This window comes from Notolepis coatsorum, assembly GCF_963971535.1.
Source record: "Notolepis coatsorum genome assembly, chromosome: 9".
NCBI classification, from domain to species: Eukaryota; Metazoa; Chordata; class Actinopteri; order Aulopiformes; family Paralepididae; genus Notolepis; species Notolepis coatsorum.
The window spans coordinates 46800556-46872644 of NC_140173.1; the positions used below are offsets into that span (position 1 = coordinate 46800556).

The window sequence follows — 72089 nt, forward strand, 5'->3', positions numbered from 1 at the left end:
TGGTTGCTGTCAACCCCTCTAGGCATCCCTGTGTAGGTCCCGGTCCGCCAGGCCCAGGTCCGGACTCGTTCCCGTCTACCTGTTGGCCTGGGTTAACCCTTTGAAAACTGAAACACTTTGTTTCTAGGTTTTTCTTGGTGGGTTAAGGGAACAACCGCCTCTTGTTAAACTAAACATAGGGAGGTGGTTGGTTCTCCGGTGTGTTGGTAGCAGAGTCGACTCTCGGGTTGAGGCCGGGCTTGACCCCGTCTGCCCGAGAGTGTGCCCCCGCATTTTTCATGACGTCTGCCAATTGTGTCGGCTTCTCCTTTGAACCTCGACCCCGCTGGAGGGGTTGGGTTTGTTGAGGTCATGACATGGTGCACAGCATACCGAACACCCCCTTCCGCCGGGTATTGTTCTTACAGTAGACCCTTTAGGCGCCTGTCTAGTCCGCAGTGCTCCAGGCACAGGTCGAGTTCTGGCCTGTTGCCTGGATTGAGGGATCAACCCCCTTGGGGGTTGTCTCCCCGGCGCACCGTCTGGCCCCACAGTATTGTGGGGGGGTAGCCTCTTGGGGCTTACGGCCATGCCAACCTGGACACGCCCGATCCCGTCAGATCTCGGAAACTAAGCAGGTTCAGCCCTGGTAGTTCTTGGATGGGGGACCCCCTGGGAATACCAGGTGCAGTAAGCTGGAGTGCTTCAGGGCGGCGTGCCAAAGGGGGGAAGGGCCTACTCTAGATTTGGGCCCTGTCCGATACGCTGGTGATGTGGGGGGGTGGTGTCATTAGTGACCGTCTGGTGGGGTCCCGATGCTACGGCATCGTTGACCTCACCGGGCCCCCTTTTTCGGGGGGTCCTGGCCCTCAGGCTGTTCCTGGGGCTGGGTCCTCCTCCGCGCTCCGCTGCTACGGCCTTGCCACAGGGTTGGATTCTTGGCCTTTGACCCCCTTGATATTGGGAGCTGTAACGGGGGTTTTCTTCCCGTTCGTTCCCTAGTGGCATGTGGGATGCGCGCCTGAGTGGTTGCGGGTCCTTCTGTGAAGGTAAGTCCCACGATCTGCTCACCCTGTGCGTTGAGGTGCTAAACCCTCTTCGCACAGTCGGATCCGATTCCCTCCCGTCCTCCTCTAGGGGTGTCCGGGGGCTCGGGTCCTCCCCGGTTCTGATGGTTGTGGGGGGCCTCAGCGGGTACATTTGTCGAGCTTCCGCTCTGCTCAGCTCCTGTGTTCCACTAGAGTGCAGAACGGAAGCTATACGATAATATAACATACGGTTATCCTATAACCATAGTTATATGAGTATAGCGAGCGCTCTGCACTGACTCACTGAGGACCCCGTGGTCTTCGCCTTCGGTGGTGAAAGACTTGGGAAGGAGCTGTTATGTAGTGGAGCGGATGTGGGTGTGGCCAGGCGGATGGGTGTGTACATGTGGAAAAAAATTATTCAGTGCTAGATTGGATAAAGGGATAGTTTCACTAGAGTGCAGAGCGCTCGCTATACTCATATAACTATGGTTATAGGATAAGTTGACACTGCTAGTAGTGTTAGCCACTGGCCAGACCTGAGTCTCCACTAGACCTGGCTGCTGCTCAACCACCACAATGCTGGGGACAGAGTCAGTGGACCTTATGGAAAACGAAATACAGCTGGTTATTTGCCAAGGAGGTAAATGGAGGTAAATGCTGCTGTTAACACTTTGAGTGCCAGCCACGAGAATTCTCGTTATTTCATGCCATGCGTTGAGTGCCAATGACGAGAAGTCTCGTTATTTAATGGTTATTGCTTTTATTAGCGATATCCATTCATTTTTCATCAATCTAGCCTCACGTTACCATTGGGACTGTCTATGAGCTCGAACAGGGAAAATACCGCCCCCTATCGTCTCCCGAATGGTAATGCACCCATTGGATTGGACTCAATGAAAATGTATGAGAAAAAAAAATCCGGATTCCACATTTTACTTCTCAGGCATGTAACCCGAGCCGATCGGATTCATTGTAGACCCTCAGAACAGCGTGGAATATGTGTTTCAAGTACCTAACGTTCGATCAGTAAACGCGATCGATATTTGGAATGGCGATCAGGAATTGAAATAATCTTTTTGCAGAACATCTGATGTGAGGTAAGGAATCTATGTTACCAGTCTTGGGGTAATCAGATGTATTTTTCACATATATCTCAACGTGTCTCTGTGTGTGTGTGTGTGTGCGTGTATGACGTTAGCGCTGACCAGGAAATAGATAACCGATTTTTCAGCCCGCTTCTCTAGCGTGCATAAGTACACATATACTATCGATAATCTAGCGTTTATTTGAAAACGATTCATAAATAGGCCGAAAAATGACAACGTGTTTTGTGTATTCCACTAAAGAGCTATTATCACAGAATTTTTTTTTTCTGGACATTTTCAAAAACCTCCGTTTTTCAAAACGGTATAAAACGGAAATGTACAGATGAAAAAACAATCCGTTTCGTGCATGTTGACTGCAAGCAAGTCATTGATAAGCGACAGGCGTATTAGACACATAGCCATAATATAGAATATAGAAATAGCTCCGCGGAAATCATGAAATATTGGAAAATCAGTTAAAAAAGGCTGGCATTCAAGCGCTAAATCTGGCGCCCCCTGCTGGCACTCAATGTGTTAAGTGTCATACAACTATTTATTTTCCATTCGATTTTTTTGTTAGTTTTTTATTTATAAGTGCAGAGACAAATAAATGTACATTCAAGTTCATAAGTTTGGTCTCATTTTTCAAATTAAATTGTTGTATTTTATCAGATGCAAAATGCAAATAAGTAAATATGGCATTATATATCAGAGGTGAGTAAGAAAATGAACAAATATTGATGGTTAAGAATGAGACTGAATAATGACATCACACAATAGTCTAATGATTAGAATGTTGTGTGATGTGATGTGATTGATTGATTGATTGATTGATTGATTGATTGATTGATTGATTGATTGATTGATTGATTGATTGAAAACTGTAACAGATTGCAGAATGGGCACAATACAGTACGGCTCAATACACACAATTGTTAAGGGGATGCAGACCAGAGAAAGACTTTCGTCTTGTTTACATCAGGGTCCCCCATTTTCAATTCATAATGACATTTATGACATACACAACATACAGATATACAGATATATATCATGACATTTATGACATACATGACATACAGATATACAGTACTGTTACATTTGTGACATACAAGATATGCAAATATACAGTACTGTTAAACAGAGATCCTAACAGAAAATATATACATACGAGGGGGAGGAAACTGTACATTAGGAGGGGTGGGTGGGAGGGGGGGTTTGGACATTTACGGGGGCCAGTTTCATTAGTTTTCATTAGATATTCCTCTAAATATGACTTCGAAAACGGCCACAATTTCAGGAAAAAAAAGAGTAAAAAAATTAATTCAGGGGGCCCCCATAGCTCTCAGGTGATAACTCGAACCCCATTCAATTTCCCATCGCCATAGGAGACCATGAGACTGTCACAATCACGGCGAGAGCCTCCATCTCTCTACCTGCTTCCACGCCCTTATATGGGCAGCTTCCGACGCCATCTTCCCCACGCTGTGATTATCAGCCCAGCTGAGAGTCGTCAGCTCATCAATGGTCCGGATAGCGTCTATATTAATCCCAGCCCAAGAGTGCTTCGCGTTTCTCTGATTGGCCACGACGCCCATGTGACCGCGACGCGCGGTAGAGCGGAAATAGGCTGCTGCCTCCGCGTCAAGAAAGACAGACAGGCATTCTATTGCCATGCTCTGCGACAAACTCTAACCTTAACCAACTCCGAAAGAATGCCTAAACTTAACCCTAACCTTAACCAACTCCAAAAGAATGCCTAAACTTAACCCTAACCTTAACCAACTCCGAAAGAATGCCTAAACTTAACCCTAACCTTAACCAACTCCGAAAGAATGCCTAAACTTAACCGGCGAAAGAATGCACGTTTATATAGAGAGATGATAGTGTAATTAAACGTAAAAAAAAAAAAATAATAAAAAATGTAAGTGATTCAAACTTGCCACCAACACCCCGCAGGCTCCACAGCAAGGCGGCGAACGAGTTGAGCTAACCATCAATGTTGAAACAGGGGGGATTACGGCTGCATAATGCCGCGGCAATCTATGCTCTGCCGCTCTGCCGCTCCGCTCTGCGGCTGCCGCTCTGCCGCGGGGCGTGCTAGGCGTTGTCGCGGCCAATCAGGGAAAACGCGGAAGCACTCGGCAGCACTCTTGGGCTGGGATTAAAAAATAGGCGTCCGGCGATCAACCCTGCGGGTGCGGATCCTGCTCCTGATCGTCTCAGTGTTATTCCATCTACCCTAGGTACGAGGACGTACTTAGCCTTGCCTACTCTGTCTGTACTGCCTGCCATGTCCTAACCTCTGTTCTCCCTGTGCCCAGGACCACCACTCTCGGCCGACGCCGTCTCCTGACGTACTACCTGCCTGGACGTTCCTGAGGACCTCAAGCAAGAGTCACTACTCGTCCAAAGTCGCACATTCTTGTATATTCTCTACTGCCTTGTCTGCTTGGTACTGTCGTATATTTCTAAATGAAAACATGATTAATGCAACTGTACAAAATAATACTGGACATGCTGTTGGTAAACTGTAAAGGAGCGACCAGGGCTCCAGGAGAAATGGTGTCCGTTACCACCAGGCCTACAGAGGGTAAGAGGCAGGTTGACTCCCCAGAAACAGATGGTTGACCTTAAAGACAATAAAACTGACCCCTCAGGACTATAGTAAGACGGGCCGAAAGGAGGGGTATGCACTTTGGCTATCGTTGAGAACTAAAACAAACTGCTGACTAACCCAGAGGTCAGAAAGGTGACACAGGCTATTTGGAAATCTCCCCTTACACAAGTAGAAGGCCACCAGGTACACATTAACTCTAATAGTTAGACTAGAAGGTTTTTAGACCTCAAGGATACAGAGAAAACTAATGGCTACTGAACAAAATACTAAGTGATCAAAATAGAGCTAAAACCTAGATTACAGCGTACTTTAGAATAGGAAAAACAAACAGTAAGATAAATAGTTCAATCAAATAAAGTAAAAAGTGGACCCAACTGAAGACAAGACAGTGAGTCACTGGCTAGACAATAAAGAATTATCTTAGTATTCTAAAATGCAATTACAGAATGGTAAAGAGTTTGTAGATGGAAATAGCTCATGTTTTATTATCTATGCATCAAAAGTAGTCTGTTTCTTATCTAGACTATGTAAACATTTTAGTCACAAGCATGAGGATGTATTATTCAGTGAAACGGATCCCTTCATCCAGTAAAGTGTCAGCAGATTCAAACTGTGAAAACCGTTGTCAGAAGACCCAAAACGGTTGTGTCAGCAGAAGAAATTGTGTAACATGTGGTCACAGGACACCATCAAGACAAGTTCTGCTGGAATGTGACAAGAATAGGCAGGCAGGGTCTTCCCCCCCCCTCTCGCTCTCTGTCTCCCCCTCCCTCTCTCTCTCTCTCTCTCCTCTGATAAAAAGGGCTGATGGCGACTCACGAGACACACGACTCACACCAGAAGGAACCTGGAGAGACACGCCACACACACCGGCTGAGCGAAGGAACCTGGAGATGAGCGCTCCCTGCTTGAGCGCTGAACCTCCACCGACGGAGAGAGAATCATCAAACAGAACTCGAGAGCCGAGCAAGACACTCAGAGGAGCTTGAGAGCCGAGCCGGAGACTCAGAGCCACTGACACCCAATGACTGAAGATCGCTTCGCAGCAGGAGATCCTGCCACGGAGAGAGATGAAATCAAGCGCTCCTTGCTTGAGCGCTGAGACTGACGGAGACCCAAGGTTGCCTTGGCAACCACCACAAAGAGAAGCCGCGTGTTGGCCATGGACAACCTGAGACAGCGAACAGCACCGAGAGACGACAACAGCCAAATGAAAGAGACAATTAGATTGAACCAAAGAGACGATGTACTGTTTTAATTCCTAAAGCTGTTTTATTAATAAACAACCGCCGCCCGTTGATTTTGACCATATCGTCAGTCTCCTCTTACTTGAAACCGAACATCTGAAAATACCTAAACCAATGCAGAGGAAAGGGTGATATAGAACACTATACGATCAATGAACTTAGATAGAGATACATGAATGAAGAAAGACACTTCAGTACCCAAAGGAATTAAAACCTACTTAAAACGCTCCATTCTCTCTCTCCCTGTGTTCTGCTATTGGGCTCCGCCACCGCTGCCCTAACAGCAGGCATGCAGTGGTGGTCAAACGCAGTTAAACGCCGTTTAGGCTACGTCACTGAGGCAGAAGTACGCGCAATCGCGCACGGATGTGTACACACGTGTACGCGCAGTCGCGCACACAAAAATGCGCTCTACCCATTCGTAAGTACCCGGCCGGCGGCCACCGTTTTACATAACAAAAAGCGCAGGTATAGGGTGTTGGCTATCTGAATGCATCTCCCCCTTCATTCTGTGTGACGGCAGTGGAGGTGAATACTAATGTGGCTCGAATTCGTGATGGGGGTCTACCTGCTTATGAATCAAGCGTCTGCCGTGCTGCGCCCCAGCTTTCCAATTGCTCTTGTGCGCGCACATTCACACAAATAGAGAGCAAGAAGAGCGTGTATGATAGAAAGATTGCACGCGCGTATATGCGCTTGTGTGTGTGCGTGTGTGCGTGCGTGTGTGTGTGTGTGTATACCTGCGCGTGCGAGTGGGTGTGAGCGCACCACAAGGTTCATCACCAAACCTCCCTTGCTGTGCACTAGGAGTCATGCACACACAAACTTCAAGTAAACACAAGTTGTCTGATTATTTTAAGTTTGCTTTTGTGTTTGTGTGTAAAACTATTTCTTTAATTGAATTAACTTAAACTAAAAGTAAATACAAACTAAATTAACAATGTAACTTACATTGTTAATTTAGTTTGTATTTACTTTTCTAGTTTAAGTTGATTCAATTAAAGAAATTGTAACTACTATTACATTTAAAACATTGTTTGTTTTTCAACCATATCTGTTGACAATATAATTTCTTTATATATTGAAGGCTACATCCTGCTACCTTTTTCAGCTTCTCTATTTCAAGGCAATAAAAAAAAAAAAAAAATCTGTGCGCATGCATGGGGCGTTTGGCCTACTCAGGCATGCGTTCTTCATGGGACGGGGGTGCACTACGTGCAACCCCAGATAAGTACTCGCTATTTGCATATCAATAGCGCCGGTCGTCAGGTGTGTTAAATACGTTCTCAGATACATTCACACCTAACTTGTTGTGAATGACATGTGTTACATTCCATTCGTAGAGGCAATTAGGCACTGTCTGTAGTCTGTGCTCAAGCAAGGGGACATTAAATGCGCATTCAATAACGCACCACTGGGCCTACTGTCATATTACGACTGCACCACTGCCTAACAGAGACACATGTGGAACCGGAACTGTGACACACGAGAGGTATGTAATTGCACATAGTATCAATCAACTCGCTCAAATAACCTGGCCAACTTTCCATTGAGGAAACTTTTGTTATGATCTGGCATGGTGGAGGTGGTGGTGGTAGAACCCAATTGCAGACAGAGAGTGAGCAGAGACAAGGCAGAGTCGACGGAGTGAAGTATAATGAAAAGGCTTTACTGAGCAGCAGTAAACAAGGATCGTTACAAGGCACAAACAAAGTAGCGGTGCAGCCGAGCTGGCTCGAGGGAAACACGACACAGACTATAAATAAAACCTGACCAGAAACCGAACTGAGTACGAAACAAAAGAGCAACAAAACACTAGCAAACACTTACTTAGATATGAACAGGGATAAATCCGTGAACGGCAGGATAAGAACAGTACACGACAGGGTACAGGATATAGGGAGCTTCCCAAATGGTGAACGGAGTAGCACGACAGGATAATGGGAAACAGGGTAGACAGGGAGCTTAACGCAGACAAGGTAGGCAGTACACAGGGTAAGCAGAACAATGACGCCACAGGGAGACACGGGGCAGGCAGGTATAAATAAGGACACGATGATTACAAGGGGCAGCAGCTGGGGGAGGACAGACTAGCACACGACAAGACTAGAATGCAAGACAAGACTAATACAGTACAGACTAGATCACAATACAATAGATACAGACACCGGGGAGACATACTAGACTAGGCAGGGGAACATTGCAGACAGCAGAATTACAGGGCATGACATTAGGACAGGGAGCAGAGTAATACAGACAGACAGGTAAATCAGAGATGACAGGTGTAGTAGTGCCAACAGGCTGCAGGATGGCAGCAGAGGATTGTTTATGAGTGGCACATGATTGTTCGGTGAGGCCAGAGCGGGGCTGACTGTAACAACTTTGAAGCGAGGAGATCAAGAAAGCACAGATCTCTGCAGGAGACTGAGGCCCTGTCCACACGAGGGTTTGGATTTAATATGACCGAAGTTTGAAAAAATTAAAACTCCGTCCACACGGTGAACACAGGCGAACAACCGTGTATAACTGCGTACTCACAGCAGAGCTGGGAACCCAGTAACCGATACATTTAGTACAATGCCAAAACAGTAGGCGGCGATGTTGTTCAGACATGAAGGCCATTTCAACCAATCAGAAAAGGCTGTACGCTCACTAAACTTCCTGTTGGGTCGCGATCTGCCATTAATTCACTGAAGAAGAAGAAGTAAACTTCCTGTTTAGAAGCACAGCTGGACTGGATCATTTTGCCAACGGAACATATTATTTTCAGCAAAGAAAGAAACTGCAATAAACAAACGGATACATTCACTGTGTTCTGCCTCTCATTTTGTTGATGAAACAAAACCATCAGCAACACAATTTACCACCAAGAGCGGATAGTTTAGTCTCACAAAAGACCGCCGGTGTTGTTAGCTACATGCTAATGTGAATGGCTATATCCATGTATAGTATATAGCTTAAATGCTAACGTAATGTGGTAACGTTACCGATATGAAATGGATGTAAACGTTATTTAACACATTGCAGAATGGGTACAATACAATACGGCTCAATACAAACAATTGTTAAGGGGATGCAGTCTGGACTGGGTTCCTTATAACAATAACTTGACAACACATGAGTTTAGTTTAGCTGCAGCTACATGTTTACTCTCAGCGTCGGGTCAGGAATGCGACAAGACATCAGTCGATCACAACACTCTTCAACACAGACGATACGTTTCGAACAAAAGTTTGTTACAATCATTTTCATATAACGCTACTTGGGACTGCTGTAAACACTGGTGTAGTTGGCTCTGCTCTAATCTCTCTACCCCGCGGTCTGCCGTGAACATGGGAAATAATTGCGACAGCTCTGCTGTAAACACTGGGAATAACCTCGGTTGCTATGCCCACACGCAACTGCAAAACCGCACAACTTCACCCTGGCCACCGGTTTCAAAGACCGCGGTTGCAGTGTAGCAAATCCCCGGTTGTGTGTGGCCGAACAGTGCAACTGCGCACATACAATCATGGTTATATTAAAACCAGCGTTCGTGTGGACGGGGCCTGAGGGAGAGAGTTATGTGTGATCCTTTAATTAGACCTCCCGTTGACATGGGAATGAGTGACACTTTGAAATGACTAATATCATAGTGCGGAGGTCCTGCAGCCTCAGGCTGAGCCGCGGGTGCTGGGGCTGCAACATCATTGAATTGTCTGTCCTGCAGAGCTGTAGCCGCGGGCACACCCTGTCCCGGGGCAGAGGGAGCCTGCACCATGCGCAGTCGGCCAGCATGCCAACGCGTGCCATCAGCCAGCCTGAATGTATCTATTAATCAGAGTTTCCAACGCCAGGGTCTATATGACAGGCGTTGTACTACAGTACTGTATATTTGTAGATCTGGTATGTCATATATGTCTGGATGTAACAGTACTGTCTATCTGTATGTCATATATGATGAATTGAAAATGGGGGACCCTGATGTAAACAAGACAAAAGTCTTTCTCTGGTCTGCATCCCCTTAACAATTGTGTGTATTGAGCCGTACTGTATTGTACCCATTCTGCAATCTGTTAATAAAATGTTCAATCAATCAATCAATCAATCAATCAATCAATCAATCAATCAATCAATCAATCAATCAATCAATGTACTGTACTGTACATAGCTATTTAATCAGTGATTAGCCTCGCCATCTAGCTGTATCTATTGTGATCACCAGATATCATCGTTATTACACTTTGCATGCTGACAATGGCACTACTACTAGCTAGAAGACAAAGGCGATTTTAATGTGATTTGATTGGTCTAGATTAGAACTTCTGGGGCAGGCTGGCAGGCAGTGGAGCCACATCACAGTGGAATCCCTACTGTCAACAGACTGTAAACCTGATAGCTATTGTAACCGAGGAATAGTCCGCCTATACTTTTACACTATAGTAATATAAAATCACGGGAGACTTGATAGGTTATCATCAACAAAACGGGGTTTCCTTTATTTAATTTACAGTTGAATGTGACTTGTGTGTGTTAACTTGTGTAATGTTAATTGTGTGTATTGAGCCGTACTGTATTGTACCCATTCTGCAATATGTTAATAATCAATCAATCAAACAATGCTGTTTGTTTACACAGTCACATAACGTTACGTTAGCTAGCAAGCAAGCTATGCAGTACCGTAGGCTTACCTTGTCATCAATGGACCTGGACAGATTTGTTAAATCAGAATATCCAGTGGTGTGGTGGTCCAGGAAAAGTCCCGCGGCCGCTTTGTCAAAAATAAACCTCTTGAATCTTGAAATATCTCCAACAAAACCTCCTCTGTTAGCCGAACCAGTTAGCCATTCAGTTCGCTTGTAGTTATCAACATTATCTACTAGAGAATTCGAACGTGGCCGCAAGGCGATGACGTTGACACGTTTAGCTTTTAATGTGATTTGATTGGTCTTGAAATTCTGGCCAAGCACGCCCAAGGCTGAGGCAGACAGAGCCTTTGGGAATCCCTACCAGGCCGTTAAGACCAACAATTAAGCTTGAATCCTATTGGCTAATAATATGGTAAGGGTGCCAGAAAAAGACAACCAGGCCTGGCTTCAAAGCCTCCAATGTCAATCAAAATAATGCTACCAGCAGACTGTTAGAGAGAGTGGGCGCAGTTTCGCTCGTTCGGTTAATTTCTCCAGGAGGGCATTATTATAACACAGAGATGAAAAATAACGATTTTTTTTGTATTACTGTAAACTATAAAAAAAAAATATATATATATATAATATTTTATTTGTAATATTATTATTTTCTTTTTTACTGTTCATATTTTTGGGGAAGCTTGGCTTCCCTTGACTTCCATGAATATTCACCACTGCACCTTGGTTACTCAAGATAACCCACAGACCTGGGCGGCTGGGTGGCGTAGCGGAGATTGCGCTTGTCACCAATGCAAGAGACTCCGGTATCGAATCCTAGTCTCAGCATTGCCTTCGACTTGGACCAGCCGTCATACTAACTCGTTTGGCTGAGTTAGCGGGAGGGAAGTTGATGGGTGGTAATCTGCCATTGTGGACAGCGACTCTTACAGGTCAGGTCTGGGCGCCTGCACAGCAAAAGACAGGAAGTGGTGAAGGCAGCGTGACCTCCCACGCGTTACACTTCACCAATGAGAGTCCGCACTGTCAGGTGGAAAGAGAGCCGCTGGCTGTCTCCGCATGTGTCGGAGGAAGCATGTGGTACACCTCAGGGCTCCCTAGACCGACCAGTAGGGGGCACATGCGCACAACAACCAGGTAGGGGAGGGGGGAATTGGCATAACGACTAAATTGGGATGGGAGGAAAAGCACAGAAAAATCAGGCGGAGAAACAGAGGATTAAAAAACTGTTGTAAACAGTTTCATGTAGGAACTATTTTCTACTGAACTACACCCTTCATAAAGGAAATTAACCTTCTTACTGTCTTTTACTATTATGTACCTTACCACTATGTACTATGTTACTATCCTTATACTACTACCTATCATGCTAGTATGTCTATACTACTATGCACTCAGAGTGTAACACTCAAGTTCAACACTATTTCACGAGCAATGTCACTGACCCTTAGCTGCCAGAGATGTACCAGTCCTGCTGAATGGTGAATGTAAATAATAATGGAGTGTACTTTGGTAGAAAATAGTTCCTAATGTACAGTACATGACACACAACAAGGTCTGTGGATTATCTTGAGTAACCGGGTCATAATTTCTGGAAAGAGACATTACTTTTGAGTTTTTTAAATGCATTTTTTGGTGATTTGAGCGTCACAAACCTAGTGCCATTACTTTGTTTTAGAGTGAGGGCAGACATCTCTACAGCAGGTATCTCCAAAACTAGGCGTGAATCACACAGAAACAATCGGGATGATGGATAGATAGCACTCTGGGTAAGGAGAAAAACATGTTTATGTTGTTGTTGTGTTTTTTCAGAGAGGGGGTGGGGGGACTGCCCCTTTAAGGCCACCGTTTATGAGTCCTAATCAGCCTTGTTCATAGCTGAAGCAGCTTCACATGCTTGACATTGTTGATGACATCACAGATTAGACTCTCGGATCCTTGTATCCTACGTCACGTTAGAACTGTGTGCCTGAACAAGCCACGCCTTCCATAGTAGCTGCTCTGCAACTAAACATTAACTCACATAAATGGTAAATGGCTGCATTTATATAGCGCTTTTATCCAAAGCACTTTACAATTTGTTCCTCAGATTTTACCCATTCACTCACACATTCACACACCAACGGCAGAGGCAACCATGCAAAAGGTGCCAACCTGCTCATCAGGAGCAATTAGGGGTTAAGTGTCTTGCTCAAGGACACTTAAGGACACGCTACACGGGAGGAACAGGAATCGAACCGGGAACCTCCAGATTGCCAGACGACTGCTCTACCTCCCGAGCCACTGTCGCCCCCTGTTAGTCTGCTCCTCTGTACAAATACATGTGAATGATTTGCTTTCTAAATCTTTCATTTTTTTTTATGAGTGCAGATAATCAAATCACCACTGAGTCTTTAATAATATAGCCATATAGTTAATAATATAGCCATATAGACTATATAGATATAGTCATTATAATATCAAATGAGATAAGATAAGATATTCCTTCATTGATCCTCTTGGGGGAAATGCGGGCATCATGGCAGCATGGGGAGGGGGAGGGGAGTGTTGTAGAAAATGTATAGTTTCCATACCATAAACTCATAATTACTATTGATCTACAATTCAGTGATATTAAGGTCATGTAAGGACACTATCTTCCCTTCGAGCTCTGTAACACATTGTGTTTATCTTCATCAAACAATATTCAAAGTAGAATGTGTACAAAAGCAGGACAAGGTAACATAACCCAGAACATTAAAGCCAGGTAATCAGGACTGCGGGGGGAGGGGGCTCGTCAAAAGCCCATGATCTTTGTCCGATGATGTAAGATCGTATGATTTGAGGGAGGACACACCTGTTTAAACTTGTCACATTTGTCATGTGATCAGCTGGTCTTGAATGTCTATAAATATCAATGTATTATGAAAGACCGGGCTTCTCTTTCTTCTGCCGGCCGGTTCTGTTCTGTTCTGTTCTGTTCTGTTCTGTTCTGTTCTGTTCTGTTCTGTTCTGTTCTGTTCTGTTCTGTTCTGTCTTGAACTTCAGTGCTCTAAATTGAATAAAGTACTGGTCGATATGATTAAGTCCAGCCTCGTCTACTTTCCTTAAGAAGCTCCATTCTCCTTCAGGAGGTACAGGTATGGGCAGGGTAATAGTAGAAAGACATAAATATAGGCATATAATGATTATAAAAATATGAGAAAAATAAAGAGTGTAAACAAAGGTGCAGATGAGGGTCTGTATGACCTATCGGTTATATCATACTGAATATATACTATGAGTAAGAGTAAAGTGTGTGTGTGTGTGTGTGTGTGTGTGTGTGTAGGTGTGTGTGTGTGTGTGTGTGTGTGTGTGTGTGTGTGTGTGTGTGTGTGTGTGTGTGTGTGTGTGTGTGTGTGTGTGTGTGTGTGTGTGTGTGTGTGTGTGTGTGTGTGTGTGTGTGTGTGTGAACTTGAACTTGCCTCATAATCACATGCCAAAGTGACTGGTTATGAAAGCAGGAGTCCCACACGTCACAGAGGAACAGTGGGCCTCTTGTCTGGGAACGTGGCTTTGTTGCCGTAATTCATGCTCCCAAATGTCTTGATAAATCCGTGACGACTAATCTCTTTCAATAAAAGGCCTTTCTTTGGCAACCTTCTCTTTCACGTAGTGCCTCGAAAACCTGACGGGACAACAGCATATATTTACATATATAGCTTTGAAGTTCATAATTCAATTCAATTGTTTTTTTTGTGTCTTTTTAATAATCATATAGTTCAAAATGAGTGGCTCTCTGAGAGTACCTTATCACATCGCTGCTTTCAGCTGGTACGCCTTTGTCGTCAAGACCCTCGCCGCCAAAGACGGAGAAGAGATACCGCCTGGAATATTTGTTTACGGAGGACCCTGGAAGTACCTCACGTTCCTGAACCTGGTGAGATGCCACGCGTTCTGGTCTCATCTGTTGATCACCTGTATGGCGGCTGATACAGGAAGCCCGGGGGGAATGACACAGTGTGCAGGATATTGAGGAACTGAAATGGTATTTGTAATAATAACAATAATAATAATACACTTTATTTGTATAGCACCTTTCATACAGAAACTGCAGCTCAAAGTGCTTCACAACAGAAAAAAGACATGAATGAGCACATGAAGTGCAGACATATAAAACCACAGTTTTTCACATTAGGATCTAACATCCCAATAATAGGCCACCTTGTTTATGGTTTGATTCTATTGCAGTTTTAAATATATAGACAATAATAAAAAGAGTAGTGCTGTCAGGCGATTACATTTTTTTATCTAATTAATTACAGGATTTGTAAATAATTAATTGCATTTTAATCCCATAAACATTTTAGGCCTGATATTTTATATTCTATAATCATATTTCAAATTGCATGTGTCCGGATGGCAGAATTCTGTATCTACAAAACCTTCTGTTTAATCATCTTCCCTTTATTCATTTGCTTAGATTTTTCAGGTCTGGTCAATTTTAGCATGGTGTTAATCACAGTCACAAAAAAAAAAAAAAAAAAAAAAATAATTGAATTGATATTCTCATTTGGTTCATTACAATTTACTCAAGCCTAGTAACAGACACAGTATTTCTGACACTGGGAATACATTCCCTGAGATCGATAGATGTCCCTAGAATCAGATACCAAGAACATGCAAATGGACCATTTAAAAAGAAGTCTGTAAATGTTTATTCTATGTTCTTATAGAATGAATGAGATTTAAAAAAAAATTATAATAATGTAAAAAAAAATATATATATATATATATATATAATTTCCTTTTAATTAATTTTTAGTTAATTTTCATAACGCGATAATTTGCTGTGTAATTAATTTATCTAATTAACGCGATAAACTGACAGCCCTAAAAAAGAGTAAAATATAATAGAGTAAAATAGTGCAACAGTGCAGTGCAATAAAAAAATTCTGGATTACTGTTTAAGCCGTCATTACATTTAAGGGTTTCCCCTCCGATAAGATAAACCCAATGGAAAAACATGCACAACAGATCGCTAACGCTGTGGCGTCCTTGACGAAGACGGACAGGAGCACTTGGATTGGTCCCCGGGGCGCGGCTCACGTTGACGCCCTATCTGCTCCCGGCTGCCCATGGGGGGAAGGACAACGGGATGGGAAAAGTGCAGAGAGACATTTCATCGGCGACTCAGTGCATGTGTGTGTGTATGTGTGTTCCTGTGGGTCGCCCATCTCACGTGTGTGTTAAAACTGCATGACAAATAAAGACTTCTAGTCTTCTAGTCTAACCTTCCCTGTTTGTAATATTTCAGCTATTGCAAATGGCGTTCTTTGGACTGGCTGTGATGAATGATCTTCAACCTGGGAAGAAGTCAGAGAATAATCTCAACAGATGTAAAGACCTCCTCTTCTCAGTGTTTGCCTTCCCCGTGGGCATGGTGAGAAACAACAACACTTTGATATACTCTAAGTATATACTCTGTATACAGTACGTACTTGTACACCTGCATATAAGCCATAGCTCTGTATGATAGCATGTACAATAATGCTGTATATATATATATTTATTCTCACCGCATATACTGTATATCTATCCACACCTGTCTGTACTGGGGTGACAGTGGCTCAGGAGGTAGAGTAGTCGTCTGGTAATCAGAAGGTTCCCGATTCGATTCCCGCTCCTCCTGGGCAGCGTGTCGATGTGTCCTTGAGCAAGACACTTAACCCCTAATATTTCCCAATGAGCAGGTTGGCTCCTTGCATGGTTACACGCCGTTGGTGTGTGAGTGAATGGGTGAATGTGAGGAACAAAATTGTAAAGCGCTTTGGATAAAAGCTGCCATATACTGTAAATGCACCATTTACCATTTACCATTTACCATTTACTTACCTGAACATAGTCCTTTACTATATCTATATCTGTACATATCCTACTCTTACTAGTTACGCTGCTGGCCAGTATACACCTGTATCACTGTACATATTATGCTACAACCCTGTACATACATCTGATTAGCACTACACTCAGTAGTCAGTTAGTCAGCTAAATGACTAAATGTAAATGTAGTACTAATTTGTATATTTTGTACCCAGTTTAATCACCTGTACATAACACTTTACTGTTACATTTGCACTCTGGTTGGATGCCAAATTTATTTTCGTTGTACTGTACTTGTGTGACAATACATTTTAATCTAATCTAATCTAATCTAATATAAAAAGACGACCTCAGCTTCATTACTGAATGACCCATCTGCTTTACATTTGAAACCATTCTCTCTGCGTTTTGTGTAGTTTGTTGTGGTGCTTTTCTGGGGGATATTTTCCTACGACAGGGAGCTGGTCTATCCAGCCAGTCTCGACGCCTTCTTCCCACCCTGGATGAACCATGCTATGGTAATGGCATGTAAACTGTTGAATTGTAGTATCTATAATACAGTATATACAGTATATATATATTATAGTCTATAGCCACACTGTACACACGGTATATACTTTTATCTATACCTGTATATAATATACTCCATACCTACTTTTATTAGTTACCACTGGCTAGTATGGTTTACTATCATAGTGTCTTCATACTTGTACCACTGCATATAACAATACTGTACATATACATTAGCTATATTTACTCTGTAGCTTCGTCATATATACTCAACATACGCACATGTTACACCGTATACTGCTACGCACTTTACTTTTACTTTGCACCCTCGTTAGATGCCATCTTTATTTTGTTGTGCTGTACTTGTGCTGTAAGATAAGATAAGGTATTCCTTTATTGATCCCCTTGGGGAAGTTCTGTGTCATAGCAGCATGGGGGAGGGGAGGGGGGTACAGGTATGGGCAGGGTAATAGTAGAAAGACATAAATATAGGCAATAAAATTAGATCTGAATATAAAAATATGAGAAAAATAGGTGCAGATGAGCTATCCGTTATATTGTACGTTACAATAAATATGGCAATAAAGAATTTGAATGTATATTATAAGAATAAAAAAGTAATAAGAGTAAAAGTAAACAGTATACACAAGGTGCCCTAACTGGCATGATACGTCATACGTTGCAGTCAGTGCAGGTTTTGGTGGTTAAGAGTCTGCCACACTTAGTGGTCAGATATTCCTAATAGTTTTCGAGTTCTACAGCTAATTGAATGTCAATTTAACATTTATCATTGCCCTTTGTTAACCAGCTCATGTAATGCCTTGCTCCTTACATGTGTTTCTGTTAGCACTCCTTCGTCCTGCCTATTTTACTTGGAGAAATCCTAGTACAGCCTCATGTCTCCCCAAAGACTAAGCATGGCCTGACAGCGTTGGGAGTGGTGGGTGTGTCTTACCTAAGTTGGTAAGTAACATAATCAGATGTAAGAATGAATTGTGTATTTCATTATGTATATCTTACACAAACATCATTTTGAGCTTAGTCCTGTGGTGGATTTTGACGTCTCCAGGGATGCTTAAGTAAAATACAGAGACAAGAGATTGGCCTTAAATCAGCGTGCAAACCACCAGGTTCTCCACGGACATCCAGCAGCCTAAAACAGTGTCACACACTGCGAATCAGGTATTCTGAAATAATGGAACAGGAGATAAAAGACAGCCGGAATACTCACGTTAAATGAATACAATACAGGTTTATTGGAAAAGAAAATATATATATACAGTACGCCCATACGGACGGACTTTCAGTCTGTCAGAGTGCATATTCACATGTCTGTCAGAGTGAAAGTGACAAAAAGCAAAAGTGTCATGTGTTTTAACACAGTGGAATAGAGACGCCTCGATCGTCTCTGATTGGGTTGGCTTTATATGGTCATTTAGGGAGTCGAATGGAATGGGCTTTTGAGGGGGTAGAGGCGCTGCGGCCTTGGACACAAACGCTATCGGCCTGCTCTGAATTTAATGAATGGATATACTGATTTAACAGTTTTTGAGAGAAGGATAAACATGACTTAACGATCAACCCTGTTGTGGGGCCCCAGAGGATTAAGAATGTGAAATTACCCTTCACATTCCCCACTTTGTGCCATTTTTGGCACATCCTGGTAATTTCAACCATCAATATCACTAAACCACAGTCTCAAGACACCATGCAGAACATCAAATCAATCAACATCAATACATCACAATGTCATACTTGGCTAAATAGGACGATAATTCCAAGCAGGTAATTGCAAAATGTTGCATTCTTAGGTACAATAAAAAAAACATAATAAGGTAGAACAATAAATTTTTTTTTTTTTTTTAAACTTACATTTTTATTTAACACTTATGGACATACAACATAACATTTATATTGACATCCATAACTTAACGACATACATATATGGGTACTTTCATGAAATTAAAATTAAACATATCATAAAACAACACTGTTCAACAGACCTAAATAATACAGTACAAAAATCATAAAATAATTGTCATACCCAACATAAATAATAATAGAAAAAACTAACTAAAGCAAAGGTGTGTGACACGGGTTCAGAGACCCCCCTTGAGCTCCTTTCCTCCTTTATCCTTCGCCCTCTTGTGTTGTATTTGGTTCCTCCTCTGTGATGTCGTTTTCGTTCCCCTTGTAATCCTCCCACTTTCCCCATCTTTCTCCAAATTTCTCTTCCTGTAACCTCAGCATGTGTGTTATCCTCTCCATATCCTGTATCTCCTCTACTATTCCTACCCATTGTGCTATTGTCGTGGGTCTTCTTTGTACCACAGTCTTGTTATTGCTTTTCTGGCCGCTATCAACATTATCTTTATTAAATATTTGTCCACCCCTTGTATTCCCTCGTGTGTCAGGTCCCCTAAGTAAAGCACCAGTCCCGTTTGTGGTAACCCGTATTATCCTAATATTCTGATCATTGCCTCCCCTATCTCCTCCCAATACCCCTTCAGCTTCTGACATCCCCAGAATATGTGCGTGTGATTTGCCCCCTCCTTCCCACACATCCTCCAGCATGCTCTTTGTGTTGGTGCATATTTTCCCTTCAGCTCTGGGGTTATAAAGAATCTGATTATGTTTTTCCATCCAAACTCTTTCCATATCCTCGATCCTGTTGTTGAATGTTGCACCTCGCATATGTTCCCCCATTCCTTCCCTGTTATTTCTATCTCTAGTTCTCTCTCCCATTTCTCCCTTATGTAATCGGTCGTGTGTCCCTTGCTGTTCATTATAGCCCGGTATATTGCTGATATTACTCTTCCTTGCCCCCCTTCGTATGCCCATACTATCATCTTGATTATTCCATTCTGTTCTTCGTCTTTGGCCCCCCTTATTTCTTTGTTGTAGTAGTCTCTAACCTGTAGATATCTGAAGTGGTCCCTGTTTTCTAGTCCAAATTTCTCCTTTAATTTTTGTAGTGTCTGCATTTCCCCCTTCTCTATCATTTTGCATATCGCTGTTGCCCCCCCCCCCCTCTCCCACCTTCTGAATCCATGGTCTAACCTCCCTGGTTTGAATCTCTTGTCATGTGCTACCCATCTCAGAACCCCTGACTGCTTCTCCAATTTGTGTGTTTTTACTACTCTGTTCCATATGGTCAAGGTGCATTTGGTGATTGGATCTAATAGTCAGAACAATAACTCTTGAGAAAGAAAGAAGAGGGGGAAAAAAAAGTTCAGGTGCAAATTGAAAAGGGGAGGAGTCCCAGGCCGGGGACAGATTGGTCGTAGCGGGCGTTGTTTGTACAGGCCGGGGCCGTCGTTGGCGTGGTGGGGTAGGTCCTACTTATGCAAAAGGGCTTGTATTGCCGACTGGGGTGCGTGGTAGGGGTTCCTGTGGATCCCAGCAGCGGTGCGTTCTTATCTTCGTGGCAGGGCGGGGCTATCGCACAGGGAGCTTAGCTGGAGTTCCTATCCCAGTTGCCCTCCCAGGGCCTCCACTGATCCCTGGGCCCCGCTTCCGTAGCACCGGCCCTGCTGTGGTGTTGCCATATCATGCGAGATGTTGAGCAGGCGGTTCCTGTTGGACTTGGGACTGAACCAGATTAGGTTGTCGTCGTCCTCCGCGGGTTCATATGGGTATGGTGGCTGGTGTGCTGGTGGAGATGGGGCCCCTAGGTGAGGTGGGGCCCTGCTGTGGGGATGGGGCCCCCAGATGGTGTGGTTGCCCAGGGACAGCGTGGCCCTGCAGTGGGAAGTACGGCCCTGGGGCATATTCGTTATCTTCTTTCTCCTGCGCTGAGAGAAACGCACCATCCTCCCCCTCACATTCCATAGATCTGAGTTCCACAGCATTGATTAGTACTGCATCTTGGATGTCATGCATCGCGTTAATGAGTTGCATGATTTCGCCGGCCAAAGGAAAAAAAATAAAAAAAAATAAAAAAAAATAAAACATGGTCAGTGTGTTACATGTCTGGATATACAACAGGGAGGTAGGGACTCCCTCATAGTTGTACTGGCTGGAAACAAAGAAAAAAAACTGTTTACAGTTAGCTGTCGCCCAAGTTGAAACATGTGGAAATAGTGACCACCAGGGGTTACAAGTTGTAACATGCAATCAAATATCAAAAGGAATGACAAATCCAACTTTAGGACGCTGGTATTACAAACACTGTGATGGCGGAAAGACAAGTGCCTCAATAAGCTGTATAAGACAGTGTCTATGGAATTTAGAACATTTGAATAGCACTTATATATTCAAAAGTGCTTGGAATAGAGGCCTTGCACAAAATGTTATCTACTTTTAGTTATCACATGTCACTTCCATCTCATGTCAGATAAGTCAACCCTAGTCCTGTCACGGACCACAGTAAACACACACTTGTGCTGTCTTGGCAGCTTTGAGCAGTTGACCAGAATTCAACCGGCAGTGACCAAAATCCAACCGGGTTGAACTTCTCGCAGTGTCACTAAATCCCAACCTGTTCCACCCCAGGTGAAAATCTGCATAAAATGTATACCTAGGTAAATGGAATATTGCTCCACTTCTACAAGGGCTATTTGCATATTCTTGGTATCTAGGTACATCTATGGTGTCAGAAATATTGTGTCTATTACTAGGCTTGCTTAAATTGTGATGAAACAAAGGAAAATATGAATTATGATTTTTCTTTTTTCATATTTGACAGTGAATAACACCATGATAATAATGACCAGACTTAAAAAACTGCCACTGACCTCATTCAGTACCCTCTTGAGATCATGTGTACAAAAGATCTAAGGAAATTAATAAAGGGAAGATGATAAAACCAAAGGTTCTGTATATACAGTACTGAATTCTCCCATCCGGACCAATGCAATTTGAAATATTATTATATAATATAGAATATATGCTTATACATTACCTTATTATAGCCAATTCGCACATTTATATATATATACATATAGTATCTTTCAAATGCCCGAGTTCAATTTGGATTTAGTATCACCAGGCATGCATAATAACAGATAAAAATATCTACTGTAATCGACTGTACTTTTTTTATTTTTCTCATAGTGCAACCATTTTGAAACTAATTTCAGATCTAGTTGTTCCTATATGCTAACAATAGGGAGGAGAAACTAACTGCGTTTCAATATTTGTCAAATCGTTACCTTTTGTGGCTTATTATCAAGAATAATAACAGTTATTGACATATTCATAATTCAACTCTGAACTTTGAACCCCCATAGAACTTGAAGGGAAATGTAGTTTGGAAAAATGTCAACGCTCATCGACAGCTCTGAGTGCCCTCGACAAAATGGCCGCAAAAAAACTACAATTTAGGATATAAGAGAAAAGGAAGGATGAACACGAGAAAGAGCGAGAAAAAAAGGACCCCAGAAGAAGTACAAACACCGGAGGAAAGATCTCGGCACGAGGAAATGGCGGAGGAGGTAGATCAGGCGAGCATGGCGCAGGAAGACAGAGAAATGGAGCTTGTGGAACCCGCCTGGATAGCGAAGATGCAAGCGAACATACAAGCGAGCATACAAGCTAGCGTACAAGAGCTACGAGATAACATGCAAGCTAACGCGGTGAGTAACCAAAAGGCTATCCAAGAGCTACACACTAACATGCAAGCTAACGCAAAGGATATACAAACTAGTATACAAGCTAGCGTACAAGCTAACACGCAGGACATGCAAGATAGCGCGTTGACTAGCCAACAGGCTAACGCAACAGCTAACCAAGAGCTACAAACTAGCATACAAGCTATCTGGGCGAACATCGAAGGACTCAGGGAAGAGTTTTTTTTTTTATCCACTTTTTCTCCCATTTTCTTTCTATATTTTCTCCCATCCCAATTTCGTATCATCCAATTCAACCCTCCCCTGTCACGAACGCTGTTTCTTGCCTCCCACAAGCCGGCTGCAATGTGGACTAAGTCATACATAGCACAAGTCCCCTCCGGTACTTGAGGTAACAGCAGTCGCATCTTTTCACCTGCGCAGCTCGATCTCTCAGTGGCGAGGAGTAACGCGTGGGAGGCTCACGCTGCCCCCGACACTTCCTGATTCTACTGCGCAGGCGCACCAACCGACCTGTAGGAGTCGCTGTCCACAACGCCCGATCCCCACCCATCAGTTTCCCACCCCCTAATACGGCCAATGTGTATTAGTATGAACGACCAGCTAAACTGAAAGCAATGTGGAGCGCTGGGCTCGAACAGGCGAGCCCAGCATCTCCGCATTCGTGGCGAGCGCCTTGCCCACTACGCCTTCTCAGGGAAGAGTTAAAGAAAGGTCAGGATGAGCTCAGAGAGGAAATGGATAAGGGACTCAAGGTAATGGATGGAAAACTACAGGAACAAGAGAAAGACATAAAGATGTTGGAAGGAAGGACGGCTGAAACCGAGGAATGGACTACAGATATGGGGCATTCTACCGAATTGGTTCAAAGTGCAGTCCCACAACAAGAAAAACTATTTAACAAAACAATTAAGTATTCAGACATAGATATTTACTAAGAATATGTTATGATCTATTTTAACTAGGGATGCTCGATATTGGCTTTTTTACCGATTGTCCAACTCTTAATTTCCGATACCGATATCAACCGATATCAACCGATACCGATATATGCAGGGTTTCCCCCCCCCCCCCCAAAAACGGAATAATTTCAGGTAATTAACATTACATATCTCTTGTTGTGGAATTAAAACAACATTATGCATACTTTTGACAATAAATCAAATCTGAATTTGTTCTTACTTGCTTGCCTGAGTAAATAAAGGTTATAGAAATGTAATTTATTTTATTTTATTTTTGAAAACCGATATTTTAATGCCAATAACGGCCGATAATATCGGTAGGCCGATAATATCGGACATCCCTAATTTTAACCCAAGGCATTACATTATATTATGATGAGCTAATATATACAAAATCATCATTTATAGGGTACTTTCTATTGGGGAGTAGCTGTCCCCAACCCCGATATGTACATTTCTAGTTTTCATGTCACTACCGAAACACAGGAGTTTTAGTCCATTGGCTAAGCCTGGTTTTTAGCCACACCCCTGCATTTTTGACCAGGCATTGACACTGCCTTCCTGTCCCTCATGGCTGCATGGTAAGTAGCTAAATCCCATACTTTTGAAATAAATGTGTTCCAAAGTCTGAAAATCGGTGTGTAACCATAATAATTGTCACCACCGAACACATATTTTCTTCAATTAAGTAAACCTTTTTGGGGTTTCATGCAGAATATTATGTTTTTATGTGTGTACACCTCTTCAAAGATGTGTATGCTAGCCATGTGCTTGCTAGCATTCTTTAGTTATGCTCAAAGTTAGCCAGAATTGTCACTACCGAAACAGTCCGAAACAGTCACTACCGAAACATTATGGTAACGTTTCGGTAGTGACGTGATCATTTCGGTAGTGACAAAATAGAATGGTAAGTAGTTAAATCCCATCATTTTGAAATAAGTGTATTCCAAAGTCTGAAAATCAGTGTGTAACTTTAAGAATGGAACACATATTCTCTTCAACATGATGCAACTTTGCAAACAAAATACTGTGGTCACTACCGAAACACTGGGTGTTTTGTAAAAAATTAAGTATATTGAGTTATAAACTAAAATGTTATTATACTGATTGGTTAAATGTATGTTCAATTTCATCAACCATTAACTCTGAAATCAATATGATCAGTGTTATTCATTTTACAGAGAAAGATTGCATTTAGATTTTGATTAATTGTATCAATTGAACTTTGAAATTTGGTAAAGAGTTAATTGTGAAAACCTTCAAGAATAATTTAAAAAAATACTCTTTAGAGAAGGGAAGGAAACACAATCTCACAAATCTTACACAAACTGTTTTACTAGAGTGTATTATTGTTTCGGTAGTGAAAACTTTTGGGGGAGGAAAAACATTCCAAAAGATTCTGAAAATACAATATAAAAATTAACGGTACGCTCACTAGATATATGTACTTTAGATATGGTACAATATATATTCGGACAAAGTTTTTGGAATAAAACATATATTTCCAACCTGACTTTCAACCAATTCGGTAGAATGGCCCATATACAAGATATTCTAAAGGAGACACTCGAACAACAAGAGAAAAGTTAATGGACTTGGAGGGGAGGTCGAGGAGAAACAACATACGAATATGGGGACTGAAAGAAGGGATGGAAGGAGAATCTATGATCAAATATGTAGACAGCCTAATTCGAAGAAAATTGAAGATGACAGAACTCGACAAGACAGGGATTCAAAGACCACACAGGACACTGCCGCCGAAGCCGCGGTTGGACAAACCACCGAGAGCAGTTATAGTTAATTTCTTGGAATTCGAAGTCATCCTCAGAGCAGCCTGGCAGACGAAGATGGAGGTGGAGGGACAGAAAGTAACCTTCGACCATGACTATGCGACAGAGGTGGCGGTAAAGCGTCGGAGCTACGTTCAGATAAAAAAGACTCTGAAGGAAAAAGGAATAAAATTTCAATCACCAATGACCACGCTGAAGGTCCATTGGAATGAAGGCGCAAAGGTGTACGGCGACGTGCGGGACGCGGCGAGGGACATGAACCGAAGAGGATGGAAGGTGCCGGGAGGAGAAGAGGAGAGACCGACGCTGTTGCAGAGGTTGGAGAGAACGAGGAGATGGACCAGAGTCGAGGGACGAGGGAAATGCGAGGAGAACGGGAAGGTGAAGGCGATCTGAATCGATTCAAAGCAGATCAACTGAGAAGGAAGACGCAAAGACACGGAGAAGGGGGGCAGAGAGGAGACGAGAGGAGACATGGTGATCCAAGGGAGGATAAGTACAATACACACACAATACAGGTTAATGTATACATGAGAAGGACTGATGCAATGAGAAGATGGTAAAGTACATACGAGATAATTATACCAAAAGTTATATAAAAAAAGGGACATGGGGATTCAAGAGATATATTGAGACGGACATGAAAGAACCACAGGATTACACGTGACGCATAATACAAGACGGGAACATGAAAGTGACTAATACAGAGCTTTTTTTTTTTTTTTTTTTTTAACTTTGTTTAGTGAAGTTTTTCGTTGCAATATGAGATGAGCACAAGGTCAAACTGTACACATATATGCCAGACGTATTGCACATATCTACATATAAGTAGTCAAAATATAGGTCTGTTGAATGTAGACAATATACATATTGCACAAAGCTACGTATAATTAGTCAAAATATAGGTCTGTTGAATATAAACAATATACCTATTGCACAACGCTATGTATAAATAGACAAAATATAGGGCTATTGAATGTAAATAATATTCATATTGCACAAAGCTACGTATAAGTAGTCAAAGTATAGGTCTGTTGAATATATAGACTACAGCGAGTACACCACAAAATATATATAGACTAATACAGAGCTTATGACCGGGAGCTCGGAGGTCGCACACAGTACGAGTTGGACATATATAGTGCGCATTTTTTAGCCACTAGGGGGAGCCCTCTCACTAGGAGAGCCACTACTCCCCACCCACCAGCGGGGGAAAGAGGGGTACGAGTGAGACCCTCAAATGCCATGGAAGTTCCAAGTGTTAATGTGGATGTTAATGTTTATTATGGTTATATGTATGTAAATCAGACAGAGATAGCAGAGGCTACAACCACAAATATTATTTTATGTGACATGGGTAGAACGGGAAAACAATTGGAAAATAAATATGACACAAGTTAAGGGTATAAAAATGATGTTGTTGAATGTGAATGGTATGAATAATCCGATCAAGAGGAGTAAGGTGATGACGAAACTTAAGAAAGAGGAGGCGCAGGGCCCCGTTCCCCGTACCTGGATAACTGAGTTAGCCGGATAATTTCCAGTCAAGCCTGACTTAAGCCGGACCTTCCCATTCCCCGACGATCGATTGTCTAAATCACCATGACAACAGATCAAAAAGTTTGAGCCTGGTCGGGAGCAGGGTTAACTTCAGTTAGCCGGATGAACCATGGCCACGCCCCCGCAAAGAAATGACAGCTCGCTTCCTGAAATGATTCTCACAGTCTAGGATCTGCATTATACCATTCTGAATTACGTTTCTGTGCTTCGTTTTCCTAGAGGGGGCTTTTGAAATGTATAATAATAGAACTAAATGCTGATAATAAATCATATTGAGCCTATAGATTTACTTTGTCCTAAATAAAATAATGCACGTCATATACGGCGCTCGGAGTCGCGATACACGCTGCATGTGGTTATTTTAATAACGGCGCATTGCAAATGTGAATCCCGTGGGGATATTTTTAATGAATGAAACCTATTGGCCGTTTGGCTCTGATTAGTTTAATATATTCTCCGCTGTAGATTTGCTTAACGGAGCGCCCGGATTGTGTTTCATTCAAGCATAAAATTGAAGTGTCTATGCGGGGATTGTGGTTTTTGTGTGATATTGTAACTGGGATTAAAATGTCTGATGAGATGCGCTGTTTGACGGATTTGAGAAATTGAATGAGCCGTTGACGTCACATTAATGCATTTGAGAATAAAGAGATAAAACTTCATTCAAAAGTAAAATATTCTAAACACGGGTCTCTCGTCCATTAATGGATAAACAATGAAATTATCCCGTCTGGCACAGTGGCGCAGCGGCTAGTGCTGAATCCTGGCAACCGGGCGACTGGTGTTCGAAACCCCGCGTTTCCAACATAATTTTTTGGAATATAATATTAATGATTATACGCAAAAGTAGCCTAGTTTTAAGTTAAAATATTATAAATCTACATGCATTGAGGATGTCATTCTTTATATAGCTCTCAACGTGCACCAAATTGAATTATTCCTACATTGCAAAAAGAAGGAAAAGACTAGGATTCGAACCCGGGCCGTCTGCGTGAAAGTCAAAAGCACAAACCGTTACACCACAGTGCAACGGTTAAGTAAAAGATCCACCATACATCAATCAATGGGTAAGAGAGCCGTATCCTTATTCTGTATAACAGTTAAACTAATTATTTTCGCTAGCAAGATCTCATTTGATTATTCAATCCATAAACCTACTGCCAGCAGGCAAGTTTAAAGAAATATAATCTGATTGATTGGGGTAATGAGGGACTTAAAATTAGCCTATAGATCATGCATTTAACTTGTCGGCGAGGCTATTGAGCCGTACTGCAATCTGTTAATAAAGTTTTAAATCAATTAATCAATCAATGCCGTTAGAAAATCAGGATCTCTGCTATCGATACGTGCTGGCTTTTCAACTGAAGCGGCCGCGCGCATTTATCCTGGGTCTCAAGTCTGGTTCGAGTTAACGAGACTGAATCCACCTTCGAGGAACAGGTACGGGGAATAGGGCCCAGGTCATCTTACAAGAAACACATCTAATATCACAAGAACATGAAAAGATATTCGGGTATGAAAATCTGTTCTATAGTTCTTTTAAACAGAACCTTAGAAGAGGAGTAGCTATACTAATTAAGAACACAGTGAAGTTTGAAATGATCAGGGAAATAAGGGATAAAGAGGGGAGGTATGTAATGGTCAAGGGGAAAATGGAAGGTCAAATGATAACACTAGTGAATGTGTATGCTCCACTAGAAAGTGAGAAATATCTATTTGAAACGATCTTTGATATCATAGCGTTGGAAGGGGAAGGGGTCCTGATCTGTACAGGTGATTTCAATGTAGTACTGAACTATGACATAGACACGACAAGCACAAAGAAATGGAGGACAAACATTAGCAAATATATGAATATACAAATGGCAGAATTAGGAATCATGGACATATGGAGAGCAATGCACACACTAGATAGAGAATACACACATTATTCGCATCCACACACAACATATTCAAGGATAGACTATTTTCTCATGACAACAGGGGACAGATACAGGGTAGAAGAATGCAGGATAGGGGTAACGGACATATCAGATCATAGCGCAATATATCTGACAGTGAATCTTAAAAGTAGACGGACAAATACAGTTTGGGGACTGAATGTAGGACTATTAAATAACAAAGGTTTGGTTAATGAAGTAAAGGAAGACATAATTACTAGATACAGAGAAGAAAATGATAATGGAGAGGTAGACCCAAACATTTTATGGGATGCACTAAAGGTAGTAATATGTCGAAAATTGATAGCAAAGACGGCATTACTCAAGACGGCTAGAATAGAGACATACCAGAACTTGATAAAGAAACTGAAAGAATTAGAGAAAGAACACCAAAGCTCAAATAACCAAGAGACACTTAGGGCTTGTGTCCATAGCGGACGTTTTTTTCAAGGCGGACCGCTTTGAAAAAAGAAGAAAAAAAAGCTCCGAGCATTTTCCTGGGTCTCGCGACTGCCGCGGCTCCGCCCCTTCCTCGATGTTGATTACCTTGATGAGCGCGCTCCTTTCCAAAAGTTGAACTAGTTTCAACTTTATGTGCTGAGAGCGCTCCGCCCAAAAACGCTGCCGCCGAGAGCTCATAAACGCGAGGCGCGGGGCTGGGAAAAGGAGCGCGCCTGTCCTGTCTCCAGCATAGAAATGAATGACAGGAAGGAGCTGACAACTCATAAAACGTCCGCTATGGACACAAGCCCTTAGAGAGGTAAAGGAAGTTAGAGGAAAGATAAACAAAGAGCTGCTGACAGAAATAGAGAAGAAAGCTAGATACATGAAGCAGACATACTATGAAGGGGGACCGAGAGCGACCAGACTTTTAGCTAGACGAATCAGGACACAACAAAAACTGAACACAATACACACAATAAGGGCCACGAACACAAACAAAATACTGAGAGAACCAGCTGAAATAGAGAAGACATTTGAAGAATATTATAAGAAGCTATACACACAACCGATAGCGGCAGGAGAAGAGGAGATAGAGAAATTTTTTGAAAAATTTGATCTACCATCGATAGGGAAGGAACAGACGGAATATTAAATGCAGAGATCACAGAACAGGAAGTATGGAATGCGATCTGTAAAGCAAAGAGTAGTAAGTCACCGGGTAGTGACGGATTCCCCTCGGAATTCTACAAAACATTTAGACAGGAACTGAGCCCCATATTAGAAGCAGCATTCAGACACACATTGGAAAAAGGCACAATGCCACCTTCATGGAAAGAGGCCATAATTACTACAATTCCAAAAGAAGGGAAAGATAGAGAACTATGTAGCAGTTTCAGACCTGTGTCCATAGGTGGCGCATGAACCGGACATTAGGGTAGGCTATATAGCGCATAGCGCGCAAAAAAAATCCTTTTTTGTCAATACACAGTGCAAATTAAGTGTTCAAATGAAGGCATCCAATAATAGATTAACCATTGTCTTACCTTAATGCAGAAAAATGCGACGTTTCGTCTTTCTTGGCATCAATGATCTTTTCTGCTTTAACTTTGTCTGTGAGATCACTTTCAATGTGAAGCAGACTGGCGCCAGGGACGTGCACAGGACTTTAGAGGGGCAGGTGCTCAAAGGCTGAAAAGGGCACTACACTTGTGTGTCTATATTAACCTAGCGCGCGCAAGGGCGATTTTCAAGGGCCCTTTCCGGGCGGGGAGCCCCCTTTTTATGCTTTTTGGGGGGTTTTGGTGATCAAATATTGAATATTGAACTATAATAATCAGTGCAGGAGCTCACTTATCCTTGAAAGACACTTTTATCACTGACTTAAAAGGCCCATACATCGCCATAAATGTTCAGGGGGGAGGGAATAAGTGCTTACCCTACAGACCCCAAGAAGTGCTGTATATTCTGTATTGTTTAATATAAATGCATTTTTTATTCCAATCCCGATTTGTATTTGAGATTCCCAAATCCCATCGGACTTGACTTCTTCGTGTCCCTCAATGAGTGTAATACCAGCATTCAACAGCGGTTTCTATCATCATCATCATCACCACCCACGCTATGCATAAAATATATAGGTCCGCGGAGAGGCACGCTGAGGAGGCCGTGCAAACTGCAATGGAATATGGGGCATCTCTCTCTCTTTATCTAATATTTTGATTATATCCTGACATTTTTCAGTTGGAAGGGCAGTCTATATGCGTAACGGTAAAAAAAAAAAGAAAAAAAGGGCACTTTTTTGATGAGGCTCAAAAAGGCAGGTGCTCAGGCACCCCTTGGCCTCTATGTGTGCACGTGCCTGACTGGCGCTGTAGGAGCTATTTGATGGTTTTTGTGCTTAGTTTGTAGTTTGTTAAGTTCATCACTGGGTGGCAGCACGGAGCACTGGGTGGCAGCACGGAGCGCATATGTTTTGAATAAAGGCACAGGTGTAGGCTATGTTCAATCAAGGTATCTAGGTATGGGTGACGGAGAGATCTCACGGTTTTTACCGCATGAACACACGCACGTACCCTCGCTCGGTTTAAATATTAGTAACAGCATTATGAAGTAATTATTGTTTGACTCATCACTTGTATTATGCTAAATACTTGAATTAAATGGGAACTTCACCCAACGGCAGGTGACACAGACTCGACAATGTGTATTTTCTAAATTGCGCATCAAAGACGAGGCATCCCCGCACCCAACCGAGCGTCTACCAGGACATCAGGATAGTCGCTACACAAGTAAAAACCCGATCTTACTTGGACAATGGAGGATTTTGGAACCTGGCTTGGAATGCTGCTTCTGGATAAAGATCATCATCCCGAGATAGCACACCAAAGGAGGACTGGTTAGTGTATCGCTATGGGTTGCTTGCTAATGGAGCAGCAGCATTGAACGTTTTGTTGTTATTGTATTGACTTTTTTTTTCACGAGAGACTGTCGTGCCAGTCCCTTAAAGGAACAGTACGTATTATCAAAAATGGATTCACGTCATGATATTGTGGAGCCCAGCCAAGGGCAAAATGTTTGTGAGCCAATTTTGATTGAAAGGCTCCAAACGGACAGAAATGCATATTGTACACAAGCAAGGAAATTGAAAAGGAAAATCATCACACTTCTAGTTTCCAACGACAATGTAAATCTTGTGCACCAAAATCTAAAACAGTTCAAAGCTGTCAAGTTGCCTCTGAGGCACATAATACATTGATGACTGAGAATCCTAAAACTGAGGATACGCAGAGAAAGCAGGACGAATGGTTTTATGCAACAAAGGAAACAAATGATACATTTGTAAATGAAGTGTCAACATGGTTGAGCGAAAATGGGATTTTTCAGGTCAATGATGATAATGCTGAATTGGAAAAAATGAAATCTGATTTGCATGAGGAAATTAAAGCTGGAGACAGTGCGTCTAATGTGTCTAGTAAAAGGTCAAGCAGAAGAAGCAATGCCAGTAGAGCATCAGGTTCTAGTACTGCATCTGCACGCTTAAATGCCATGGCAGAGAAAGCGGCTTTAATGGAGCAAACCGCTGCTCTGCAAAGGAAACATGAAATAGAGACACAAGAGGAGAAACTCAGACAGGAACAAGAGACACTCAGAAAAGTTAAGGAGCAACTGGAGCTTGATACACAAATGGCTGTTGTTACTGCAAGACTTTCTGTGCTGGAAGGCAGTGCTGTTGGAGGAAAGGCCCCTTCAGATGGAATTAATTCCTACCTGAGCAAATCTATGAAAGAGCTGAGACCTCAATTCAACCTACAGGCAACTGCATTTGTGCCGAAGGAGAACACCCTGATTTCGGATCAAGGCTCAAGAGCGCCACCTATCTTTTCCACATATGATGTGCGACCAAAGGTGAATATGCACACACACTTTCAGGATAAAGTACAACATCATGGAATTCCACAAGCAAAGGATACTACTCTCATGCCACAGTGGCAACCAAACACTGGGACGTCTCTCACCACTACTCTAAAGCATCAGTCTCAAAACGCTTTCACAGCCTCCACTGCTGCACCTCGTAGGTCAGTAGCTGCACAGGAACGACAGTCTACACAGAACGCTGCAGTGCAAAATACAGTGGACCAGGATGCCATTTGTGGAATCATGCAAAGGCAGAATGAACTCACCACATTGCTCATTCAACAGCAAATGTTATCTACTTTACCAAAAAGAGATATAACCGTATTTGATGGTGATCCATTGCACTTCATTTCCTTTGTTAGGACATTTGAACATTGTGTTGAAGAGGTAACATGCAGTTATCAAGACTGTTTGTATTTTCTGGAGCAGTACACCAGGGGGAAGCCCAGAGAGCTGGTGCAAAGCTGCTTACACATGCCACCACAACAAGGATATCAAAGAGCAAAAGGTCTTTTGAAAGAACACTTTGGTAATGAGCACAGGATAGCAACAGCCTACATGGAAAAAGCCTTTCGCTGGCTTGTTATTAAAGCAGAGGATGTAGAAGCGCTGCAGGAGTTCACACTGTTTCTAAGAGGGTGCTGCAACGCTATAACAGAGATACAGTACATGGAGGAGATGAATGTTCCGTCAAACATGAGGAATGTTATGATGAAATGGCCATACAAGCTGCGGGAAAGATGGAGGTCTACAGCTTGTGAGATACAAGAACGGCAAGGCTACAGGGCCACCTTCCCAGAGATGGTAAACTTTTTGGAGAAACAAGTCAAAATCTTGTCTCATCCCATTTTTGGCGACATTTCAGATGCACGACCAAGCATCACAATAAAGCCTGTAGATAAGAGCGCGCCGCTACCCAGGAGCAGCATTAAAGGAAGCAGTTTTGCAATAACCATCGCAACCAACCAAGCTGAAACTGTGCACATGATGCCAAAGCAGCCTACCGTAACTAAGGAGTTGTCCTCAGAGGCCTGCCTCTATTGTGAAGAGTCACATCCATTTTCTAAGTGTTTTAAACTGAATACGATTTCTCAAAGGGAGAAAATCGATTTTCTGAGAGGAAAAGGAACTTGTTTTGGATGCTTAAAGGCTGGTCACATGAGTAAGGAATGCAGAAGTCGTCTGACCTGTGATGAATGCAATCTTAAACACCCGACTATTCTGCATGTCCACAACAACGACAGATTGACCAAGTCACAAGAAACACCAGTCAGTAGTGCACTTGTGTCTCTTCAGACATGTGGTTGTACTGGGGCCGGAGACCACGACTGTACCCTTTCCATTGTTCCAGTACAGTTGAGATCGAAGAAAGGAAATGGAGTGCTGCAGACCTACGCCTTCTTAGACCCAGGAAGTACAGCAACCTTCTGTACCAACCATGTTATGAAAAAGCTGAATCTACAGGGTACAAAGACCAACATTCTTATGCGCACTATGGCTCAAGAAAAGGTCATTGAAAGCCAAATCCTTACAGGACTGGAGGTGTCCAAGTTGGATAATAACCACTTTATGGAGCTCCCAGAAACGTTCACACATGAAAAAATCCCTGTTTCAAAGAGTAACATCCCTACTCTGCAAGATATTGAAAAATGGGAATATCTGAAGAGTATCAGGATCCCAGAATTGGATGCTGATGTTGAACTTTTGATTGGAGCTAATGCATCAAAACTCATGGAACCCTGGGAAATTATCAACAGCCAAGGTGATGGACCTTATGCCGTGAAGACCCTATTGGGGTGGGTCGTCAACGGTCCTTTGAGGGGTAATAATGGTTGTCAGAGAAGCTGCTCAACCATATATGCCAATAGGACATCCATTGTCAAACTGGAGGAGCTGTTGGTCTCTCAGTACAACCAAGAGTTAAACGAGAAGTCACTGGAGGAGCAGCAGGAGATGTCAAGAGAGGACCCAAGTTTTATGGAGATCTTGGAGAAGTCTATTTGCATGCAGGAAGGACATTATTGCATGGACTTGCCTTTTAAAATGGATGACATCACCATGCCAAACAACAGGTGCATTGTGGAACAGCACCTTCAGAGTCCGAAAATAAAGTGTAAACGGAATAAGGACTACCAAAATGAGTACACAGATTTTCTTACTCATGCGAGTGACAGTGGCTACGGAGAAATTGTGCCTCAAGTCCAGTCGGACTACAAAAACGGCAGTGTGTGGTATCGCCCTCATCACTGGGTGTGCCACCCAAAGAAGGAAAGACGGAGTGGAAAAGCGAGCACACACCAGACGTGGAATTCTTCCAATCGTCAGTCCCAGTGATCAGTTGGGGTTCTCGTCACCATTCACCTTGCTACCAAAACTATTGTTGCAAGAAATGTGTCGAAGGAACATGTCTTGGGATGACCCCATACCCCAGACATTCTCACAACGATGGGCAAAGGGCTTGTACGGGCAGTACGGTTGAAGACCAAGACAGGGCAGTTGGAGCGGCCCATATCCAAGCTCTTTCTGCTTCAAGAAGCAGTGGAAGGTCTGGCGGTAAAGGTCACGACCCAACGTTGAGTTCCGTGCTTGTAACCTCTGGCTCAGAGAAGAACCAAGAACATTTGTTATAGCTCCTTTTTTCTTCTTTAATGTAATTGTTTTCCACCTTCACATTTGGGGCCGGTGAGTAGGAGCTATTTGATGGTTTTTGTGCTTAGTTTGTAGTTTGTTAAGTTCATCACTGGGTGGCAACACGGAGCACTGGGTGGCAGCACGGAGCGCATATGTTTTGAATAAAGGCACAGGTGTAGGCTATGTTCAATCAAGGTATCTAGGTATGGGTGACGGAGAGATCTCACGGTTTTTACCGCATGAACACACGCACGTACCCTCGCTCGGTTTAAATATTAGTAACAGCATTATGAAGTAATTATTGTTTGACTCATCACTTGTATTATGCTAAATACTTGAATTAAATGGGAACTTCACACAACGGCAGGTGACACAGACTCGACAATGTGTATTTTCTAAATTGCTCGTCAAAGACGAGGCATCCCAGCACCCAACCGAGCGTCTACCAGGACATCAGGATAGTCGCTACAGGCGCATTGTTATTCTTTTGGATGTGATGTGCCTCATTGCTGAGAAAGACCGTTCACGACTTGAATCACAAGTTGCAGTGCTGACAGCAATGAAGGGAACGTCTTTCGTAATTTAGATCTCATCATGCTTTGAAAACAATGTACATACAGTAGCTCTAAAAAGTGACTCTCTGACTCTCATCGTGTCCTCTTACTAGAGCAAGCCCTTGTTTGCCAAGATAAAGCAACATACAGTCTCAGGTGATCCGTGTAGTTATGCCCAGGGCCAACCCGGTGCAGCTTCTAAATTACTTTGTTTATATGCCTTGGGAAAATACCGTATATTCATTTTGCTTTTTGAAATTTTACTCAAAATAGCGCGCTGGTGTTCGCTACAAAGCGATCGGCGGGCAGAGATTCGGAACGCAGATGTTTGCTTTACTGCTATATGCATGATGTGATTGGCTACATTATTTAAGCTGAGCCTATGCGTGATTGGTTACTGCCTGTACCTGGAATGTTAAACGCTGTCACCTAGCCGACTGACACCTTCGTCGTTGACACCTCGGCCAGCGGGCTGCAGCACAAGACACACAATAGCCAGCAGCCTGCGCACATATATTATATATACATTTCAAAATTCCCAGCATAATATTCTGGGTAGGCATAGCCCCCCCTGGCCTTATAGACCCGCCGCCTATGCCTGTGTCCATACTTAATGTAGATTACAAGATGTATACATCAATAATATCCAAAAGATTTGAGACATTTATGACAGATATTATAGATGACGACCAGACCGGATTCATTAAAGGAAGACAGACACAGGATAACATAAGGAAGACAGTGCAGGTGGTACAAAAGGAAGGAGGAAGTGCAGTATTAGTTAGCCTAGATGCAGAAAAAGCCTTCGACAGTGTAAGCTGGATATTTCTATATAAAGTATTGGAGAAATTTGGATTAGACAAAAACGCTATGAAAACAATTAGGGCATTATATCAAGAACCGACGGCTAGGATTAAGGTAAATGGTAGTTTGACGGACCGGATTAAGCTAGAAAGAGCTACCAGACAGGGTTGTTGTCTTTCGCTGACGCTCTTCGATGTATTCATCGAACCACTGGCTCAACTAATTAGACAGACCAAAGACATCAAAGGGGTGGAGATAAGAGGAACAGAACATAAATTGGGACTGTTCGCAGATGACGTGATAGTGTATATGAGACAACCAGACACAAGCTTTCCGACACTGATGGATTTACTGACAGAATATGGATACTACTCAGGATATAGACTCAATGTGACGAAGACACAGACTTTAGCACTGAACTACACGCCAACGATAGAGATCAAATAAAAGTACCTAGGGGTGAACATAACAAGAGGGGTGGAGGGGTTATACAATGCAAACTATAGATCAATCATAAAATCAAGAGAGACCTAGAAAGATGGACAGTAATGTCCCTAGATTTCAGCTCATGGATCGAAATCATTAAGATGAACATATTACCAAGGTTATTATACCTATTTAAGTCTCTACCTATATTAATACCACAAAAACAATTCAGGGAATGGGACAGACAGATATCAAGATTCATTTGGGGGGGGAAGGCCAAGGATCAGATATGTGACTCTACAACTACCAAAGGAAAAAGGAGGAATGGCAGTACCCAGTTTAGAAAGCTATTACTATGCAGCACAGCTTAGAACAGTAGCATGCTGGTGCAATGTGAACTATGAGGCCAAATGGAAAGATATAGAAACCAAAAGAGAGGGATTCAAAGTGCAGGCACTGATAGGAGATAGGGAGCTGTTCAGAAGACAGGAACAACTACTAGACCCAATTACCAAATTCACTATAAACATATGGAACACAATAGTAAAGAAATACAAGGTAGAAAAAGAAGCCAAGATACTGAGATGGATAACACACGACAACAAATTCGAACCAGGGATAGAAGACCATGGGTTCAAAAGATGGGAACGGGGGGGGGGGGGGGGGGGGGATAACAGCAATATGTACAATGATAGAAGGAGGGGAGATGCAGACTCTACAAAAATTGAAAGAAAGATTCGGACTAGAGAATAGGGACCACTTTAGATATTTGCAGATTAGAGATTACTATAACAAGGAAATAAAGCAAGACAGAGACAAAGAACAGAATGGTGTAATTAAGATAATGGTAAAATCATACGAAGGAAGGAAGGGGAGGGTGGTATCAGCACTATATCAGGCAATAATCAACAGTAAGGGAAATACAACATTGTATATAAAAGAAAAGTGGGAGAAAGAGTTAGAAATAGAGATAACAGAGGAGGAATGGTATAACACATGTAAGACACAACAATTAACCACAGGATCAAGGATATGGAGGGAGTTTGGGTGGAAAAACATAATTAGATTCTTTATAACGCCGGAAATACAGGGCAATTACACACCAGCAAAGAAACCATGTTGGAGGGAGTGAGGACAAGAAATAGCGAACCACACACACATATTCTGGAGATGTCAGAAAATAAGGAACTACTGGAAAGAGATAGGAGAGATAATAAATGAAATAATAGGATACGAAATACCCCAGGAAGGCCAAGTGTTGTATCTGGGAAACCTATCACAGGAAGGAATTCAAGGGGAAGACAAATACTTGATTAAGATACTAATAGTGGCAGCCAAAAAAGCTTTAACTAAACTGTGGTACAGGGTAGAAGCGCCGATGAAGGAACAATGGATAGAGATAGTAGAAGGGATACAGGAAATGGAGAGAATCACGCTGCTGAGGCTGCAAGAGGAGAAGTTCGAATCGAAATGGGAAAAGTGGGAAGAATATAGGACTGGAGGGAACGACATCACAGGGGATTGAAAAGGATACAAGGAAATTATTGAAAATCTATCTGTTTTATTTTTATTTCTTGTTGATAAGTCTTTATAGTTTTGTATGCTGAAATGTATTGTCTATGTGTTGAAAATGAAAATAAAAACATACGCTTAAAAAAAAAAAAAGGAATACCGCTGAGACCAAAGACCACATTTAACCCTTTCACTGCCACACTACCAAAGGGTTAACCCTTTCACTGCCACAATACAGACGGTTAACCCTTTCACTACCACACTTAACCATCTGTAGTGAAAGGTTAACCTTCTGTAGTGTGGTAGTGAAATGGCTAAAAGGGACATACTATAGAAAGTGGGTTTTGCGCCTATTGTAACTTTTCTCTCTGTAAGCTGGTGACAGTAAACCAGGAAACCGTTGCAGGTTTGACAGCCGCTCTCTTTCCTGTTATGTTATTGACACAATATTTTCTACCTTTTCTCTGCCATTTCCGCGTAGGCACATACACTGACTACAAGACTACTAGCTACTTGTTCACCTATACATCCCACAACGCAGGCGACACCCTTACTGTATCTTACAACACTATAGTGTTTGTATTGGATTTGGCTGAAATGTTATTTAGGCACTGGACAAAAAAAGCAAGCAATCAATTGCTTTTCTTTGCTTAATCAATTAGCTGTGCTCTTTGGAGCCAGGACCCCTGCTTACCTAATTAACTACCCAATTTGTACAGGTTTTTCATTCTTGGCTGTGGGGTAGTAGGCAGGCAGGAAGGATATCATTGATGTGAAGTTTGTTCTACACCCATCATGAACAGTGTGGTCAATACAAGGGAAGAAAGAGGTGTTGGACCAGTTTCTTTGCAAAAAGCTGTTTCATGGAAGATGTATACAATTGTTGAAAAGATACACAATCATGTCCCAGAGCGATCTGGACACAAAAGGAAGCAGCACACATCTCACATTTAATTCCACACAAGACAGACAACAAATAAAAGTGTGCAATAAAAATATATGTAAAAAAATTTATAATAAAATAAATCATACATACAGGGGAGAGGATTCCAGTGGGATTCGATCCCAAGCCCACAGGAGTAGATGTGGTTCCATAGGCAGGGAGTAATTAGTTAAAAACTGTGATAATAAATTGCCCTTGTTGTCACTGAACCTCTCCCGCAGGGTGATATGGGTGTACCTGTCGGCAGGGATCTGGGTGTACCCCCTGTTAGGCCTCTGCAGTAACACCGGTCTGGCTTGCCTCTTCCTCTTCAACATGACCGTGGTCACCTGCCTCTACTTCCTAGGACAGACGCTGAACAGCTGGGTCTGGGGTGAGTGACATCAGCCCGTTTACCCACTGGACCTGAATGGATAATGAACATTTATACTGCATAGCCCATTATCTGTTCTACAAAATAGACAAAAAAGAGGTACAGTAGGCGGCTGGGTGGCGCAGCGGACATTGCGCTCGTCACCAACACAAGAGACACCGGGTTCAAATCCGGCTGTCGGCGTTGCCTCCGGCTTGGGCCGGCCGTCATACTAACTCAATTGGCAAAGTTAGCGGGTGGGAAGTCGAAGGGTGGTAATCTGGACGTTGTAAACAGCGACTCCTACAGGTCGATTGGGGAGCCTGCACAGCAGAGACAGGAAAATGGCGGGGGCAGTGTGAGCCTCCTACACGTTACTCCTCGCCAAATGAGAGTCCGCGCTGGCAGGTGAAAAGATGCGACTGGCTGCCTGCACATGTATCGGAGGGGACATGTGACGGGCTTCTATCCTCCCTACAACCGGCCAGTGGGGGGCACATGTGAGCAACGGTCAAGACAGGGGAGGGGAGAATTGGCACGGCTAAATTGAGATGGGAGAAAAATAGAAAAAGGAGGAGAAAAAGTGGATAAAAAAAAAGGAGCGGTCGTTTGGTAATCAGAAAGGTTCCCGATTCGATTCCGGCTCTTCCCGGAAGCGTGTCGAAGTGTCCTTGAGACACTTAGGCCCAGTCCACACGATCACGGGTATTTTTGACACCGAGGTTTTAAAAAAAATAAACCTCTGTACACACGGGTGGTTTAAAAAAATAACCGCATACTCATGGTAACTGTAAAACTGATATAATATACATGTAGTACAATGCCAAAGCAATAGGTGGCGATGTAGTTCAAACATGAAGGCCATTTCAACCAATCAGAAGGGTTGAACGCGTCACTACGTCATGAGGGAACGTCCTTCACAAAACAGAAACCCGCCATCTTTAAATTGCTCGCTTAGCACATTAGCATTCATTATTTGTTTGCAGCAAGAGAAAAGTGCAATAAACAAAAAAGGATACATTCACTGTGTGTTCTGCCTTATTTGTTGATAAAACAAAACCAACATCAACCCAATTTACCATCAAGAGCAGAGAGTTTAGTCTCACAAAAAGATCGCAGATTCTATTAGCTTACGTGCTAATGTGATTGGGATTTGCCATTATAATAGTTAGCATTGCGGCTAGCGAACATTAGCATAGTAACGTTACACAAGGGAGACTATCTTGCTGGACACAAACATTGTTGGTATAGCAGTCTGGTTAATGTTGTTATATCGCTCGCTATTGATTGTACGGGAGCCAGTAACGTTAGCGCTAGTAGAATGAATGGATGAAAACTTTATTTAACAGATTGCAGAATGGGTACAATACAATACGGCTCAATACAAACAATTGTTAAGGGGATGCAGACCAGAAAAATACATTCGTCTTGTTTACATCAGGGACCCCCGATATCGTTTGTTACAATCATTTTCATATAACGCTACTTGCGTTATACAGCTCTGCCATAAACACTGGAAATAATCTCGGTTACTATGTCCACACGCAACCACTGAAACCGGGATGCGCCAAAAACTTCACCCTGGACTCCGGTTTTAGATGAGCGCGGTTGCAGTGTTCCAAAAACCCGGTTGCGTGTGGACTAACAGTGCAACTGCGCACATTAAATCACGTGTACATAAAACCCCCGCGTTCGTGTGGACAGGGCCTTAATCCTTAACTGCTCCCGATGAGCAGGTTGGCACCTAGCATTGTTTGCCTCTGCCCTCTGTGTGGGAATGTGTGAGTGACTGGGTGAATGAGAGGCATAGGTTGTAAAGCGCTTTGGATAAAAGCTGTTATATAAATTCTCTCTCTCTCTCTCTCTCTCTCTCTCTCTCTCTCTCTCTCTCTCTCTCTCTCTCTCTCTCTCTCTCTCTCTTTAGGTAAAGACAAGAACAAAATGATGGCTAAAAGAAAGTGATTCTCAACTTGTCTTTGAAATCGAATGTATAGGCTACCTCATGCATACAGTCAGAACAGACCCAGTGAATCAAGGGGGCCCTAGGCCTATAGGGGCCCCCCGGCTCCCTCAAGGTGCCCTGCCAATGGGAAAAATGCAAAAGGAAAAAGTGGAAAAAGTACATAAATTAATAAAGGTATCTGTAGATGGATCATACAGAAATATTGTATTGTATTCTTTCGTGTGTTAAAACATAGGGCTGCGTTAAAAACAAAATGTTTTCACACGTAAGTGTGAAATGGTGTGGAGAGTGGGTTGGGTGGCGAGAAGGGGATGCAGGGCCCAAATCAATTCTTGCTCTTAGGGCCTTCAAATGGCAAGGGACACCCCTGCATACCAGTGGCGTCGTTAGCCGTGGGCTTCCGGGGCTTTAGCCCCGGATGTTTTTCTCCTAGCCCAGGATCGAGAAAAAAAAAAAAAAAAAAAAAAATTACATTTTTTTTTTTTTTTTTTTTTTTTTTTTTGTAATGTCAGCATCCCCATTGTCTGTGCTGAATGTTTGTTAGTGTTTGGTATTTTTTGTTGGTTTTTAGGACTTTTAAACATCCATTTTTATTAAGTAGTTTTCATTTGATCCTATAATTTTTTCATTCACCGATTTGTGGACTTTTTTTTTTAGTGTCCTGAAAGGCGCCTTATAAATCAAATGCATTATTATTATTATTATTATTATTATTATTATTATTATTATTATTATTATTATTATTATTATTATTATTATTATTATTATTATTATTATTATTATTATTATTATCCAGGAGGGAAAAGACACTTTGGATAGTAGGGACTGCATCTCTGCCTGTCCTGACCAGGAAACACTTTGCAACTGTGATCTCCTCTGGCAATAGTTGGATATTGTAATGTGTGGCGAGGGGTTGCAGCAATTCCACTGAGAGAAACTGGTCTGAGGCTGGATAACATGCCTGTATGCCTCTCATAAGTTGTTATCCAACTCATGAGAACCTGCTCTCAAGCTCTTGCAGCATTCTGTCGACGACTGGATATAACAGTCTCTGTCTCAGCTGATCTCCTGAGCTCAGGTCTGAGCTTGTGCCACAAGATGACTCAACTACATACTCGTCCATCCTTTTCTGCTTCCTCCTTTGGCTGGTAGTATGTTCCTCAATCCAAAGGGCATTACATATGGCCTTTGTCCTGTCATACATGTCCACTGCCATCTCTGAGGTGCGATAACCTTTGAGTGTGTCCTGCACTGTGCTTTTAAATAGTACAGATATTGAAGATGTGCACTTTAACGCAGCAGCACCTGGAGCCATCCATACCCATGTCCAGTGTCCTATAATAAGCTTTAATCGAACCCTGGTTCATTTCCTCGGATAGTCCGGTTGGTTTGGGGTGGTGTGAAAGCTCATTCACTCTTGCAAGTGAACCCTGCTGCGGTTCATTTGAGATGTGAATGCAAAGCGGACCAAAGGCAGGAAAAGACCCAAAATCGATTTTTTTTTATGAGAAGACTGAAACATATGCATATAATGAAACACACAATACAGTTTTTTTTCGATTGCCTAAGCATGATTTTGAAAACGGGGCCCGGTGTTTCAAAACACACAATTAGCACAACCACACACACAATTATCAGAACACCTCAGATCCTTTGCTAAATTAAACACTTGTCAAAACCATACACTAATTTATAAAAACTACATTTTGTTACCATATGAAACACACGTTTCATATGAATGAATTCTGTTTGAACCAGTTACACACACTGCTGTGCTTAACCTAAAACACATTTAGCAATTCTACTTCTCAGTGATTAGAGTACTGTAAGTGAAGTATGCAGAGAATGTGCAAATATACAATAAATTCACCAAACACTACACAAGACCAATGCTGTAGAGTGACTGATGAAAATATAATTTATTTATCTACATATACCCAAATCAATGATGCAGACTGATGAAAAAATAAAATTTTCTCTCCATATACCCAAATCAATGATGCAGACTGATGAAAATATAAATTTTCTCTCCATATAACCAAATCAGTCAACATTTCAACATGGAGAATCACAACAATACATGTCCCCGTATGTGCATAACACTGTAAGCTCAGCAAATATCAGACAAACATAAAATACTGTATTTTTATGTTAAAAAAACTGTACAGGTTAAAATTACAGTAAAACAAAACAAAATTGAAAACATTTAAACAGAAAATACTAGACATTATCTCTTTGCCTAGCTGGATCTGGCAAGATAATTTTTTGTTGTGATTCTCCATGTTGACTGATTTGGGAAAATGGGAGAACATTTATATTTTCATCAGTCTGCATCATTGGTTGTCTTGTGTAGTGTTTGGTGAATGTATTGTATATTTTCACGTTCTCTGTGTACAGTACTTCACTCTCCTTCCATTTTGGTTGAAGACAGGTGAACTCACCTGCTGCATTTTTATAGTGCTTAAACCTGATTGGTGTATCTACAATTAAGCAATGGTGTGTTTGTGCATCTGATTGCTGTGTTTAACCAATTGGCTCATATGTGTTGTAATTTGACATTCTGTGTCTAATGTAATGCAAGTGTGTTTAGTGTTTTGCAAAACTGTGTTTTTATTTTGTTATTGGTGTATATGTGTGTATGTATGTACAGTATATGTATATATTATATATATATGTATATATATGTGTATATATGTATATTTGTACTCCTGTTGGGGCTTCTTGGACCAGATCAATGTTTTATCTGGCTAAATAAAGGTTAAATAAATAAATAAATAAATAAGAAACTGATGATTTGGTCCTGTTAACTTTGAATTTTCTATGGGGACTGCCCAGATCCCTCTCATGGACCTGGACCTTACTTTGAGAACCTCTAATGATTCTAGTTATTTAGTATTCATCTCTAATTACTCTAAAATTGCCCCCAATGTTTTCTAACCCTAAAACGCCCCTGCTGCATACAGTTCATCAATGGACATTCTTCAAACACCCAGGGCTTTGCAAAGATTCCAGCTCCAACAAGGGATTAACCACAAAGAATAATTTAAATGTAGTCTTTAGTTTGACACCAGGCAGGTGAAATATAACAAACATTGAGGTGTGGGGGTAATAATTGATCAAAGGCATCTTATGAGCATGCAATCATTATATAGTCATTTGCTTTTCCACATGAATGATGCAACAGTTCCATGATGTTGCTTAGCAACTGATTAACAATACAAAGAAGAAAAAGAAAACGAGCATCAGTTAAATAAAGCCACACTAATGTCTTGTAAATGTAGTACGACCCCCAAAGCAAGGCTAATAACAACAGACCTCATTGGACGCAGTGCTGATAATGACTTCCTGCCTATGTGCAAGGAACCTATAAAAGAAGGAAGGGTCATTACGTCACTGTGTAGCGCATGAACACACATTGGTGCCAAGTGTGGAAACTTTCACTTCGGCCGACATTGAGGAAGGATCATCATCTCCTTGTTAACAGGTTATTACCTCGAATGTCACAATCATCTGCAATTTGTTGCATTGTTAACTAGCTAACGTTTGATATATCGGTTGATGTATATTTCCTCTGGTATTTCGATTTGGCTTCAATAGAAATGGCACCAAAGTCTGGCACCAAGCAGAGCATAGAATGCTGGTGTTCTGATGTGATGACACTTCCTTTTAGAGTTGCCTTGTGTGTGCGCTTCTTTTCGTTTTGAAAGGACAGAAACGATGGGCCTTGCCCATGAACATACCAACATCACATATTGTGTGAATAAATGAATTGCACATCATCCTAGACCCTGTTGTTTTTCAATCGTCTTGCATCCTACCGACAGACTCGGACCAACACCTCTTCTATTGGAGCACTAAGGAGCTGAGGTGTGTTTCTCTTAGTGCTCAAAATGGCCACAGCTCAATGGTGGATGTAATGGCTTCTTGTTGGTTAAGGTAGTGTCTTCAACACGCACACTCCAAAAAAAATTGGTTTATTTGAAGCATCTGACGAATCTAAAGAAAACATAAAAAAAAGATTCCAATACTGAATTCTCACACTGATGTGGCTTAACATGCGGGCAGAAAAGTGGCCATTTTTGTTTTCGTTTTGAGGACTGCATAAATGTTTTGCAAAATAAAATACTATACTTTATACTTATAGCACATGCATGAGCCTGGTCTCTTTTGAAAGATAATATTCTGAAGTTTATGATACAATAAAGAAAGATCACTTTTAGTGCTAACGAAATAGAGTAACATAGGTCTGAACTTGAGTTGTAGAAAAACGTGTTACTCAAGTTTTTCTGTAGTAGTTAGTAGTCCAGAAGTAGTATTTCCCCAGAAATTTGTATGGCTTAAAAAACTCCTGAGATCCATAACCTGAAGTGTTATGTAGTACATGTCCTAATTTCATAAAGATCCGTTCAGATATGAGTGATTAGGGGTGATTTTGGTAAACGGTGTACAAAAGAAAAGCTCAGTTTTCTCATAGACTTCAATTCATTCTGCGTTTTTTCATTTCCTGTTTTCGTTCGTGAGTTTTTCACCTAGATCCCTGATTCGTACATCCCCAGGTGCGGTATCAGTGGAAAGCCACGCTCATTGGCTACAACCCTGTCCAATCATTTCCGAGATCGCCAAATGATTGACGGAACTAGATCCCCAAGAGTCAGGAGTAGTATTTGCGCAATATCGTGTACTTTGCGCAAGCCTCAAATATCGGCATGTAGGTTCAGTAAACCAAGATGGCGGAGTAACGACGCGTACGAGAGTAGCTCCGTGAGAATTTAAGTTTTACTACAGCCCATTCGACTTGGCTCGAACTGAAAGAAATACTTTATGTTCTCTGACTAAACCGACGACATTATCACACATCTGGTATGCCTAAATACGGGCGAAAGACAGAGATTGAAGATGTAGAGGAAACGGGCTCCAGTACAGGCGATAAGATGGCGGAACCAACAGAGCTGTTGCCAGCAATAATGAAGGAGTTGATTACCTCTACAATCCATGCCGAGGTAGCTGCCCTCCGTACAGAATTCTTGTCCGAGCTCCGCACCTCCCTCTCGGTCCTCCAGGCCTCGATATCCACACAGACGCAGAAAATACAACATGTGGAGACTTCACTGGTGGATGTAGACGAGAGACTGACCACAGTAGAGACACTGTGTACATCCTTAAAAGACGAAAACATCAACCAACGACTCAAACTGGACGACCTCGAAAACTGCTCACGCAGGCAGAACGTAAAAATTATTGGAATTCCTGAAGGAATCGAGGGGCAGAGCTCCATTACATTCATGTCCGCCTTTTTCGTGGAGCTGTTCTGTGAAGAGGCCTTTGGCAAGCCGGTAGGGGATCATCCCTATGTTCCCCGGGTCCTATGTTCCCCGGGTTCTATGTTCCCCGCTTTGATTGATTAATAGATTGAACATTTTATAAATCTTTATTATTTAATTAATTATTAATGTCCGCCTTGTTTCGAACGGTTAAGCTTAGGCCCTCTTTCGAACTGGTTAAGGTTAGAGTTTGGAATCAGGGCTGGTGGTCTAAAATGTTCAATCAATCAATCAATCAATCAAAGCGGGGAACATAGAACCCGGGGAACATAGGACCCGGGGAACATAGACATGCTCCCGCCGGTAGTCCTAGACCGCGCACATCGCTCGATGGCACCCAAACCACACCTGAATGCCCCTCCTAGACATAATGCTAGTACGGTTCCATCACTCCCAGACGAAGGAGCTGGTCATGCAGCTCTCGCGTGAGCGGGGGCGGCTAATATTCAGGGGTTCCACGGTACACATGTTCCCGGATGTCTCTGCAGACCTGTCCAGACGTCGAGGTGCATACAAAGATATCAAGAATCTGCTCCGCGAGGCCAACATTATACGGCTTGCTATACCCGGCTAAGCTGCGCCTGACGTTCGGTGGGGACGGCTACACATTTGACTCTCCAGAGCTGGCAGTTGATTTCTACAAGAAAAAAATCTTGCCTACACTAAAGGACTAACAGCTTCCTCTGGTGTAGTGGTTGTGGTATTCACTGACCTTTGGGAAGTATTTTGACATGTACATGGGTACCTTAGTCGTATAGTGTATCTTGTAGACCAGGCCCATTGCAAGTTGCTGTACTCTGTCGTCTACTCTAAGCCATCCTAGGTTGTCAAAGTGGGCAGGGGTGAGGTGGGTTCTGGGGGTAAGGTCAAGTAGTAGTCTGACCAGTTTGTTTTGTGATGTTTGTAATTTTGTTTTAAGCGCCTTTGAGGTGCTTTGGTACCATGAGGTGCACGCATAGTCGTAGTACCCTTGAATGAGTGCTCCTGCCAGAGTCTTCAGGGTATTCTTGTTTACCAGAGAGGAGATCCGGTACAAGAATCTAGTTCGTTGGTTGACTTTTTTTATTACATTGGATGCCATTTTGTCACAGGAAAGATTTGCCTCTAAGATGGAACCCAGGTAGGTAATTTCATCTTTCCTTGTGACAATATTGTCACCCACTGCAACTGAGAAGCCGTCGGTCTTGCTGAGTTTGTTATTTGAACCGAAGAGAATGGACTCTGTTTTGCCCATGTGTAATGATAGTTTGTTATCAGCGAGCCATATGCAGATTTTGCCTAGTTCCGAGCTGAGGGTTTTTTCAACCTGCAACTTGTTCTTGTCAGAGACCAGCAGGGCTGAGTCGTCCGCAAACAGGAACAAGTTGCAGTCACAGGCTGACGACATGTCATTTGCATAAATTAGGAAGAGTAGCGGTCCTAGTATGCTTCCTTGTGGAACACCACAGCTCACTGTGAGGGGGGGGGATAGAGTACCGTTTACCTCTACCATCTGTTCTCTCCCCTCCAGGTAGGATTGCATCCAGCTCACTGATAAGCTATCAAAACCAATTGCTTTTAGCTTGTCAATCAGAATGGAGTGATTGACAGTGTCGAAGACCTTTTGTAGGCCCAGCATGACCATGCTGCAGTATTTGCCCGCGTCCACCTCTTGTTTGATGTGGTCGTTCAAATAGAGGAGGCATGTGTCAGTGGAGTGGGACGTTCTGAAGCCAGATTGGAATTAGTAGATTCGATTTTTTTCCGCCAGGTACTTTTCGACCTGTTCGAAGACTATTTTCTCCATGACTTTCGAGATGGAGGTAAGAATAGAAACAGGGCGGTAGTTGCCTGGGTCTAATTCGCTGCCCTTTTTGTGCAGAGGGGTCACTCTCGCAATTTTGAAGTCCTTGGGGACGTGTCCCTGTTTTATAGAGAGGTTTATTATGTGAGTGATGACTGGGGTGATGGCGGCTGCTGCGTCTCTGAGGAATTTGGATTGGATGTTGTCATGGCCAGTGGCCTTGTTAGGTTGGAGGGCGCTCAATTTTTTGAGTACCTCATCGGTTGTTACCATTTCAAGTTTGAAGTTGTCTTTGTGGACCCCTAGGTATGCTACTATGTGTTCTACCCCATAATGCCCTGAGTGGGAGGGTAGTTTGTTTACCAGTGTTGTGGCTATGTTTGTGAAGAAGATGTTTAAGTAATTGGCTACATCCAGCTTGTCTGTGATGAGCGTGTTGTCCGTCTTTATGTTTATGTTTGAGAATCTGGTTTTAAGTTTTTTACTGCAGCCTAGTTGATTATTGAGTAATTTCCAAAGTTTGCAGGGTTTGTTTTTGTTTTCCTCAGTTTTGTCGTTGATGAAATTTGTGTGTGTGTGTGTGTGTGTGTGACAGTGTGTGTGTGTGTGTGTGTGTGTGTGTGTGTGTGTGTGTGTGTGTGTGTGTGTGTGTGTGTGTGTGTGTGTGTGTGTGTGTGTGTGTGTGTGTGTGTGTGTGTGTGTGTGTGTGTGTGTGTGTGTGTGTCAGGGCGGTGATCAACTGGCCCCCGCTCCTGTGTGTGTGCGTGTGTGTTAGTTAAATGGAAAAGACAGGTTTGGTGCCACTATTCACTCTTATAAAATAACATACCCCATATACTTGGCGTAGAACTCTAACCAAAGAGAGAGATCTTATATTCTACTGGTCTAAATAGGCAGTACCTGTCTCTTGAGGTGGTGGACTAATGAGATTCCAAACAGGGGTTTAGGTGTATACACTGTTAGAAACCGGTCTTGTCTAACCAAGCTAGTTACATATATATGGCCACATGTTGAGCATTTCTTTATTTATTATTAATTTTTGTATTATTATTATTATTATTATTATTATTATTATTATTATTATTATTATTATTATTATTATTATTATTATTATTATTATTATTATTATTATTATTATTATTATTATTATTATTATTATTATTATTATTATTATTATTATTATTATTATTTTTATATATTTTTTTGGTTCTTGCTTTGTGTAATTAAGAATTATAGTTCCCACGGGGGGCTCGTTTAGAGCACAGGGTGCACAAGGTTAGCTGTAATGCTAGGCACAGTCAGTGTTACTATGGCTGTGAGTAGTCACGCCCCACTGGGACGTGAGAGGGCGTTTCATGTTTGTTTGTTTTTCGTTGCTAATATTCACAGTGAATATTTTTTTCTATTTTTGTCTATTGTTTTTTGTTTTTATTCTTATTATAACTTTTTCTCATCTTTAATTGTAAGCACCCTGGACCACCACTCTGCCATATCAAATGTCATGAATATTTTTTCACTTTGTTATGCCAGTGTTTAATCCTAATAAGGGGCCAGGGGGCAATACTAACATAATTAGTTGGAATGTGAAGGGTGTAAATAACCCCTTGAAACGTACTAGGATCCTTACTCACTTACAGCAGCTTGGGGTTGGTATCGCCTTTCTGCAAGAAACTCACCTCCGGCGAGTAGATCACCGTCGAATACACAGAGCTTGGGTAGGTCAAGTGTATTAACAAAAACACGCACTTTACTCCATCTGATGCGATCTCTGACCCTAATGTCAGATTCATTATAGTTTCAGGAACTCTTTATTCCACAAGGGTAGTCCTAGTCAACGTATATGCCCCCAATTTTGGTGACATGCATTTCATCAATAAACTTATCTCTTCACTCCCCGACCTGAACTCTAATCAACTGATTATGGGAGGTGACTTTAATTGTGCTCTTAACCCAGCCTTAGATCGATCATCATCTAATCCAGCTCCACAATCTCAGACTGCTAGAGCTATAGTGTCCTTCCTGAAGCAATACGGTATTTCAGATGTCTGGCGCTTCCTTCACCCCTCCGCGAAACAGTACTCTTTCTTTTCACCAGTTCATCATACATATTCTCGAATTGATTATTTTTTTATCGACATTTCTATCTCAAGTGCGTTCCTGCTCTTATGATAGCATCGTCATTTCAGACCACGCAGCAATAGTCTTAGAGCTAGCCTTCCCGGACAAATGTCCATCATTCAGGCCGTGGAGACTAAATCCACTATTGCTATCTGATGACTCATTCTCGTCGTTCCTGTCCACTAAGATCAAATTTTTTATTGAGGTAAATTCTACCCCTGGCATGTCTATGTCCATCATTTGGGAAGCTCTTAAAGCTTTTCTCCGTGGAGAAATTATTTCTAATTGTGCTTGACGTAATAAACTGCGCAACAGCAGACGTTCTGAACTTTCAGACCAAATTCTTAAATTGGATCATTCATATTCAGTCTCTCCGACACCTTCACTTTATAATGAAAGAGTGACTTTACAGACAGAATTTAACCTCCTCTCCACCAGTCATGCTGAGCAGCTTCTACTCAAATCACGCCAGTCTTTTTTCGAATTTGGTGACAAACCTAGCAAAGTGCTGGCACTACAGCTAAGACACCGCACCGCTCAGAACTTGATCACGCAAATTAATTCTGCCACTGGAGAGATCTATACGGACCCATTGGAAATAAATAGTCAATTCAAAAAAATGTATTCTTCACTATACACCTCTGATTCCCCTAAAGACCCCTCTCTCATGAATAGTTTTTTCGCAGATTTGGATATACCAGTCATAGACAATGATTCAATGATGCTTTTGGAAGAGCCCATTAGTGCTGATGAAATTCAACAGGCTTGAACTATGATGCAGAGTGGGAAAAGCCCAGGCCCAGACGGGTTCCCTGTTGAATTCTTAAAAAAATATTCCACCCAGTTATGTCCCATTATGGCTTCAATGTTTGAAGAATCATTTCAATCCCGCTCGCTTCCTCCGACTCTGTACCAAGCCTCAATATCCCTGCTCTTAAAAAAAGATAAGGACCCGAAATACTGTGGCTCATATCGTCCTATTTCCCTCCTCAACAATGAAGCAAAGATCTTGGCAAAGGTACTCGCTCGACGACTGGAATCTGTTATACCAAGTATTAACCATTCAGATCAGTCTGGTTTTGGATAGAATGGCTTTTTTCAACCTGCGGCGCCTTATGAATATAATTTACTCCCCCACGAGTCTCCCGTTGCAGAGGTCGTTGTTGCGCTAGACGCAGGCCTTCCTGATGACTTGTCGTACAGAACTTGTAAGTCGCTTTGGATAAAAGCGTCAGCTAAATGACTAAATGTAAATGTAAATGTACTTATTCTATACATTGCAGAAATTCGGTTTTGGTGAGAAATTTGTGTCCTGGGTCAAACTTTTATACTCCTCTCCAGTGGCATCAGTTCGAACAAATTATGTGACTTCGGAATATTTCCCCCTACATCGCGGCACAAGACAGGGTTGCCCTCTCTCTCCGCTATTATTTGCGTTAGCGATCGATTACCTTTCGCATGGACCGACATGTCCAAAGCATCATTAGAGATGGACAGGAACAAAGAATCTCGCTATATGCGGACGATGTCCTGCTGTATATCGCGGATCCAGTGGCCACACTTCCACGTGTCCTTCACATACTACACGAGTTTGGTGTCTTTTCTGGTTATAAATTAAATTTAAACAAGAGTGAACTATTCCCCATAAACTCATTGGCTAGAAATCTCCCCCCCTCTATGTTCCCCTTCAAGCTTTCCCCAAGCTGCTTCCGTTACCTTGGCATAATGATAACACGTAAACATTCTAATCTCATAGCGTCCAACTTCACCCCTCTACTGGAGCGCACTAAGCAGGATTTTATCAGATGGTCGTGTGGTGATATTGACTTTGAATTTCATAATTGATATGTGTCTATAATTAGAAAAACCACTATGCTAAACTGTTTATTCACATTCTGTGAGAGTCTCTAGAGAAATACTTCACAATTTCACTATGCTTAGTGTGGGAACCTCTGTTGACTGAAAATTCTCAGGATAACGAGACAATGAAGATGTTAATGTAATCAGCACCAGAACAAAGACTAGAGGTCACACCTCACTGTGAGCAGATTGTAGCAGAGACAGCTGGGTTGAACACAGGGCAGACCAGCTTAGACTTGTTGAGCAGAAACTGAAAAGTCACACCCAAATGATAGCAGACATCAGCACTGACAGCAGAGACACAGGATAGCTGGCTCTGATAAGTATAATTCAGGACTAAAAGATCATTAATCAATAAAGACATGGTTCAAAGATAAATGAAAAAGCATGATACTTGATTGGCTTTGATTGAATAAGGAACCCAATAAAAACATCTATATAGAATTAAGAATCCTGGTGGAGTACTGTATGTTAATATAGTGCCCCCACTGGGTGTAGAGGGCAGACCAGCCCAGCCCAGACTTGTGAAGAGTAGAATGTATTCACAGGATGATTAGTCATGGAAACTAATTCTCAAACAAGTTATCTATTAATCAACTGTTTAGTATCAAAATATAAGCCAAGAGGGAAACTGTGATAATACTGGAAGGAGTGTAATTCATAATCCACTAGAGATATTTGAGTAAAATGTTTAACTAGGAGATGTCTCTGTGGAAGAAAGCCACAGACCCCCTGGACTGAGAAAAGACCTGAGCAGCAAAAGAAGGGGGGGGGGGGGGTCAAAAGCAGACCCCTCGGTTTACTGAAGGCCGACACCCACCCAGGAGATCGATTGGGGACGGCCCCCACAGAAGACCACCTGATTGGACCAAAATGTACTACTAGAATGTTATGATTGGTGGGAAGTTATAGTATATAAGAGCGAACATAGTGTTATGGTGCGTTCACGTCAGGTGGGAAGAAGCGGAAGAACCAGCTTCCGACTGGGAAAAGCCATTCACGTCAGCCTCCTAGTGGTAATTCCTACTAGGTCATATGGGAGTTTTTTATATACCCCGATATCTCCCACTTCGCGTCCCGAAATGCGGAAGTATCAACCATCATGGCAGCAAGCTTGACGGCGATGTCGGCAATACAAGTTAAATGATCACTTTGATCACATAATCAGAATAATACAATCATACTGCTGTACTCTTCATATGAAAAACGAGCTATACTTGCTGCTGTTCGTCTACAGTTGATTTTAAAGTAACTTGCTAACGACTTGTAGCAGTAGGCTAACAGTAGGCTAAGATCGCCATCTTGGATGTGGGCGTTTCCTCGAGTTCAACGCGTGAATGCTTCCTAGTTGTAGCAACGAGATGTCATCTGGTTCGTCCGCTTCTTCCTACCTGACGTGAACGCACCATTAGTTCAGGAGCCCAGACCCCTCCCCAGGTCTGCGGCTCCACCGCCACCCATCCAGAGACTACTGTGAACTGATTGCATTTTACGTGAGTAAATCATGGGAAACACCAATTGTTGTTTAGATTAGAGTAATGTACAGATCCCTGATCTGTAAACCAGATTTACTCATGTGTAATGCTTACAGTATTTTCTCTAATTACATTTATGTTAACAATGACTGTTGTATGTACCTACATGTTGGGGTTTTGAGATGCAAACCTTGTTGATCCTGTGTACAAAACAGACATGATTAATGTATTCTGATAATCCTTGTATGTGAAAAGCAACCTTTTTATTCACCCCTGGCCGCCGAGAAAAATAAATCCATGAGTTGAATTCGAACTCTGTTGTCTGGACTGCACATTTATTCCTTGCTGGCTATATTGGGAGTCAGATGAGGAGACCAAATTCTATCACTTAGGATCCTTTTTCCTCCTCCAGTTAGCGACCTCCTTGTACTGTACAATAACCTTAGATTATTGTTAGGATTATACTACAGTCGTCACTTCCTTTATCACTTGTTGGCAGAGTGAATACTGTGAAAATGAACACATTACCGAAATTTCTGTATTTATTTCAAAATATTCCAACCTTCATTCCAAAGTAATTTTTCAAATCCCTCGACAGGGCAATATCAGATTTTATCTGGAATAAACGCCCAGTCCGAATAAATAAAACGGCTCTCCAGAAGCCTAAATCGCAGGGAGGCTTTGCACTACCCAATTTCTTGGCCTACTATTGGGCTGCAAATATTCACAGTATTCTCTATTGGAGTCATTCTCATTACGGACTTTGTCAGTGGGTGCCGGCATGGGTGGACATGGAAAGGGCATCTTGTTCTAGAACATCTTTGCAATCCTTAGTTTGCTCTTTGCTCCCAGTCACAACCGCCCAGTACACCAACAACCCCTTAGTACAACACTCCCTCCGGATCTGGACCCAGTTCAGAAAACACTTTGGTCTCCACGCCATGTCACCATCCTCACCTCACAAAAACTTCCTTTTCCCTCCCTCTATTTTGGATGAAGCCTTCAGCAACTGGTTTAAGAATGGCATTCTGAGCATTTATGATTTGTACCAAGACAGTTCATTTATGTCTTTCACACAATAATAACGGTAAGACAATAAAATAGAAATATAGATTCTCTTTATTGATCTGAGAACCAAAAGTAGACCAATTCAGACATACTGAAGCCTGCAAAAGAAAATCCTGCAAAAGAGCTATATTAATCTAAAATAATTAAGTAGAAGTAAGCTGTAAGTTTCAAATCTTTAAAAGCAAAATACAACATAAAATAGTAATCTGGAGTAAAAACGGGTGGCAGCTGTAATCTAAATACAGAGCTGTCCCCTAAAACGCAAATATCTCCTTAGTTGGAGCTGATCTGAAATACAAACTGACGTATCCACAAAATGGATGCCGTCCAAGACAATTCAGCCAATCAGAGAAAGCCATACTTCTAGAGCGTACGTCATATGACGAACCGGACTAGAGGCGTGGTTTTGGTTTCTTAACAGGCTACTCGCAGGAGACGAGACACACGGAAAATCAGCACGCAGATCCCTCCTCCCGGTTCGAGAACAGAGAAGATTGAATCAGAGTTAATCATATGAGTTAAGAAACGATCGATTAGAGTTAATTGTCGCCGTGACGCCGGGCTGAATTTGAACGACACAGATTGAAAGGTTTTGCAACTCGTTGCAAACTTCACAAGGACGCCGGCACTACTTCTCAAAGGACCGAGTCTCTCTCTCTCATCGACGTCTCTGCGACTGTTTCTTAAACAACTCAGCCAGGGGACAACGGATTTGAAGGTGAGTGAGAAGATGTGGCGTCTAAATTGGTGTAGGACGAGCAGTCTCCGTCTGGGGTTGGCTGTAAGAAAATACCGTGCTTGCAAAATGACATTATCGATGTCGGCAGATGCCAGCAACCAAGATTCACACCGTTGGTTCTGGTCTCAACCACGCGAATAATGTCTGAGCGAAAAGCACAGATGGGGTTAGGGAATTAAGGTGCGTTCGATTAGGAAATCCAGTATTAGTATGGCATGTTAAACAGTGTGAGTCGAGCAAGGACCACATGAAATGAATTTACATCGCTATCAGCCCTGCGTTGGACAGGACTAGTAGCGATATAAATATGGTATAAAGGCCATTCAGACTGCTGCCGAACAAGGGTGGAAAAGAGAATGGTACACGACTGACTAAAATGTTGTTTTTTAAAATGAGAAGGTACTACTGTAGTATGGAAACATTGTCCACTTATCGGCAGCGTACCGCTCGCTCTGGAGTTCGCACGATAAGTTGAGAGTGTGTCATACAAGTGTGATGAATTGCAAAACCTTCTATTAAACAATGATATGGTAGTCAGAAGCATGAAGGTGTAGTAGGGCTATACTGGATTAGATCGCGCGGCCGCCAGGTTAATAGAGGGCGGAGGAATCTGACTTGTGATGGGCTGTTTTAAATCGATGCTCGCGACATGGGATATGGCTATGTGCGTGTACATCGAAACAATTTGACCCTGATTTGCAAAATTTTGATCAAATCAGGGGAAGGGAGTATCATAATTGGGGAATAATGGAATAATGGAATATCGGAGCTTGTAGCCTCCCTGGGAGCACAGGGTGGTTACAAGCGTCGATTAAGGACAAAAGAGATCCTCCCGGGTTAAGTCCTTGTTTAAAAGTCTTGCTAAATTGGAGCATTTCGTCTACAAGATTGGATCGTTGATCCAGAGGCCTGGTTTGTGTATGAATTTATAAGCACTTAAAAAGCTGGCCAGCTAGGTTAGGTTAGGTTTACTTTATTTGTTCAAGGGGGACAGTGTACATTAATAAAACATTTTACAATGTAAATGCACCCAATTTTTGCCAAAAGGCTAATTTCCATTGGTAGTCCCCCTGCCAGAAGGTACAGGCTAAAATCCTGTGTAAATAAAGGGTTAGCAATAAAAACAGAATAAAATCAAGATAAATACATTAGAATAAAAACACAACAAAAGCACATAGACATAGTAGGGATACAGGTCACAATACAGTCATGGACACAAGGACAGAGCACATCATGACATATTAAGAGACCCAGACATAGACAGACGCACCATATCCATATCCACACACACATATACACATACAGACACCTCAGTGTTGACAGTTCTGGTTATCAATGAGCCATTCCCTAACCCTGCACTTAAATGAATGGTATGATGTGGACACTCTAATTGTTTGAGGAATTGAGTTCCATTGGTGGGATGCTCTGTATGAAAAGACAGCCTGGCCAAATACACTTTTTTTGAAAGGGATTGTACAGTCCCCCCTTGCCGCACCTCTAGTGTTCTGGTTGAGGCAGACTTGAGGTTGATGAAACCGGACAAAGGAGGAGGAGCCAATCCACACTTTATTTTAAAAACTAGACAGACTTTTTGATATAGGGTCAGGTTTTCCCAACTGAGTAGATTATATTTTTTTAGAATGTGACAATGATGGTACCTGAATGGTTTCTTGTCTAGAATTTTTATTGCTTGTTTGTAAAGTGATTGAAGTGGTTTCAGAATGGTGGAATGTGAATTGGACCAGGTTATCAAACAGTATGTGATGTGGGAAAGAACCATTGAATGAAAATATAGCTTTGCTGCCTCTGTTGAAAGGAAGTTTCTTATGTACCTGAAGTTTGATAGGCTGAACTTTACCTTATTGCAGACTTTTTTTATGTGATTTTTGAAGCTAAGGTTTGGGTCTATGTGTAATCCTAAATACTTATATTCTGATACTACCTGTAATTTCTGACCGGAGATGAAGATATCCTGCTCTGCAACTTCTCTGTGGCCCTTGGAGAAGAACATACAGACAGTCTTAGAGACATTCAATTGTAAACAGCTGTTCTTAAGCCAGGATGTGACATTCACCATGACATTAGACAATTTTGTTGCAACCTCTTCTGTGGTTTTACCGTGTGTAAAGATCACTGTATCATCAGCATACATCAGTACATCACATTGGCCACACACAGAAGGCAAATCGTTAATGTACATGCTGAACAGGATTGGACCCAAGACAGAGCTAAAATGCGCTTATGGTTAGGACATTGAGAAGAATTGTATATTACGGGCGAAGTTTAGATTAATAAATGCACTTATAAGGCTGTTGTTGCAGCAATGTTGTTTTTCACCGCACCGAAGAGTGGTGACCACGGCGCCGCAATGGTGTTGCTAAAATAGGATCAAGTTGAGTACATTAAGTAAGCACTAAGAACACTGTTACTGAATGAAAAAGTTTGTATATAACTGTGGTTGTAAAGGCCAAATGAGTGTTCTTGTTATAGATTATTATTATTATTATTATTATTATTAGTATTATTATTATCTATATATTATATTATATATTAGAACTATGCATTGTTTAGACTGTCTTATTTATGTTTGGACACTAGAGGGCTCACCACCCATTACAGCCCACTCCTATAAATAGCCAAGGTGATCACTGCAATCTTTGTGCACCTGTGACTGTGAGGTTTTGCCCGCTGCTCACCACCTTTTCTCTGTTTCTTTAAAGCCTACTGTTAGAAATTCCCTTCTCACTCACTCTCTCTAGCCCCCACCCTCTCGTTCTTTACTCTCGTTTACTCTCAGTGGCCACACCTGGACTATTATCAATTACCTCTCGCACCTGTGGTGGCAGGCTAATTAGTTCCCCTGTGGGCTTTAAATACCAGGGCTCTTCCCCTCGTTTCGGCGTGGGGTCGTGTTGTATTCATGCTGAGTCATATTCTCTAACATCTAGACTCTTTCGGGAGATCCTCTGGTCTACCAATGCTGTATATGGATTTCTCCAGCCTTGAGATGTTTTGCTCCAGCCTTCGTCTGCTGTCGCCGTAGCCTGTGGAGGAGACTGTTCTGCGCTCCCTGTAAACTTCCACGGGAGGCACCCCAGCGTTCCACTGCAGACCCCAGCGCAGCTGTTCGTCCTGACGCACATCTAGACCAACGCGCATCTCCCGGACCCTCGGGCTTGGCACGCTCTCCAGTCACCAGCGCGCAACGCGCATCTTCAAGGGCTTTGGCCACCTGTCGCCGTTTGCCTGGAGGGAGACATTGTACTGCGCTCTCTAATTCTCTACGGGAGGTATTCCAGTGTTCCACTCCAGACCAGCGCGCCAGATGCGCTCAAGCCTTCGCCACCTGCCGCCGTTTGCCTGGAGGGAGACACTGTACTGCGCTCTCTAATCCTCTACGGGAGGTATTCCAGTGTTCCACTTCAGACCTTCGAGCTTGGCACGCTCCTCCGTACCAGCGCACAGACGCGCATCTTCCAGACCTTCGAGCTTGGCACGCTCCTCCGTACCAGCGCACAGACGCGCATCTTCCAGACCTTCGAGCTTGGCACGCTCTCCAGACCTCAGCGCGCCGACGCGCATCTTCCAGACCTTCCTGCTTGGCACACTCCTCCACGCAGACGCACCAGATGCGTCTCTCGGTTCCGACGCGCACACCAAGGTGTGGCGCGCACTCTGTTCCTCGGCTCCGACAGCGGCTACCCGGTGGACGACACCCTCGCCACCGCCACTGTTCCGACGCGCACACCAAGGTGTGGCGCGCACTCTGTTCCTCGGCTCCGACAGCGGCTACCCGGTGGACGACACCCTCGCCACCGCCACTGTTCCGACGCGCACACCAAGGTGTGGCGCGCACTCTGTTCCTCGGCTCCGACAGCGGCTACCCGGTGGACGACACCCTCGCCACCGCCACTGTTCCGACGCGCACACCAAGGTGTGGCGCGCACTCTGTTCCTCGGCTCCGACAGCGGCTACCCGGTGGACGACACCCTCGCCACCGCCACTGTTCCAGCACTCTGTTCCTCGGCTCCGACAGCGGCTACCCGGTGGACGACACCCTCGCCACCGCCACTGTTCCAGCACTCTGTTCCTCGGCTCCGACAGTCGGCTACCCGGTGGACGACACCCTCGCCACCGCCACTGTTCCAGCACTCTGTCCCTCGGCTCGGACAGCCAGCCACCCGGTGGCGATGCCCTCGCCCCGCTGCTGTCCCTGTACCATTACGCATACGCCTGGGTGAGTTTTGATTGTGATGTCACTCACCCAGCGTAGTGCCCTTGCCCCCGTTCCCGCTGCTGTCCCTGTACCTTTACGCATACGCCTGGGTGAGTTTTGATTGTGATGTCACTCACTCAGCGTAATGCCTCTTGCCCCCGTTCCCGCTGCTGTCCCTGTACCTTTACGCATACGCCTGGGTGAGTTTTGATTGTGATGTCACTCACTCAGCGTAATGCCCCTTGCCCTCGTCCCGCTGCTGTTCCTGCACCATTACGCATACGCCTGGGTGAGTTTTGATTGTGATGTCACTCACCCAGCGTATTGCCTCCTTTAGTTCTCACTTAGTTATTAGTTTGGACATTTCATCTCCCACTCTGTTTTGTTCTCTCGTGGATATTATTTTGGACATTTCATCTCCCACTGTGTGTTTGTTCACACGAAGATAGTATTTACTTTGTTACTTTGTTATTTGGACTGTTCTGCATCTGCTCTGTTTGTTCCCTTTGAATATTAACCCTCTCCTCTGTTCTGCAGAGCGGCCCAGATGTTTTCCCACCAGTCCCCAGTTCCTCCCTGTCCCCAGCCCGCCTCCGCGGTTCTCTGTCCCCAGTTCCTCCCTGTTCCCCAGCCCGCCTCCGCGGGCCTCAGTCCCCTCTGTCCCAAGTTCTCCCCTTCTAGTTCCACCTAGTCCCTAGTCCTCTATCCCTAGTTCTCCTAGTCCCTAGTCCTCTTTCCCTAGTTCTCCTAGTCTCTAGTTCCTCTGTTCCCTAGGCGTTCCCTTAACCTTCCCTTAGGCGTTCCCTTACCTTCCCATAGTGTTCCCTTTTCCTGCCCGCCTCTTAAAGGCACTTTACCTTCCCCTCTTGTGTTATTCCAGTGTTTTGTGTTTTCTCCCTTAAAGGGACAGTGCCCTTTTTCCCTGTTCTAAATAAATATCTGTTTCTTGGCAAACCATCATACCTGTCTTGTGTTGTGCGATTGGGGTCGGTTACAAACCATAACAGTACGACCCCACCAAATCGACGACCCCAGCCAGCACAGACGGTGTATGTTGAGTTTGCCTTTTTTTTTTCTTGTTCCCTCTAGCTCCCCTGTTAGCCCTGTTAGCTTCCCTGTTAGCCCAGTTTAGCTTCCTTGTTAGTCCTGTTTAGCTCCCTTGTTAGCCTGTTACTCCCCTGTTTAGCTTGTTAGTCTCCCCGGTTAGCTCCCCTGTTTGCTTCCCGTTTTGCCCTGTTTGACCCCCCTGTAGCTAGCCATGCCCTGGCAGCTAACCCAGTCCCTCAGCAGAGCCCCTGTCTGCTAGCTTAGCCCCGGCTGCTAGCACAGCCTCTATGTTTATGCAGCCCTTGCTGCTGGCATAGGCCCTGTAGCTAGCCATGCCCTGGCGGCTAACCCAGTCCCTCAGCAGAGCCCCTGTCTGCTAGCTTTGCCCCGGCTGCTAGCACAGCCTCTATGTTTATGCAGCCCTTGCTGCTGGCATGGGCCCTGTAGCTAGCCAGGCCCAAGCAGCTAACCCGGTCCCTCTGCATGGCCTCCACTTTTTTGTGTAGTTTATCCCACTGCTAGGACTGTCCTTCCAGCTAGCTTGTGCTCTCATGCTGGTCCAGCCCTGTCTGCCAGCCTAGCTCCGGCAGCTAGCGCAGCCTCTATGTTGATGTAGCAGTACAGCTAGCATAGGCCCTGTAGCTATCAGTGCCCTGGCAGCTACCCTTTCCCTCTGCTAGCCTGGCTCCGGCAGCTTGCGCAGCCTCTATGTTGATGTAGCAGTACAGCTAGCATAGGCCCTGTAGCTATCAGTGCCCTGGCAGCTAACCTTCCCTCTGCTAGCCCTTTCCCGGTGCTTCCATGGTTACCCCTTAGCTACCCTGCTTGCCCCTCAGTTCCTCTAGACCAGTTCCTCTAGACCAGTTCTCTAGACCCAGTTCCTCTAGACCAGTTCCTCTAGACCAGTTCTCTAAACCAGTTCTCTAGACCAGTTCTCTTGCCCAGTTCGCTAGACTAGTTCTCTAGACCCAGTTCCTCTAGACCAGTTGCCCCTCTGCTACCCTAGTTACCCCTCGGCGACCCTGTTTCTTTTGCTAGCCCCACTCTTGTGGTGGCTTCCCCTGCTGGCTTGGCCAGTACCTCTTGTTTTGCCCCCTGCCACTCTGTCTGTATTTGTTTTGGGTCGCCGGGTGGCTCCCGTTGAGGGGGGGGTACTGTGAGGTTTTGCCCGCTGCTCACCACCTTTTCTCTGTTTCTTTAAAGCCTACTGTTAGAAATTCCCTTCTCACTCACTCTCTCTAGCCCCCACCCTCTCGTTCTTTACTCTCGTTTACTCTCAGTGGCCACACCTGGACTATTATCAATTACCTCTCGCACCTGTGGTGGCAGGCTAATTAGTTCCCCTGTGGGCTTTAAATACCAGGGCTCTTCCCCTCGTTTCGGCGTGGGGTCGTGTTGTATTCATGCTGAGTCATATTCTCTAACATCTAGACTCTTTCGGGAGATCCTCTGGTCTACCAATGCTGTATATGGATTTCTCCAGCCTTGAGATGTTTTGCTCCAGCCTTCGTCTGCTGTCGCCGTAGCCTGTGGAGGAGACTGTTCTGCGCTCCCTGTAAACTTCCACGGGAGGCACCCCAGCGTTCCACTGCAGACCCCAGCGCAGCTGTTCGTCCTGACGCACATCTAGACCAACGCGCATCTCCCGGACCCTCGGGCTTGGCACGCTCTCCAGTCACCAGCGCGCAACGCGCATCTTCAAGGGCTTTGGCCACCTGTCGCCGTTTGCCTGGAGGGAGACATTGTACTGCGCTCTCTAATTCTCTACGGGAGGTATTCCAGTGTTCCACTCCAGACCAGCGCGCCAGATGCGCTCAAGCCTTCGCCACCTGCCGCCGTTTGCCTGGAGGGAGACACTGTACTGCGCTCTCTAATCCTCTACGGGAGGTATTCCAGTGTTCCACTTCAGACCTTCGAGCTTGGCACGCTCCTCCGTACCAGCGCACAGACGCGCATCTTCCAGACCTTCGAGCTTGGCACGCTCCTCCGTACCAGCGCACAGACGCGCATCTTCCAGACCTTCGAGCTTGGCACGCTCTCCAGACCTCAGCGCGCCGACGCGCATCTTCCAGACCTTCCTGCTTGGCACACTCCTCCACGCAGACGCACCAGATGCGTCTCTCGGTTCCGACGCGCACACCAAGGTGTGGCGCGCACTCTGTTCCTCGGCTCCGACAGCGGCTACCCGGTGGACGACACCCTCGCCACCGCCACTGTTCCGACGCGCACACCAAGGTGTGGCGCGCACTCTGTTCCTCGGCTCCGACAGCGGCTACCCGGTGGACGACACCCTCGCCACCGCCACTGTTCCGACGCGCACACCAAGGTGTGGCGCGCACTCTGTTCCTCGGCTCCGACAGCGGCTACCCGGTGGACGACACCCTCGCCACCGCCACTGTTCCGACGCGCACACCAAGGTGTGGCGCGCACTCTGTTCCTCGGCTCCGACAGCGGCTACCCGGTGGACGACACCCTCGCCACCGCCACTGTTCCAGCACTCTGTTCCTCGGCTCCGACAGCGGCTACCCGGTGGACGACACCCTCGCCACCGCCACTGTTCCAGCACTCTGTTCCTCGGCTCCGACAGTCGGCTACCCGGTGGACGACACCCTCGCCACCGCCACTGTTCCAGCACTCTGTCCCTCGGCTCGGACAGCCAGCCACCCGGTGGCGATGCCCTCGCCCCGCTGCTGTCCCTGTACCATTACGCATACGCCTGGGTGAGTTTTGATTGTGATGTCACTCACCCAGCGTAGTGCCCTTGCCCCCGTTCCCGCTGCTGTCCCTGTACCTTTACGCATACGCCTGGGTGAGTTTTGATTGTGATGTCACTCACTCAGCGTAATGCCTCTTGCCCCCGTTCCCGCTGCTGTCCCTGTACCTTTACGCATACGCCTGGGTGAGTTTTGATTGTGATGTCACTCACTCAGCGTAATGCCCCTTGCCCTCGTCCCGCTGCTGTTCCTGCACCATTACGCATACGCCTGGGTGAGTTTTGATTGTGATGTCACTCACCCAGCGTATTGCCTCCTTTAGTTCTCACTTAGTTATTAGTTTGGACATTTCATCTCCCACTCTGTTTTGTTCTCTCGTGGATATTATTTTGGACATTTCATCTCCCACTGTGTGTTTGTTCACACGAAGATAGTATTTACTTTGTTACTTTGTTATTTGGACTGTTCTGCATCTGCTCTGTTTGTTCCCTTTGAATATTAACCCTCTCCTCTGTTCTGCAGAGCGGCCCAGATGTTTTCCCACCAGTCCCCAGTTCCTCCCTGTCCCCAGCCCGCCTCCGCGGTTCTCTGTCCCCAGTTCCTCCCTGTTCCCCAGCCCGCCTCCGCGGGCCTCAGTCCCCTCTGTCCCAAGTTCTCCCCTTCTAGTTCCACCTAGTCCCTAGTCCTCTATCCCTAGTTCTCCTAGTCCCTAGTCCTCTTTCCCTAGTTCTCCTAGTCTCTAGTTCCTCTGTTCCCTAGGCGTTCCCTTAACCTTCCCTTAGGCGTTCCCTTACCTTCCCATAGTGTTCCCTTTTCCTGCCCGCCTCTTAAAGGCACTTTACCTTCCCCTCTTGTGTTATTCCAGTGTTTTGTGTTTTCTCCCTTAAAGGGACAGTGCCCTTTTTCCCTGTTCTAAATAAATATCTGTTTCTTGGCAAACCATCATACCTGTCTTGTGTTGTGCGATTGGGGTCGGTTACAAACCATAACAGTGACGAGGATACAATTTTCTACTGTTGGATCTGACCTTGGGGAGAAATTGACAACTGTTCTGTTTAAACCCTTCATTCACTATCATTTACCTTTGGACAACAATAAACCCTGTGAGCCGTAAGAGGAGCAACTTTGGACATTCAATTCATTCAACATCACAACTTTGGGACTGAGTAAAATAGTTAATTGCGGGTGCATCGTGGACGCTTGTCGATTCATTGGGGAGCGACAAGCGGCCACCACAAAGTAGAAAATTGCCTCATGGAAGAAGGACGTGTGCTGAGTGAGCACAAAGTAGAAAATTACCTCATGGAAGAAGGACGTGTGGTGAGTGAGTACAAAGCTGGAAAACTCCTCACGAAAGAAGGACATGTGTGAGTATAAAGTAGGACAAGCTCCCTCACCAAAAGGACTCCAGAGGTAAGAAGATTTATGAATAACACCTCTGTTGTTGAAGACCTGGATAAAGGAATTGATAGTAGCGTGAAGAGCTGAACCAGCCTTCTGTGAAGATAAAATTGTTTGGATGCTGCTGTATTTATGAATGAAACGTGACTCGGGACATTGCTACTTGTTGTGCTTCCGTGCGAATGCTGTCGAGTATTATAACGTAGACTGACAAATTGATTAATGGTGATGCCGAGGATTATGGACGTATTGGACACGTAATATTTGGAGAACCATTGCAATTAATGTTGTCAGTCACTCTCGATGTGTGGAAAAACTAGACAGCGTCAGACTAATTGAATTGCGATACTGTGGAATGGATTATGGAACGGACTATGTGCCGTATTAGAATTAAGTAGAACCATCGCAATTAATGATGTCTGGACGTGTGGAAACTAAATGGCGCAATGAATTGATTTAATTCCGATACAGCAGTGGACTACGGAACGGAGCATTGAGGTATTGCAATTAAAGTCACACTCGACGTGTGGAAACTAAATTGTTCTCTTGGACATTGTAGATGTGTGGCTAAACTAAAGCTATACTACATTACTGCATAATATACTAAGCAGAAAGGAAAGGAAACCCACTTTTGAAGGCTCTGACGTCACACCAAGTGAATGCAACATTCAAACTACAAAAGATAAATAAAAAGAATAAATAACATGTCTGAAGCCAAGATGAGGCCAACCAGTCATGGAGGTAGTAAAATAGCCTCTATGATTAGAAAGGCTAAAGCTGAAAAGGCAGGCTTAATGGTACGCCTTGCCAATTTAAATAAAAAGCAAGAGCTTGAGAAACAACAAAGAGATTTGGAATATGAGACTGCCCTTGCCAATTTAAAAAAAAAACAAGAGCTTGAGAAACAACAAATGTATTTGAAATATGAAACATTGGAATTGGAAAACAGACAAGCCAAGCAAGCAGCCAAGCAAGCATCATCGATAAGAGTCTTGACTGAGAGGCGCAACATTGAACCGGCCAATGAATATCACAACAATGGTGCTGATGATGTTTCTATAAATCACTGTGTTGATTTCAGCTCCAAGGTGTGCGAGCACAAAATACATAAACCCTCCCTTGAACTTCGCAAGCCATGGTCAGAGTCCAGAGGAAAGGACAGCGATCAAGAGGAGGGCAGTGAGGAAGAGGATGATGAAGGTGAGTGTTACGAAGGATCAGATTAAACCGAGTATATATATTTATTTGTTGATATATATTGAATAGTATTTGTATATCGTTTGATATCCCTTGTATATTCCTTGTACATATACACGGAATATCCCTTTAGCCTACTATAGCCCATAATATCTCATTCTCCTATTGGACAAAGGACCAGGCGCCAGGGGACCAGCCCCCGGAGCCAAGTTCAAAGTTACCGACAAGACATGTCTGTACTAGCCCCGGCCCTGCCCAGGGATACGGCGACAGAAATGAGAGTGGCACTATTTGTTCACCGTGCATATAAATATGGCGCAAGTGAATATAGAGGCACTTAGTCAGAAACTTAGTAACCAACGTGAAGCCTCACCCACGATACGACGTGCGGTGAAGTATGGCCTGTTTGGCCCCAGAATAGCATTGAGACCGCGTGCGAATTAATAACTGAATTGTCAGAGTTTGGCACTGTACCGTCGAGTGCGACGTATTTCTATTAAGTTAATAATAGTCTATTGTGTATGGTGCATCGTGCGGTTAGAGTTCTAAAGTGACCAGCATCTCCAACGCTTCCTCGTGTTAGCTAGATTCTTATCCAGGCTGGGCCGACCACATGGCGCTTTCATCCGAGGAGATCTAGGCGAGGACCGAATGGACATGTACACTGGATTACCTACCCGACGTCTGCATAGCCCTGTGCGGCTGGAATATATATTTGCTTTGGTACTGTGATTTGTGGAGCGGATAATCGCCGACGCCTGTGAGTGTTGGATTTACCCCCGAGAGGAGTCAAGGTCGAGTCGGCGCTCAGAGAGCCTGAGGCCGCCTAGCTTTCTTCACTGTGGAGCTACAGCCTACAAGAGAACCAAGCTGTATTCGTCTGCGGATCAAGAGTCTATCGCACTGTCTTCTGTACTCGAAGTCTCCCTAGATATCGTTGACCAGACGTTCTACTACCGACAGCTCTCCTACCCCCCCTGCCGGCTTACAACCGGGAGGACCCCTTCCAGTATATCCCGCTATATCATTAAGTGTACCATAGATATAATTCCCTAAGAGCCAGGTTGTATACTTGCCTCCTGCGTAACCAGAGAATGGACATTCAGTGTTGATTTGCCTACGAATACTCATTTGCCTTACAAGTGCAATCAAATGTAATATAAGTATCATATGTACCTTTTGCTCCATTAAATACTTGATTAATGCCTTTGACTGGAACCGATTTCATTGTGGGAAGTGTTCATCATATTCATATATTGTGTACTGTATGGCCAGTAGTTAAAGTACATAAAGCGGTAGTGGTTTAATGATACCATACTTATCAATACAGTCAGGGAATTGTACCCCTCAGTTACAGTGAGGATAATAAGGAAGAGGACAATAATGAGGAAGAGGATGACGATTCGATTCTCTTTCATGTTCCCTCCAGGGAGTGGTTGATGAAACATGGCCTGATTGAGGAGGAAGATGATGATGATGAGGAGGACGAGTCGACTCCCATTTATGTCCCCTCCAGCGAGTGGATGATGAAGAACCACCTGCTGGATCCTTCCCAGAGGGTTCCTCAGAATGAAGACAAAGAGGAGGACGGTGATGAGGAGGATGAAGAAGAGGACGACGATTTGATCGCATTTTACGTCCCCTCCATTCTGACTGTGCCTCAAGAGGACATCGAAGATGATGAGGAGGAGGAGGAGGAGGACGTTGATGAAGATGGGGATGACGATGGCTATTCAATCCCACTTTATGTTCCCTCCAGGGTGTGGGTTGAAGGCGACCTGCTGAGTCCTACCCAGAGACATCCTCAGAACGAACCAGACGATGATGATGATGGGGACGGTGAGGAGGAGGACAACGTTGATGAAGAGGAGGATGCCGATGACGAAGGTAGAGAGGAAGAAGCAGTGACAGAGGAAATCACTGTGTCAGACGCTGAGAGGGAGAGGTACAGTGTGGCAGCTGTGGGGGAGAGTGCTGCAGAGGAAATGCAGGAAGAACCTGAAACAGCACCAGCAAAACCAACCATTGACTCTGCTACATGTGCACCTGATGAAGACGAGGATGAGGAGGATGATGAGAGAGAGGAATCAGATGACTCCACAGATGAGGAATGTACTGGGAAACCAGATGATGTGTGCGGCTGCAGCTCCTCAGAGAGTGAGGCAGAGGAGGAGGAAGATGCACATAAGGAAGATGCACACAACAGGGCCACTACTGAACCTCCAGTGCTTAAAACGAGAGCTCTCAGAAGCAGGACAGCAGCAGTCGCAGCCAGTCCAGGAGGGCTGACCGGGCGGCACCGTCCTGAGGAGGAGAGGGACGGCAGCATGGAGGTGCATCTCCCGAGACGTGGCTCTGCTCTGCAAGGACCTGCTGAGGACGGGAGTGTTGGAGGAGATGACGAGCCGGTGGAGGAGCAACTGCCTAAACAAGCTTATCAAGTGAAGCCCATGGAAGCCCATGGTGTTACCGGGGCCGGTGATGGCCAAACACTTTTGAATATGCCAGTTTCCAAAAGGAGAAACTACAAAAGACGACGGCGTAAAGGAAACCTGGGGAAGAATGGCTGAAACCTCCCGACCGACTTACCGCAGAAAGTCCTGACGACCCCGATGGAGAGTCACAACCAGTGGACATTGGCTGTATGCCTATCAGAGCTATAGGGCTCTGTTGAACTTTGAATATCCATTGGCTATAAGCCTATCAGAGCTATATGGCTCTGTTTGTTAAAACAAAAACAAAAAAAACACTTTGAATATTATCATTGAGTTACTGTTGTGGAAAGGTTGTTTAACACAGCAGGAGACGATATTTCCAATTGTAACAAATAGGTAATTTATTTAAGAAAAGAAGTTCTTTAACAGCAAGAGCTATGGGTCAAAGAGGATCTCCACAGCTTGAACAAAAACACTCTGTCCTGGATCCCTTTGCCTGTCCCTAAATCCCCTCTCAGTCCTGCCCCCCCATGACAGATATCATGACGTATCACATCATGTCAGATCTGACATGACGTACATTAAGATGATACGTAGATTTAACATCGGAGAGAGAGAGAACATGAAGAGAGATAAGCAAGATATGATATCCACACACGATATGATGTAAAACATTAAGAACATCGAAGAGAGAGTGAGATGTGTGTGTGTGTGTGTGTGTTTGTGTGTGTGTGTGTGTATGTGTGTGTGTGTCTGTGTGTGTGTGCGTCTGTGTACAGACGTGTGTATTGTATGTGTGTATTGTGTGTGTGTGTCTGTGTGTGTGCGTCTGTGTACAGACGTGTGTGTATTGTATGTGTGTATTGTGACACAGGGAATGTGTGTGTGTGTCGGTGTGTATGTCTGTGCGACTGTGTGTGTCTGTGTGTGTGTGTGTGTGTGTCTGTGTGACTGTGTGTGTCTGTGTGTGTGTGCTGTGTCTGTGTGTGTGCTGTGTATGTGTGTAAGAGAGAAAAGACACAAGATTAGAGCACACGATATGATGTACTGAAATGTCCATCTGCTATCTTGAGGCTGTTTTAAGAACATCAGCCAGACTGTCGCCCTAGTGTCTTTGAGCCCTGCTAGTTGACCTATATTAAACTAGTCAAGACTAACCCCTTTCCTACCTCCACCCTCGTATACACATTTTCCACAACATTCCCCCATTTGGGGCTATCCCTAGTCCCACCCAAATCATATAACCAAGAAAATGTGAACGTCTAACTAAACGAGAAACCACAATTATATAATAAAAGTTTAAATGCCTAATCTAAACCAGAAACCTTACTTCATTCACTGGACCCCTAACGGACCAACAAAGGCTGACTACCGTTCTTACCAAAACACAAAACCGTTCCAAACAAGAGTAATAATAAAACATCAACAAAATACCCCAATTTATAATCCTAACCTGACAGACAAATCCCCCCAACCTCCACCGCTTACCAAATGAGCCACAGTTCCGGCCGGAAACCGCGACTCTCATCAGGGAAAGGAGAAGTTGACCGTCAGAACTAAACATAGAACATCCCTCCCAAAAAAAAATGACATTGTCTCTTCCATAACATTGAGTCCCAGTGTCCATCGCTCAGCCCCCCTTCCATGCCCACGCCATAGTCTCCTCACCGTATTGCCAAAAGTCACATTTTGCCAATACAGCAACCACCACGCCACACCTCCAGTCCCCGTAGAAGCATGTCCCCATGCCTGGACGGGAGGCACTGGTACCGACCTCACCACGTGTCCCCCCATCTTCGACGGGAGGTGCCCATCTTGCCCACTGCGTTAGCCCCCCATTTGTCCCTCCAGTCCCCAGAACCGATCCCCAGACCACTTCTTCTCAATGCTTCCTCAGGCTCAGAACCGACACTCTGCCGATGCCCCTTCCCATTCCGGTTTGACCAGGACCACAAGTAAAATAAACAAAAAATAATAAAAAAATAAAAACAATGCAATGATTTTCAATGGTTGCAATCTCTATGCCGAAGGATCATTAGAAAATCAGACTAAAATTCCTAGTTAAAGGAATAAACCACTCAGACCATCCCCCGTCACTCTTAAAGGAAAGAACCAACAAAAAGAAAATGTCCCTACCTCACCATACCCCTAATCCTCTATCCCCTCGTCTCCCTCTAAGGCAGCATAAAGCTGAGGATATGGCCCGATTTGTGGCTCAATCTCTTTCTGTCCCACCATCAGCATTTGGCTCGTTACGTGTGAAGTTACCAGCCTACCCAAGAGAGGCATACCACAACAGAAAAGGAGAACCAATATCAACCCTGCCACCCCGATGGATATCCCCGTCTGCATCACTATGCTTCCCCACTGTCCCAATCTTTCCAACACCCCACTCCCCCACCATTCTTCATTCCGGCCAGAATTCCCCCTCAACTCCTCCCTCAAATCCTTCAGCTTAGCCATGGCCTCGGAGAACTTTCCCCCTGGCCCCACATTCGTCGGAATGAATGTGCAGCAGTACTGTCCAAACATGGAACAGACTCCACCCTTCTCCGCCATTAACCAGTTCAGAGCCTGTCTATTCTGCCACGCCACCGTACTGGTCGCGTGCATCTGGTCCCCCATTGCATCCAACGCCTCCTCGGTGTAATTGAGATACCGCTGCTGATTGTAAAACAAATAGTTGATCCACCCGGTGTTCTTATTGACCGATATCCATGGCAGAATAGATTCAAACCCTGCCGCAATCTCATTCTTAGCCATGAACTCGGCTGGAATGCCCCTTGGCTGTCCTATGCTGTCCAGATACACCCTTGGGTCTGCCTTGTAGCTACGCTTCGTTCGAGAGATAGGAGACTCAGAAGGTCCTTCCGTCACTGATAATGGTAGGACCACCATTGGCATGATCGCCTGAA

The 72089-nt window shown here is 43.8% G+C and overlaps 1 protein-coding gene across 1 annotated transcript; it reads left to right on the plus strand.

Moving 5' to 3' along the window:
• Positions 1 to 14329: 14329 nt before the first annotated feature.
• On the plus strand, positions 14330 to 39866 carry LOC311234611 (androgen-dependent TFPI-regulating protein; the record flags this gene model as incomplete). Its single annotated transcript, XM_084321858.1, has 5 exons — positions 14330 to 14482; positions 15860 to 15985; positions 16842 to 16943; positions 17783 to 17898; positions 39707 to 39866. The coding sequence occupies 5 exons, from the start codon at positions 14330 to 14332 to the stop codon at positions 39864 to 39866; spliced, it is 657 nt and encodes a 218-aa protein (XP_084177984.1).
• Between the last annotated feature and the right edge of the window lie 32223 nt (positions 39867 to 72089).